This window comes from Saccopteryx bilineata, chromosome 11, assembly GCF_036850765.1.
Source record: "Saccopteryx bilineata isolate mSacBil1 chromosome 11, mSacBil1_pri_phased_curated, whole genome shotgun sequence".
Classification (NCBI taxonomy): domain Eukaryota; kingdom Metazoa; phylum Chordata; class Mammalia; order Chiroptera; family Emballonuridae; genus Saccopteryx; species Saccopteryx bilineata.
The window spans coordinates 25,055,128-25,127,216 of record NC_089500.1 but is presented as its reverse complement, the minus strand read 5'-3'; positions in this window follow the sequence as shown (position 1 = coordinate 25,127,216).

The following is a 72,089-nucleotide window of genomic DNA, read 5'->3' as shown; positions in this document are numbered from 1 at the left end:
TAAGACCTAAATCAATAAAGTACATAGAAGAAGACATAGGTACTAAACTCATGGATCTGGGTTTTAAAGAACATTTTATGAACCTGACTCCAATGGCAAGAGAAGTGAAGGCAAAGATAAATGAATGGGACTACATCAGAATAAAAAGTTTTTGCTCAGCAAGAGAAACTGATATCAAAATAAACAGACAGCCAACTAAATGGGAAATGATATTTTCAAACAATAGCTCAGGTAAGGGCCTAATATCCAAAATTTACAAAGAACTCATAAAACTCAACAACAAACAAACAAACAATCCAATAAAAAAAATGGGAAGAGGACATGAACAGACACTTCTCCCAGGAAGAGATACAAATGGCCAACAGATATATGAAAAGATGCTCAGCTTCATTAGTTATTAGAGAAATGCAAATCAAAACTACAATGAGATACCACCTCACTCCTGTTAGATTAGCTATTATCAACAAGACGGGTAATAGCAAATGTTGGAGAGGCTGTGGAGAAAAAGGAACCCTCATTCACTGTTGGTGGGACTGTAAAGTAGTACAACCATTATGGAGGAAAGTATGGTGGTTCCTCAAAAAACTGCAAATAGAACTACCTTATGACCCAGCAATCCCTCTACTGGGTATATACCCCAAAACCTCAGAAACATTGATACGTGAAGACACATGTAGCCCCATGTTCATTGCAGCACTGTTCACAGTGGCCAAGACATGGAAACAACCAAAAAGCCCTTCAATAGAAGACTGGATAAAGAAGATGTGGCACATATACACTATGGAATACTACTCAGCCATAAGAAATGATGACATCAGATCATTTACAGCAAAATGGTGGGATCTTGATAACATTATAAGGAGTGAAATAAGCAAATCAGAAAAAAACAAGAACTACATGATTCCATACATTGGTGGAACATAAAAATGAGACTAAGAGACATGGACAAGAGTGTGGTGGTTACCAAGGGTGGGGGGGAGGGAGGACATGGGAGGGAGGGAGGGAGAGAGTTAGGGGGAGGGGGAGGGGCACAGAGAACTAGATAGAGGGTGACAGAGGACAATCTGACTTTGGGCAAGGGGTTTGCAACATAATTTGATGACAAAATAACCTAGACATGTTTTCTTTGAATATATGTACCCTGATTTATTAATGTCATCTCATTACCATTAATAAAAATTTATTAAAAAAAAAAGAGTATAAGATCTGTGTAAACTGGAGTTTTTGTTTATTGATTTATTTGTCATGTTTGATTTTATTTCCTCCTGCACTTATTGCCCTTAGGACAGTTCTTAGTACTTGCCAGGAATTCAATAAATACATCTTGAGTAAAAGTGATAATATGTTCCAAAATTATTTCAAAGTAGATCTCCAAAGGAAAGATTCATCATGGTTATATACTAAAGGAAAGTCGATAACTTTGCACAGAGAACACAAAATAGAGCATGCAGATGTCGTATTATACAGGTGTCCATCAGCAATTTATATGATGCTATTATCAACCAATGTCACCCCAATAAATTTAATAAATAAGGAAGCTGACCTTAATTTTTAAACTGACCTGATAATGTGAACAGAGCTGGCTAGATAACAGAGACAGGTATCATCAAATGAGTCTCTTTTGTCTCAAACCTCTTCTAATTCATATCCATTTCAAGTTATTTCAGGCACCCAGTCTGTGGGGCCATTAGAGAGGGTCCTCTACTCTTTTCTTTCTTCTCACTTTTCCTAGGACCAGTAGAATGCTACAGTCATGGTAGATTCTCTTTAAATATATATATATATATATATATATATATATATATATATATATATATATATATATATATGAATTAAGAGAGGATTTGGTGAATATTACATTATAATGCATTATATTTCCCCCCAGAGCCTTAAAAAGCTATATAGCACATGATTGCCTCAACAGCATCTACTTTATGAAGTCTTCAGTAATTTATGGAACACAATTCATTGAAAGAGACCCACCCTTGATGGCAAATGTATGTTGATAGCTAAAAGAATGAAAGGCTTATAATGATTTGGAACCCCATGTCTTTCTCTGTCACTGCTTACAACTCTCTTGACTCCATTAAGATCTGAGTTTGACTATCATGTCTGGTGTGGCATTTGTAAGAGGTATCCAGTGTTATTTACATTCATTCTCTTTGGTAGTTTTCTCTTTGTCTGCATAACCTTCCATTACACATGAAATAGAAATGGGAAAACTGAGGATCTTGTAAAACACATCATTTGTAGATAAAGCAAAAAAGAAAAAAAATCTAATTTCAAATGTAAGCTAGTGCCAAACATAAAGGACTAATGGAAGCTTACAACTAAACAGAATGCAGAAAGAAAATAATTTACTTCCAAGTCTAAGAGAAAAATAATGAAAGGAAATTGTTTATCTTTGTGGAACATAATTCACAGGGTCACATTAATTCCCCCATACTTGCCAATCCCATCCCTGAGTCTTCATTTGCCATAAGTGTATGAAAATGGCATTATCTGATTGTGTCTGCGTTTAGTACTATGAATAGAAACTGTGCATTTACATATAATAAAAGGGTGATAAAACTAATTTGTCAACCAAAAAATATATCTTTACTTTAGGATTTTATGTCTTTGTCTGCTTCTTAAAGATTATCAAAATAATGACTAAGATAGAGTCTAATACAAGATCCTTGTTTAGAAATAAAATAAAATTGTATCATAAATGTTATGTAATAATAAGTAGATTATTGTTAGGGTTTTGTTTTACTGGATATATGCTTGTATTTAGTATAATACTACAGATAAAGAATTCACAAGGAATGAGTCTAAAGGTAAATGATCTAATTGTGAAAAAAGAATTGATTTTATTATACTGCTAAAACAAAATTTCATGGTGATCGAAAATATGAAAATGGAAGCATGGTGAAGCTAATAAAAGGTAGCACTCATAGTTATATACATAATTTTCTTGGGTGGCATTAGAATGAAATGCAAAGCAAATGAAATAAAAAAATCCATTCATGTGCCTCACAGAATCAAAAATTGCAATGACATTGCAATGAAAACAACATGAGTTGCCCAGTCAAAGCCAATTATATTAAGGAAAAGAGGGGGAGAGAAAGCGGTGGACATCATAAACACTGTCAGTCCCAATATTCATCTCTTTGGCAGTTAAGCCAAGTTAATCTACTATTTTATACAATTTCATAAAATGTTATGGGCTCGGGACTCAGGACAATGAGTCAAAACTATAAAAATATCTGTGCTAAGAGACTCTTAGGGGTTATTTGTTTTTTAAATATATTTTTATTTGTTAGGTTTTATTACTATGTACAGCTTTAAATATAGATACACTATTAAATCTGACAATTATTAAGTTATTTTCTTCCATCTGGTCTCAAATACTCTACAAGTAAATACAATATACTACTCCCTCTAAATTTATTACCTAATAAATGTTTTTTAAAATCCATACCAAGAATGGATGATAATCATAATGTCAAGTGTATTGAACTAGAAATTATGAGACCTACGTTCCAGTTGCAGTTTGACAATCATAAGCTCTGTGACCTTGTTCAAGTAACTTGCATGTTTTTGAATGCCATGTAAATTATTTGAACCAGCTAATTCTTAATGATCAGTTGCAGCATCTCATTATTCTATATTTGTATAGTATTTAAAATTGGCAAACATGTTTTATTTCCATGATGTAATTTGATTATAAAAACAACTTCATTTACTAGACAAAGAGGGTAAAGACTTGTTTCATGTGGAAGGTATATGATTAATAGGGCTGGTTGAGAAGGAGATAGCATTATATAAATAAAACACATTGAATGTTGCACTGGCCAGTGGGGATAGGTGATAAACAAAACAGGGATGGTATTCCATCTTTCAATTTAGCAACTAGGTTTATCTTTGTTCTAGATTCATCCTTTCCAGACATCAGGATGGTAAGTGGTGCCCATCAATTCTCCATCAAACCCAGTATCAATAAGTTAAATTAATAAAATGAATTTTAAAAGTTAAATTACAATAACAAAGTCTCTAAAATATTCTGCAAAAAGGAAACCCATTTAATTTTAATTAGCCCAGGCTTTCACAAACATATTTAATTGTGAATTATCTACACACATCCCTGTCCCGTCCAACCTAGTAACTGCTAATGTCTGATGAAGAAGTTTTCCACTGCACAGTTCAAACTAAGGCCCTCATTAACTGAGGGTTGCTGATAAAAGGAACATGGTGGATATTAGATTGGGGTTAGAGCACTGCTAAGCAAAGGGTTAATGGGCTATTTTATGCATATGCTGTTCTTTCCAAAAGAAATATTTTGCAAAGATTTTTTTTTTTTTTTTTTTTTGCAGAGACAGGGAGAGTCAGAGAGAGGGACAGACTGACAGAAAGGGAGAGAGATGAGAAACATCAATTCTTCGTTGCGGTTCCTTAGTTGTTCATTGATTTCTCATATGTGCCTTGACCGGGGGGCTACAGCAGACTGAGTGACCCCTTGCTCAAGCCAGCGACCTTGGGCTCAAGCTGGTGAGCCTTGCTCAAACCAGATAGATGAGCCCGTGCTCAAGCTGGTGACCTTGGGGTCTCGAACCTGGGTCCTCCACATCCAACACTCTATCCACTGAGCCACCGCCTGATCAGGCGCAAAGAATAATTTTCAAAACCATAGTTTCCTCTTTCCTTTCCCCCTACTCACCATGCTCTTCAAAGAGGAAAATAAACTTAATGGGATATTTCTGCCCAGGGAGTAAAAGGCATTATTAATTTTTTATACAGTTCTCAGTCCTCAATGTTTGACAGAGAAATAGTAGATCTAATGAGACACATCCTTCTGCCCACATGCTATCCTTAAACAAAATGCTATTTCTCTTCTTAATTTTTCCTTATTTTTATAAAACAGAAGACATGGTATTTTAAAAACAAATTCTTGATTCTTTGACTTGTCCACCATTATTTCAAATAAAAACATCTTTCAGTTCAGATGAGAAACATTAAACCCAAACCATTGCAAAACAACAACAACAAATAGAGAGCAGGTTGAAATTATGTGACCTTGTGTACATAAATATCACAATAAAACACAAAAAAAATACAGCCCTTAACATCTTCTCACACTTAAATAATCACTTTTTACTAAAGGCTGTAGCAATTTAGTAACTAGAAGCAAAATACAATGTATGTGAAATGTTTCTATTCATTAAGAATATTTCCATTCCATCCCTCCTGTTCATCTAGAGTTCCTCCTTTACCATTGATAAAAAATAAAAATAATAAAGAAATTCAATGAAATAGAATATTTGGCATTATTTTCTAGACTTCACATTACTTTTAGGTATCTCTTTTCTTGTTTAGGGTATGAGTATGTGTTTTGTTAACATTGTTAGACAAGTTAATATGAAGGTAATCAGATGTTAAAACAGAATAGAAAGTGAAAAGTCAGAAATACTAGCTGAAATTTTAGATCTATCACTAATTAAGCATTAGTAGGTAACAGGAAAGTACTGGACTTTAGACTGTGATTTGCTAGTAGTTAGGTAATCAAATTAGAAAATTACCTATTTATTTTAATACTCAAAAACCACAATTACTTGTAGAATAGAATTAATAGTACTACTAAAGTATAATTTTTCAAAAATTAAAAACATGACTTATGCAAATATAAAGTTATTAGAGGCTAATAATTTATTGAACTCAATTTAGTGAATAAATTAGTAAATGTTAAAGGTGAATTTGAAGAATAGCCACATACAGACAATCAGTAATGATAAAATAAATTTGCTAATATAAGCAAGCTGATTAATATTCCATAGGGCAATAAAATATAATATTTGAAATTATCTTTTCTAAGAATAGAAATCATTTTATCTCTACTGAATAAGATTAATTTGCATTATTGAGAATAATAATTATTTATCTGCCTAGCAATTACCTATAACTTCACTTTTATCCCTACAGAGTTGACTCCATTTACTTTTTCCAACACTTTTACAGTATTATTTTTTGTTCTAATCTGATAAATTGTAACCCATGATCACTAAGCTTTCTTAAAATGGTAACATATTATATGATCTTTAAAAAGGCTGAAACAAAGTAAATGTCATAATGGAAGTTTAGAGCTGACTAGGTAAAATATGATTCCAGGAATGTTACTTATAAAATATTAAAGATATTTGCAATTAAACTAAAAATAACCTAATAGAAGGTTAACACAATAAAATACGACTTAGAACTAATTAAAAATGGCAAAATTCGGATAAATGCCAGCTTACACATCCATGACTTTAAGAAAATAAGGATGAGAGTTGAAATACTGGGATAGCACCTGGATAGTACATCCATACATGAGAACAACACAGGTATGCAGAGACAAGAAAACACCAATTTGGGATATGACTATCAAAATCACTGACTGACGCTCTAAAAGTGAAAAAATGAGCATTGCCAATAGGAGGTATTTATTGACTTAAGAAATAAGAACTGGAGACTTAGTATGTGCAAACTTATTCAGTTTTTTTATCTTATTTTTATTAATTTTAAAGCAGTAACATTGATAAATCAGGGTACATATGTTCCGAGAAAACATCTCCAGATTATTTTGACATTTGATTATGCTGCATACTCCTCACCCAAAGTCAAATTGTCTTCCGTCACCTTCTATCTGGTTTTCTTTGTGCCCCCTCTTCCCCCACACCCTCTCTTTCCTTCCTCGCCCCCTCCCCACACCCACACCCCACTCCCTGTTACCATCACATTTTTGTCCATGGCTCAGAGTCTCATTTTTATGTCCCATCTATGTATGGGTTCATATAGTTCTTAGTTTTTTTCTGATTTATTTATTTCACTCCATATAATGTTATCAAGATCCATCCATATTGTTGTAAATGATCTGATGTCATCATTTCTTATGGCTGAGTAATATTCCATAGTATATATATACCAAAGCTTTTTAATCCACTCGTCCTCTAATGGACACTTGGGCTGTTTCCAGATCTTTGCTATTGTGAACAATGCTGCCATAAACATGGGGGTGCATTTCTCCTTCTGGAACAGTTCCATGGTGTTCTTGGGGTATGTTCCTAAAAGTGGGATACCTGGCTCAGAAGGCAGTTCGATTTTCAATTTTTTAAGGAATCTCCATACTGTTTTCCACAGAGGCTGCACCAGTCTGCATTCCCTCCAGCAGTGCAGGAGGGTTCCCTTTTCTCCACATCCTCGACAGCACTTATTCTGTGTTGTTTTGTTGATAGTGCCATTCTGACTGGTGTGAGGTGATATCTCATTGTAGTTTTAATTTGCATTTCTCTAATGATTAGTGATGTTGAGCATTTTTTCATATGCCTATTGGCCATCTGTATGGCCTCTTTGGAGAAGTGTCTATTCATTTCTTTTGCCCATTTTTTGATTGGATTGTTTGTCTTTCTGGTGTTGAGTTTTACAAGTTCTTTATAAATTTTGGTTATTAACCCCTCATCAGACATACTGTCAAATATGTTCTCCCATTGTGTATTTTGTCTTTTTATTCTGTTCTTATTGTCTTTAGCTGTGCAAAAGCTTTTTAGTTTGATATAGTCCCATTTGTTTATCCTGTCTTTTATTTCACTTGGAGATAAATCAGCAAATATATCGCTGTGAGAGATGTCAGAGAGCTTACTGCCTATGTTTTCTTCTAAGATGCTTATGGTTTCACGGCTTACATTTAAGTCTTTATCCATTTTGAGTTTATTTTTGTGAATGGTGTAAGTTGGTGGTCTAGTTTCATTTTTTTGCAGGTAGCTGTCCAATTTTCCCAATACCATTAATTAAAGAGGCTGTCTTTACTCCATAGTTTGCCCTTACCTCCTTTGTCAAATATCAGTTGTCCATAGAGCTGTGGGTTTATTTCTGGGTTCTCTGTTCTGTTCCATTGACCTATATGCCTGTTCTTATGCCAGTAACAGGCTGTTTTGAGTACAATGGCCTTGTAGTATAACTTGATATCAGGAAGTGTGATACTTCTCCCTTTATACTTTTTTTTTAAGATTGCTGAGGTTATTCGTGTTCTCTTTTGGTTCCATATAAATTTTTGAAATATGTATTCTATATCTTTAAAGTATGTCATTGGTATTTTAATTGGTATTGCATTGAATTTATAAATTGCTTTGGGTAATATAGACATTTTAATGATGTTTATTCTTCCTAACCATGAGCATGGTATATGCTTTCACTTGTTTGTATCTTCCTTGATTTCTTTTATCAATGTTTTATAATTATCCAAGTACAAGTCTTTAGTCTCCTTGATAAATGTACTCCTAGATATTTTTTTGGGAGGGTTGTAATAGTGAAGGGGATTGTTTCCTTAATTTCTCTTTCTGACTGTTTATTGCTTGTGTATAAAAATGCCTCTGATTTCTGAGTATTAATTTTATATCCTGCCACTTTGCTGAATTCATTTATCAGGTCCAGTAGTTTTTTGACTTAGACTTTAGGGTTTTCTATATACACTATCATATCATCTGCAAATAATGATATCTTTACTTCTTCTTTTCCAACCTGAATGCCTTTTATTTCTTCTTCTTGTCTGATTGCTGTGGCTAGGACTTCCAGGACTACGTTGAATAAGAGTGGTGAAAGGGGGCAACCCTGCCTTGTTTCTGACCTTAAGGAGATTGCTTTTAATTTTTGCCCATTGAATATGATATTGGCAGTGGGTTTGTCATAGATGACATTTATCATGTTGAGGTATGTTCCCTGTATGCCCACTTTGCTGAGAGTTTTGATCATGAATGGGTGCTGGATTTTATCAAATGCTTTTTCTGCAGCTATTGAAATTATGATGTGGTTTTTCTCCTTCCTTTTGTTTCTATGATGAATCACATTGATTGATTTGCAAATATTGTACCAGCTTTGCCTCCCCAGAATAAATCCCATTTGATCATGGTGTATGATTTTTTCCATAAATTTTTGGATCCGGTTTGCTATTATTTTGTTAAGGATTTTAGATTCTATATTCATCAGGGATATTGGCCTATAATTTCCTTTTTTTGTGTTGTCTTTGCCTGGTTTTGGAATCAGAATTATGCTCGCCTCATAAAAGGAACTTGGAAGTCTTCCTTCCTCTTTAATTTTTTGAAATTGCTTGAGAAGGATAGGAGTTAGTTCTTCTTTGAATATTTGGTAGAATTCACTTGTGAAGCCATCTGGCCCAGGACTTTTCTTTGTTGGGAGTTTTTTGGTAACTGTTTTGATCTAATTTGGTGTAATCAGTCTGTTTAGGTTTTCTGATTCTTCCAGATTGATTTTTGTAAAATTGTATGTTTCAAGCAATTTGTCCATTTCATCTAGGTGGTCTAGTTTTTTGGCATACAGTTCTTCATAGTATTTTCTTACAATATTTTGTATTTCTGTTGTGTCAGTTGTTATTTCTCCACTCTCATTTCTAGTGTTATGTATTTGAATCCTCTCTCTTTTTTTCTTGGTGAGTCTAGTTAAAAGTTCATCAATCTTGTTTACCTTTTCAAAGAACCAGCTCCTAGTTTTATTGATCCTCTGTATCGTTTCTTTAGTCTCTATGTCATTTATTTCTGCTCTGATCTTTATTATTTCCTTCCTTCTATACATTTTGGCTTTACTTGCTGTTCTTTTCCAAGTTCTTTTAGATGCAGGGTTAAGTTGTTTATTTGAGCTTTTTCTAGCTTCTTAAAGTGTGCCTATGAACTTCTCTCTCAGTACTGCTTTTGCTGTGTCTCATAAATTTTGAGTTGTTGTATGCTCATTATCATTCATTTCTAGGAATATTTTTATTTCTTCTTTGATCTCATTCTTAATCCATATATTATTTAACAACCTGCTATTTAGTTCCCATGTGTTTCAGAATTTTTGAGATTTTCTGTTGTGGTTGATTTCTAGTTTCAGGTCATTGTGATCAGAGAAAGTGCTCGATATGATTTCAATCTTCTTAAATTTGTTGAGACCACTTTTGTGCCCTAACATGTGGTCTATCCTAGAGAATGTACCATGAGCACTTGAAAAGAATGTATATTCTGCTGCTTTAGGGTGAAAAGTTCTGAAGATATATATTAAATCCAGTTGATCTAGTGTGTCTTTTAAGTCTGCTATTTCTTTGTTAATTTTTTTTCTTGAGGACCTATGTAGTGATGTTAATGGGGTATTAAAATCCCCTACTATTATAGTATTGCTGTTGATTTCGTCCTTTATATTCATCAAAGTCTACTTTGTCTATTTAGGTGCTCCTATATTAGGTATGCAGATATTTATAATAGTTATATCTTCCTGTTGGATTGCTCCCTTTATCATTATGTAGTTGCCTTCTTTATTTCTTACTATATTCTTTGTTTTAAAGTACATCTTGTCTGATATAAGTATTCCTACCCCAGCTTTTTTTTCATTTCCATTTGCATGAAATGTTTTTCTCCATCCTTTTACCTTCAGCCTATGTGCATCTTTTGTTTTAAGGTGTGTCTCTTGTAGACAGCATATGTACGGGTCCTGTTTTTTTATCCATGCAGCTATCCTATGTCTTTTGATTGGATCACTTAATCCATTTACAGTTAAGGTTATTATTGATATGTAGTTGTTTATTGACATTTTATTCTTTAAAGCTGTATTCCTCTTTTGCTATATTCTTTCCCAAATTGATCTGTTTACAACAGGACCCTTCACATTTCCTGCAGCATTGGTTTGGTTGTAATGAATTCCTTGAGTTTTTTTTTTTGGGGGGGGGTTGTCTGGGAAGCTTTTTATTTCTCCTTTAATTTTAAACGATAGCCTTGCTGGATAAAGTAGTCTTGGTTGTAGGTTCTTGTTGTGCATTACTTTGAATATTTATTGCCATTCCCTTCTGGCCTCAAGTGTTTCTGTTAAGAAGTCGGAAGTCATTTTTATGGGGGCTCCTTTGTAGGTGATAGTCTTTTTTTCTCTAGCAGCTTTAGTATTTTCTCTTTATCACTTAGCTTTGGTATTTTAATTATTATGTGTCCTGGTGTAGATTTCTTTGGTTTTCTCTTTAATGGAGTTCTCTGTACTTCTTGAACTTGTGAGAGTTCTCCTGCATTAATTTAGGGAAGTTTTTAGCTATGATATGATTGAACAAAGTCTCTATCCCTTGTTCTTTCTCGTCTTTTTCAGGAATCCTTATGATGCGGATGTTATTTCTCTTTATGTTGTCACGGAGCTCTCTCAGAGTTTCTTCAGATTTTTTAGTCTCTTTTCTTTTTTCTTCGCTGCTTTCATGCCTTCATTCCAGTTGTCCTCCAACTTGCTGATTTGATCCTCAGCTCTATCCATCCTGTTTTGTTTTTTTTTCTTTTCTTTTTTTTTCTATTTTTCTGAAGCTGGAAATGGGGAGAGACAGTCAGACAGACTCCCGCATGCGCCCAACCGGGATCCACCCGGCACGCCCACCAGGGGGCGATGCTCTGCCCCTCCGGGGCGTCGCTCTGCCAGACCAGAGCCACTCTAGCGCCTGGGGCAGAGGCCAAGGAGCCATCCCCAGCGCCTGGGCCATCTTTGCTCCAATGGAGCCCTGGCTGCGGGAGGGGAAGAGAGAGACAGAGAGGAAGGAGGTGGGGGCGGTGGAGAAGCAAATGGGCGCTTCTCCTATGTGCCCTGGCCGGGAATCGAACCCAGGCCCCCCGCACGCCAGGCCGACGCTCTACTGCTGAGCCAATCAGCCAGGGCCATATCCATCCTGTTTTTAATTCTTTCCATTGTGCTCTTCATTTCTGATATTGTATTTGTCATTTCCAACTGATTCTTTTATAATATTTCAATATCCTTTTTTATACTTGCTATTTCTTTATTAGGTGTTCATAATGACCATCCATTGTTGTTCTAAGATCCCTAAGCATCCTTACAATTATTATTTTGCACTGTGCATCTAGAAGTTTGGTTATTTCCATATCACTCAATTCATTTCCTGGAGGTTTCTCTTGTGGTTTCATTTGGATTGCACTTCTCTGTCTTCTCATTATATCTGTGTGTTTAGGTGTTTTGTTTTTACAGCTGGTTGAGTCTAGGCTTAGTGTTATCTGCCTACAGTTTTTAACTGCATTAGTTCTAGGTCTTCTTGGGTTGGTATCAGCTATTATTTGTAATCCACTTTCGGATTTGTGCCACTTTGAGGTCTTGATTTGTTTGTTTTCTTAACAGGTGATTGTCTTGTTTGCTGATCTCAGCAGGGGGATTATTTGAAATTGTATCCAGGAATACGGTGGGTGTAACTTGAGACTCTGAAGTCCTCTCCTGCCAGTTAATCTCTCTGGGGCAAGTTGCTTTCTCAGCTTCAGTTGGGGGTAGTGTATCTCAGATCTCCATGGAGACCTGAATTACTGGCCCTCCTCCCCACTTCTTGTTTTCAGCTGTATCTTGTTGCACTGATTGGAGCTGGAGAGATGTCTGGAGATCTGTGACCTGGAAGCCCTTTGACTTTTTGTTTTGTGGAGGGATCAGCTATGGCCTCCTCCAGTACTGGATGAGTCAGCTTTTCAGGTCATCCCCTGCATTCCTCTGCCCCTCACCATCTGTCTCTCTCTCTCTCCCTTTCTTTTTGGAAGACAAACCAGCCCCTTCAACACACCTCATTCCCTGGTTGCCAAGCAAGTGGCTGTAAGCAGTATTTACTGCTCTTTTCCTGGAGTGAGATTCCTTCTGGGCTGTCAGCCTCATCCTCCCTCTGTTCCTGTAAGCAGGGAAGGATTCAGTCGCTCCCTATCAGGTTTGTTGTAACTTCTTCTTTGCTCCTTGGTTTTTGAGAGCTGTTCTTGTAGTCCAGATATGGTTTTTCATGCTGATTGTTCATAAATTAGTTTGTAATCCAGTTTGGTAGTATGAGCTGGGAGTCTGCATCTTCCTACTCTGCTGCCATCTTCAGGTCCAACTTATTTAGTTTTAATCTTCCTTCATCCAAGTGTAAATCCATGGAAAAAGAGGGATTTCTTTTTTTTTTTTTTTTTTTTGGTTGGTATTTTGCTTTGTGTTTGTATGACTATTATGTTTTGCAAAGTGGCATTTTGACATTTTACATTTGTTCCTTGATCAAAGATGATGGTACATGAAGAGTGGAATATGACTGATAGTCTTAAGCAAAAGGAATTTATTTATATGCTTCACATAAAAAGAGGTCAATGTGAGAATATCCACCATGATGCATCCCAATGATGTCACAAAGAATTTAATGTCTATCATTCTAGTCTATTATATGCCATGTATAGACTGCAGCTATTTCCCTAAACCATGTCTATATTATTGCTATGTGTGATATAAAAAATACACAGAATATAGTGTTTAAAATATTCAAGAGGAGGAAGAGAGAGGAAAGAGAAAGAAAAGTTTTCTGAATCAAAAAAAAAAAAAAGGTCAACAGAAGTCTTCAGCATACTCTTATTGTCACCATTATAGTCAGTACTATATAACTCATTGCTGCAAGGAAACTTGTGTTTCTCAAATCAACCCCATTTCCAGCTGCAAGCAAAGCAGTTATTTGTTTGTTTATTTATTTATTTATTTATTTTTACAGAGACAGAGAAAGTCAGAGAGAAAGACAGATAGAAACAGACAGACAGGAAGGGAGAGATATGAGAAACATGAATTTTTTTTTGCGGCACCTTAGATGTTCATTGATTGCTTTCTCATATGTGCCTTAACTGAGTGGCTACAGCAAACCGAGTGACCTCTTGCTCAAGCCAGAGACTTTGGGCTCAACTTGATGAGCCTTGTTCAAACAGATGAGCCTGCACTCAAGTTGGTGACCTTGGGGTTTCGAACCTGGGTCCTCTGCGTCCCAGTCCAATGCTCTATCCACTGTGTCACTGCCTGATCAGGCACAGTTTTTTTTATTAGCAAGAAAGAATCAACCACTCTTTCAAAAAAAATTACTGGGGACAATATTTAACTCTCCAGCCACATAAGTCAAATTTAAGATGAGAGAACATCACCTTCATATGTAAAGATAACAGTATGCTACATTTCTAGGGAAGATTTAGAGACATTGACTATATTTCATTTATCACAAAATTGATAATCATGTCTGTCTTTTTTTACCTTCTTTACCCAGTGATTGTTTATTTATTTGTGCTTGTTGTCATATTTAAGGAAAAAGGAGAAAGAAAATTTTATTTGTTATATCCCAACAATTCTATAGCAATTTATATACTCAATTTTATTGTGTCTTTTAACAAATTTTTGACAAAATGAAGAAGATGCAAGATGACACTCAAAGGATAGTATCATTAGTTGTTTATGATTTCATGACTTATGATCTTTACACCATCCTCACATTTCAAATATGATGTTTATAGAATTCAAAAAATTAAAGCAATAAAACTTATGCTGATTCACTTACTCTTAAGACTAATGATTAATATTGTATCAATCTGTCATCCTAAGATCTTCAGTGAGGACCATTCTACTAAATGTGGAGAACTAAAGTGTCAAAATAAGTAAAATCAGATAAAGTACATATTAAGTTTCAATCAGTATATGAACTTCAACAGTCCATATAAGCTCAGATATTGCAATAGTTCAAAATTTTGAAATATCATACATGCCTGTTCTATAATTAAGACTCTGGGGACACAATAGTAATTAGAGCAGTGATGTCATTGATTTGTGTTTGAGCAAGTACATTCATATATCAAACCAATAGTTCTAACAGTCTGTGCCTCTGTCTTTGTACTGTAATGAGAAGGAAATGGTCTTTGCTCTCAGCACTCTTAGAAACTTAGACCCAGGGGAAAACAAAGCGTGGTGCTGTCAAGAACTCTGAAGAGTCCGAAATTTTCCTAGCCTGAAAGCCAGCAAGTTTAGTCTGCCACAGTGTCACGAATGCTTGCAGAAAATTAAAAACTCATTGGTCAGAGATGAAGGACAATATATTACTCATAGCAATGGCATAGCAGAATACAGAATATCAGGACAAGAAAGAAAAAGAGAGAGGAAGAGAGGAGGAAAAAGAGAGAGAGAAGCATTCATTTGGTGTTGCACTTATTCATGCATTCTTTGGTTGCTTCTCATATGTGCCCTGACCAGGGATTGAACCCACAAACTTAGAATTTGGGGACGATGCTCTAACTGACTGAGCTAAATGGCCAGGGACTCAGCATTTATGAGCTCATTTATTTCAAGCCCTAATTCTCACAGGTGACACACAGAAGGCCAGATGACACCTACACACACAGGGGGTTGCATTACCAAAAATGTGCACTGAGTTCAGAGAACCATAATGTTTTTTAATGAGTGAAAAGTATTACTACTGCCTGACCTGTGGTGGCACAGTGGATAAAGCGTAGACCTGGAACGCTGAGGTCGCCGGTTCAAAACCCTGGGCTTGCCTGGTCAAGGCACATATGGGAGTTGATGCTTCCTGCTCCTCCCTCCCCCTTCTCTCTCTCTCTCTCTCTCTCTCTCTCATTCTCTCTCCTCTCTAAAAATTAATAAAAGAAAAAAATTAAAGCAAAGAATTAAAAAAAAATCTTAAAAAAAAAAAGTATTACTACTGCCTATACTCCAAAGGGAAATATTATCCTTATGATAAAAAACTCAGCAAACTGGGGGAGGAGGAGAACATTTTTACTTAATAAAGGAAGCCTACTTTCAATGTTATTTAATAGTTAAAAATGGAATGCTTTCCCCCTAAAATACAGGATTTTGGAAAGTGTACTAGAGCTTCTAAGGAGATAAAACTCCAGGATAAAGAAAAGCCATTCTGATAGTAAATAGAAAAGTAAAACTCTCTTGATTGACTAGGTAGAAAGCGTGATGAAACCCATAAGAAAGCTTCTAGAAAAGTGTTTTTATACAGGTTTGTAGAATGCTAAATACCAAAGTATATAATACTAAATACTAGCAGAAATAACTGAAAATTAAAATATTGAAAGAAATTATGTACAGCAGAAAAAGAAGTAAAATAAATATTCAGAGATGAATCTTATGGCTGATGTATAAGACCTACACACTGTAAACTATAAAAGATTGCTGAGAGAACTGAAAAACACTTAAATAGGTCAATGAGATGGTGGCAGAGGAGGTCCCCTGCTGGACTCCTCCTTAGCAATGATAATTTGGTTGTTATCCTTAAAAGACATGCCTGAGTCCCTGGCCATTTAGCTCAGTTGGTTAGAGCATTGTCCCCAAATGCCAAGTTTGTGGGTTCAATCTCTGGTCAGGGTACATATGAGAAGCAACCAAAGAATGCATGAATAAGTGGAACACCCAACAAATGCTTCTCTCTCTCCCTCTCTCTCTCTCTCTCTCTCTTTCTCTGTATCTTTGAGCTTTGAGATAAAGATAGAAGACCAAGACAGGGAGGGCTGTTTTGAGAAGGTAGGCATGTGCCCAGGTGGCTGACCATGGTCCCAGCTACAGACTCAGAAAAAGACTCTGAAATGGCCTGTAACTCAGCCCTAGGGTCCCCCTTTCATGGGTCAGGAATACTCCCGCCTGCCCAAGGACCTGCTGGGAGACACATCCAACCATGCCCTAAGACAGGCTCTCTGAACTAGGTCCAAATGGTGATCCTTAAATAGCTCTGTAACTCAGCTCAAGACCTTCTCATCTCCAGGACGGAAACAGCCCTGCTCACCCAGGACCTGGAGAGAGACACATCCTACTATGCCCCTGGACTCAGATCTGCTGACATTAGTTTAACTGTGCATCCTCATGCAGGCCTGAGATCCAGTTCTAAGGCCCACTTAGCTGTGGTCCAAGACCAGTTCTGTCTGACAAGGTACCCACCCAGTCACCTGCCAGGAACCTTTTCAGAGACTAAGAGGGACCCACATCCATTTATGTACCTAGTTACTGGATCGCCACCTGCAGACCTCAAAGCAGACCTTTGAACTGGCACCAGTCCTACAGATCAATTCCAAAGAGGCAGTCCCAACCACCCAGGCACCCAACTGAATCCATGCCTGCTCAAGCTCTTAGTAATAGGCTTGCCAACAGCAGACCCCACCGTGGACCCAGCAGCTGCCATAATGATTTGGCTCTGATGCTGCTTAATTATGACCCTGGAGACAAGAGCATTAACCCAGTAACTCAACCAGGAAAAGTGTGTCCCTGCAGAAACCAGTCTGTAAATGGAAAACTACTTGGCAATAGAAACACATGAACTATTGATATCAAAACAGTCACACAGTGAAAAAGCCAAACATGAAAGAATACAAACTATACGATTCCATTCATATAAATCCTAGAAAATGCATACTAAGCTCTAATGATTGAAAGCACTTTAGTGGTTGTCTCTGGACAGAATGAGAGGAGGAGGAGAAAGTGATTCCAAAGGGTCACATGGAAGCTTCTGGATGTGATACTTACCTTGATCATGGTGACAGTTTCATGGATGTATCAGTATGTCAAAACTTACCTAATTATACATTCTAGTATGTGCAGAATATCATATCCAATACCTCAATAGAATTGCTAAAAATAAATAGGAAGTGTCCCTTCTCTTTTCCCCACTTTTCTATATCCTTCTAATTACTTCTCTTAGCAGAATTTAATATAGTTCAAACAGGCAATCAATGTATATATATTATATATATAATATATATAATATATATACATATAGAATATATATCTATATCTATATCTATATATATATTGTCAGATCAGTAAAACAATGGAATATAATTTGTGGTGTGTCGCAGAATTTTAGCAAACAAGTTTATATGTGCCATGAGCTGAAAAAGGCTGGAAATTGCTGCTTTAAACATCTCCAAAGATAAAACTGGGAATGGCAAAGATAAGCTCTTTCTAGAGCCAGGCCTCTCCAAGTGTAGGGCTGCTTTCGAAGTCACGGTCTATGCATCACCAGAATTGTTCCAGGAGAGAGTACATGATCTGTCATATAGTTGGGATTCTTACATGACAAGAAAGCTAAAAGGTTAAATACCTGTTTTATAAAGGCACATCCAACTTTGGATATGACCTGAACCAGTTCAAGTACATGCTCTTTTATATTGTTGTATGAAATGATTGGTTCTTAGCTAAATGTCCAAGACAATGTTTTCACCATTCAAGGACAGGATGCAATTCCTTTCATGCTGTCTTTCAGTTTACACATTTTCCTTCCATCTCTAAACTGATCTGTGCTGTCTAACACACCGGCTTGCTTTCTGTTAAACAAGTTTAATGAACTAACTCAAGCTAAATCGGTACTTGATAATATAGATTAATTTGTAGACCTTATGCCAACATTCTATGAGGTCTTTCCATTCTCAACTATAAAATTATGGAGTAACATGGAGAATTTTGGCACTTTAACATGACCAGTCGTAGGTATATCTATTAGAGTTCATTTTCTGTTAGTCCTTAGTTCACTAAATAGGTAGGAGCCATTTTTTCCTAAGCTGTATTATTTTAAGATTTACATTGTTTTTATCCCCACATCTCCTCAAATAAATGATAGGAAATAAGGTTACCATAAGTGGTAGCAATGCATGTCAGATGTTGATGCTTGATAGAAATTTATAAACAGGCACAAATAATGTGAATTACAATAATGATTACAACAAAATTATCAGAAATAATATATAAAAATTGTTTTTAAATCTTATTTAATTTCTACCTGGTTAGCTAGATTTCTCATTTATTTTTCTTTACTTCTCCCAGTTAAATGAAGGAGCATTTGATTCACCATTTTGGTGTTTACTTTTTCATCACTTTTGCCTCCTGACCATATGGATCCCATGTGATAGTTAACATTACAATGTGGAACCACTGATTTTCAGTGTGGTGTTTGTATAGTTGTCATGGGCTGCTAGTGAGTATGCATGAAGGGCAAAACAAGAAAATAAATTTATTTGGGAAAGCATTTCTATATTAAGTAATTATTTTGTAATTCCATTTAGCTGTTGGTAAAGCAGTCCATATGTTGAAGTGAAAACATGGCTGTTCACTGGTTGTGCTAAATTCCTTTTGTTTCACTTAGGAGACCATCATTAAAGGGGCCAAGCAAAGGTCAGGTAGAGTAGCCTAAAGCAGAATAGACCTATCCCGAATATAGAATTTTAGTTGACTTTTGAGGTTCTGTCCATACCTCCACACGCTGATATAAGTGATATAATTCTGGCCCATAACCATGAAATTAACTGGTTGAGTTTTCTTATTTCTGGATTTCCAAGTTAGCAGATGATATTAAACATTATGTTTTTATCCTAATTGGAAGGCAGAGATATAATAAGAGTCAATAAGTGATTGAATATATGGGATTAGAGGTAAAGAAAAGAGAAGAAAATCAAAATATTAAATCAGCAGTCACTAATGGTTGTAAGCTATAATGTTAGTGACATATTCCTTGTCATCATCAACTCTCCCGCTCTCTGCTCTTCTGTGTGTTCTCCAAAACATCCCTTGCCCTTAACACCATGCTAAACAAAGTCACACTATCATGAGAAAGTTCAATTTCTTTCAGGCCAAAGGCTATGGGACCCAGGTGTTCCCCTCCCAGGCATTGTACAGAGCAGAGTGAGTGTGATTTAGTCCTTTTGTCCCATTCACTCCCCATAGTTATATTTTAGAATGGGAGGGGGAAGCTGAAGTGGATGTAGCAGTTGGATAAGGAGCAGGACTTAAGCCACATTGTCTCATTACCTTGTGTGTGAAATGAGAAAGAACTCCTGTCTAAGTATGAAGGGTGATCTCCAAGTCCCCCGCTACTTCTTTGGTCTTTGACAGGCAACCCACAGGTTGAGGCTCCACTCACATCTGTTATATTAACAGAGATATTCATTGGAAGGTTTCCTCCAGAAACAGTCCTTGTCCTGGCATCATTTCTTTTTACTTCATTTCCTGGACATAGCTTTTGCTGAAGTCATAGGAAAAAAATGTCCCAACAGAAATATAATTGACTGCCTATGTTAAACATTAAAGAAACTACCAGTGGCCAATTTTTCAAGGATCCAGAAAAAAATAATTAGCAGTGGTGTACTAGCTTCCAAATTCACATTTCATTGGCATTAATCTGAGTATCTTATTTTTAAAAATTAATATATTGTTAGCACATAAAATTAAGAGATGATACATATTTTTGGTGACCTCAATTTCAATTAACAAATGAAAATATATTTTTCTAATTAATCCAAAATCTCATCTTATGTAATGCTTTGGAAAATTTTTTATAATTTTTTTAGGATATATTTCAGCAGTCTTGATGGAACAAGGATCAGCACATAAGTCAGAAAATAACCAACCAAGAAACTGTTAGTAATTCCTACACTGCTCAAAATATCTACCCTTTATGAAGGTTATCATATATCCTCTCTGCAGTAGAAAGCCCTACCAGAGAATTTTCATGTGTTTTCCAAACCTGAATAGAGACTTGTCTGGGGATAATTGATGAACTATAAGTACACAGCACAAGGAGCAACCATTATTGTACCTAAAAGGGGAAGAATTCATCACATTTTAAAATTTAGGTATATATTATGGTTAATCTGCAGGAAAGACCCATTTGCAAATTGTCTAATGAGTCCTTTTTATTTTTTATTTATTTTTAATTTATTGATTTTTTTTAGAGAGAGAGAGACAAAGAGAGACATTGATTTGTTGTTCCACCATTCATGTATTCATTGGTTGATTCCTGTATGTGCCTGACCAGGAATAATATTGGGACAACACTCTAACCAACTTAGCTATTCAACCAGAGCCTACAACCAGCCCTCTTTAAAGGAAGAGAACTATGAGAAACCTTAAAACTCATAACCATATATTCCAATCTCAGAATATCAGCTTAAACAAGATCACAAACAACCAAAAAACATTTTTAACTATTTTTGTTTAATTTTTATTTTTATTATATTTATTGGGGGTGACCTTGATTAATAAAATTATATAGGTTTCAAGTGTACAAATCTATAATACTTCATCTGTGCACTGTACTGTGTGTTCACCACTCAAAGTCAAGTCTCCTTCCATCACCATTTATCCCCCTCTACCGCCTTCTACCTCCCTCCACACCACTTTCCCTCTGGTATTTACAAGTTTAGTCTTTCTTAAAAATCACAAAGTTTGTACTCAATTTCTAGTGAAAGAATAGAAAAGGGTTTAATATAAAACATTTTTTTTTTTCCGAAGCTGGAAACGAGGAGAAACAGTCAGACAGACTCCCGCATGCGCCCGACCGGGATCCACCCGGCACGCCTACCAGGGGGAGACGCTCTGCCCACCAGGGGACGATGCTCTGCCCCTCCGGGGCACCACTCCGTTGCGGCCAGAGCCACTCCAGCGCCTGGGGCAGAGGCCAAGGGGCCATCCCCAGCGCCCGGGCCATCTTTGCTCCAATGGAGCCTCTGCTGCGGGAGCGGAAGAGAGAGACAGAGAGGAAGGAGAGGGGGAGGGGTGGAGAAGCAGATGGGCACCTCTCCTGTGTGCCCTGGCTGGGAATCAAACCCAGGACCCCTTGCACACCAGGCCGACACTCTACCACTGAGCCAACCGGCCAGGGCTTATATAAAACATTTTTTTGAAAAATAAGTTGGTGCCTGATCTGTGGTGGCGCAGTGGATCAAGTGTTGACCTGGAACACTGAGGTTGCAGTTTCTAAACCCTGGGCTTGCCTGCTCAAGGCACATATGGGAGTTGATGCTTCCTGCTTCCCTCTTCTCTCTCTTGCTCTCCTCTCTCTAAAATTAATTTTAGGGCCCTGGCCGGTTGGCTCAGTGGTAGAGCGTCGGCCTGGTGTGCAGAAGTCCGGGGTTCGATTCCTGGCCAGGGCACACAGGAGAGGTGCCCATCTGCTTCTCCACCCCTCCCCCTCTCCTTCCTCTCTGTCTCTCTCTTCCCCTCCCGCAGCCGAGGTTCCATTGGAGCAAAGATGGCCCGCGCACTGGGGATGGCTCCTTGGCCTCTGCCCCAGGCGCTAGAGTGGCTCTGGTCGCAACAGAGCGAGGCCCGGGAGGGGCAGAGCGTCGCCCCCTGGTGGGCGTGCCGGGTGGATCCCGGTCAGGCGCATGCGGGAGTCTGTCTGTCTCTCCCCGTTTCCAGCTTCAGAAAAATACAAAAAAAAAGAAAAAGAAAAAGAAAGGGTGGTTTCTTAATTTAAAATTTATCCTGCCTGACCAGCTGGTGGCGCAGTGGATAGAGCGACGGACTGGGATGCAGAGGACCCAGGTTCGAGACCCCGAGGTCACCAGCTTGAGCGCGGGCTCATCTGGTTTGAGCAAAAGCTCACCAGCTTGGACCCAAGGTCGCTGGCTCGAGCAAGGGGTCACTCGGTCTGCTGAAGACCCGCGGTCAAGGCACATATGAGAAAGCAATCAGTGAACAACTAAGGTCTCGCAACAAAAAACTGATGATTGATGCTTCTCATCCCTCTTCGTTCCTGTCTGTCTGTCCCTGTCTATCCCTCTCTCTGACTCTCTTTCTTCCCTGTTAAAAAAAAAAAAAGCCAAAGTTTAAAAAATAAAAATAAAAAATAAATAAAATTTATCCTAAAAATATATTAGAAACAAAGTTTAAAGGATTAAAAATATCCATTAATAAAGTACTAAAAATGCTGGAAGGTTCTTCTTAATCTCATTTATTTCTCTGTTTTCACCAGATCCTCCATCCTTAATATGGCATTTATCATTATACATATTGCCTTTCATTCATCACATACATTTATAGTTCTTTATAAAATATTTATCACTTTCTATAATTTTAAACTATATGTAATTTGTTTCATTCTACAAGTTTTCCTCTAAAACTCAATTTTTTTAACACCGGTATTTAAAGACACATGCAGCCCCATGTTCATTGCAGCTTTGTTCACAGTGGCCAAGACATGGAAACAACCAAAAAGCCCTTCAATACATGACTGGATAAAGAAGGTGTGGTACATATACACTATGGAATACTACTCAGCCATAAGAAATGATGACATCGGATCATTTACAAGAACATGGATGGAACTTGATAACATTATACTGAGTGAAATAAGTAAATCAGAAAAATCTAAGAACTATATGATTCCATACATAGGTGGGAAATAAAAATGAGACTCAGGGACATGGACAAGAGGGTGGTGGTTATGGGGTGGGGGGGGAGCGAAGAGAGGGAGGAGCACAAAGAAAACCAGATAGAAGGTGACAGAAGACAATTTGACTTTGGGTGATGGGTATATAACATAATCGAATGTCAAAATAACCTGGAGATGTTTTCTCTGAATCTATGTACCCTAATTAATCAATGTCACCCCATTAAAATTAATAATAAAGGAAAAAAATAATAAAACTTGATTTTTTAATTAAAAATTAATGTAGTACTCTAAAAGTACTATATGAATCTATCCTATACCAACATATGAGATATAGATATTTTGTGCTCGATAATAAACTACAATTTGTCCCTATAAATTATAGGAGCAATAATTAAACTGCAATAGTTATTCAAACAGGTTCTATAGTATTATAAAAACAAGAAACTAATCTAAATTTTATTGAACTAAATTTCAGAAATTTCAAAAATCATCTTAATTTTATATTACCATGTATTTGTGAAATAACGTCTAAAGTATTAATAATAAAGTTAGAAAAAATAGTACTTAAATACATATAAATATATTTATGTCTTTTAATTGATCTATGTAACCCTTAATCTAGAAACATACTTGCCACATATGATAATAAAAAATGACAAAATCATTTCATTGTTCAGTAGCTTCTTCTGTTCAAGTCATCTGATAAAATATGTGACCTAGTTCTCATAGCCTGGGATAGACTTAAATTCTGTGGACCTTTGACAAATATTCTTTTGCTTGGGTCTCCTGTGCATATAAATAATTTTATTTTAAAATATTATAAAATTTATGGCCCCATGAGAGGTATAGTAATTTATTGATAAAGATTTAGAAAAATTAAAAAAAAGAAAAATGTTTATTTTTGTTTATTGTCCAATCAGTAAAGATTCTTCATAGTGTCTAGGAACTGTCTCTTTCTGTTGAGATCCAGGAATCACCTTTGTGTGTTACTTATTGTCAAATGCTCTGGTCCTAGCTAAATTCATATCTCTCACTGCAATGACAAACAAGAATACTGTTATTCTTCATAATGCCATAGCTCTTTGGATATTTTTTTTGCCTCTGCATTTTGTAATACTATTTATCTAATGCTAGTTGCATTACTACTCATTATGCTGCGATCATCCACTGAGCCAACGTGAGCATTGCCTTATAATGACTTTCTCAAATGTTGTTGCTGTTTTTTGTTGATGAGATCCTCAAATGCAAGTATTAACCTGAATATTCAACTGAAAATACAAACTCTGCACCCCTGCCTGTCACACATTAGCACCAATGAAGTGGGAAGATGAGAAGCCCATGATTAGAGTGAAAGCAGTCTCCTTTGTGCAAGGAATCTGTCCCACTCATGGCCCCTTAAAGAGCACATTAATGCAACATTAATTAGAGGCAAGATAGGACAAGAATGAGAAGGATCAATTCAAACATCACAAAAGCCCTTGAAGAAACAACCTTGGTGCTTTTATATGAATCCCTTACACTTGAGAAATATTAAGTGTGGAACAACTAAAGAAAATCTGTAAAAAAATTATCTGTGTTCAATATTGGTATTGAAAATACTAATAGTTAACTAATATTTAAACATCAATAATGATACTAAGTTTGGGTTAGCCAGTATGTTTGTTGTTCCAATGTGCAAAGTATTGTAAGATTTTAGAGCTCGTGAAGCATTAAGTATCTTCATCGGTGAATCCCCCCAAGTGTAGCAAAAACCACAAAGCCTGGCAGGCGGTGCTGAGATTGCATTTATAAGCCTGTTCCTCAGTATAGCTCACTTTGTATTTTACATAACCTTATCTGAAGTGGATTGGTTTTAATAACTTGACATCCTATCTTGTGTACTGTTATGTTTATTTTGTTGCTTAAATTCCTGCCATTTAGGTCTAAAGTCCTGACAATATGTTTTACCTTTTCCTATTCAAAATTTGTTTCCAGTGAGACCCAAAGTCTATATTTCACATGTGACTTTGAATCGTGCCAACATTTCACAGACATTTGTTTTTTCAATTTTGTCTCTATTTGTGGAATTGAAGTATTTGTTTCATGGAACAAGGCTTTCATGTGTGAGCAAGTAGGCAAACAGGACAGGGGAAAGGGGACCTTGCAATGACGGTTCACATCACATGTGTAGAGCCTAATACTCTGCTCAGGGATTATTTCTACAGGCCACTTTATAAAATAGTTTATAAAATGTATATCATTGGGCTTTAACATGGGTTTTCATCTTTTCTTTATCCCTAGAATCTATTAAAATGATAGTAAAGAATAAAATTTATAAATCTACAATAATAAAGAAAACTGGAGAAACAGAAGGGGCCAAGCTGATGAGAGAGTACAACAGAATTTGGGGTGATTGAAAACACAGAGGGTGCTAGCTGATGGAAAAGGGCTGGCAGCACTCAGGCCCAATGTGCTGGCAGAGAAGGATGGAGATGGTAAGGCCGCCAATGTTTCCCACAAAACAGCAGATGCTGAGGCCAGAGAAGAGGTCTGAAGTGAAACACTGAGTTAACAATGGGAATGGGGGATTGTGGATATAGAATAATACTCCATCACTACTATCACCACCAAAAAACACGAAGAATAAGACTAAGAAAACATGGCTTTTTTGGAAAGAAACCAGTTTTCTGGGAAAAGAAGATTTTCCCAGTGTTCAATTCAGGGGAAATTCATAGAAATTTCCAGAAAAAAGTTATCTGAATTTTGATATTCAGGTATCACCTGAATATCAAATATAATTGTCAGCTTACTTACTGACCATTCTTAAGCAAAAACTCCTATTAACACTTGCAGAACTGCCAACCCACTTTACTTGCATAACTTTATAATATCAGTTGACAATCAACTATCTCTGGCCATGAGCAAAAATTTATAATTTTAATAATAGAGGGTACATAAACAAACAGAAAACCTGGAGATAATAAAGTTAATGAAAGAGGCAATAATTGTTAATGCCAAATTTATGCCATATAATATTGAAAAATTATATATATGTATATATGGGTATATACAGATATGTATGTATATGTATATGTGTTGGAGTTCTCCAAGATCATTCCCAGTATTAATAATTCACTAGGGAAACTCACAAACTCAGAGTTGTATTTATGGCTATTATTTTTTACAATTAAAGGACTCAAAACAAAATCAGCAAAGGAAATAAGTGCCCGAGGTAAAGATGGTAAAATCAGATGCAAGTATCAAAGAGTCTTCACCTAGTGGAATCATAGGTTGTACTTAATTCCCTCACCAATGAGTTGTATGTAACACTATGTGACAAATGGCTCTCTTTCCAGTTGTGGGTATGGGTATGGTGAAAGTTCTGAAATGCCAGTTCCCATGTTCTTACCAAGGGCTAATCTTATGCAAGCAGGACTTTCTAATGATAAAAATTTGCCATGTTCGCTCTTGTATGAAAATCATACATGCATAGAAAAAGGAAGGAAGAAATTTTCAAGTAAATACTTGAAAAAAAAAAAAGCTTCTTAGAGCTTACTAATTTATTGGCTTGAGGTCTTCAAAACACTTGGGATACCAAATAGAATGAAACAATGATCACTGACTTTGTGTACATTCTAGTGCATAAAAGAAAAATAAATATGATAACTTACTAAATGGTGTAAAATTTGAGGAGTAAACAGTACTATGAAAAAAACATGGAGAGAAGGTCAAAGAAAAGATGGAGTCTCTGGAGGAAGATTATAGCATGAAATAGAATTGACCTAGCAGAGAAGGTACTATTTGATCAAAGACTTCATTTTCAACAGACAAAGACAGAGATTAAAACACTGAAGTTAGCTCCAATGGAGAAATCTAATCACATCAGTGGGAGCAGATTCAGTGATGTGTGGGAGGTAAAACTTTATCCAATGTAAAAGATAATACGATTACAGTTTTAGTTAGGATGGAGTAATCAGTTTTCACTGTTTATCCTACTGCATGAAGCTATACAACCTGGATATAATGCATAGAATATTCTCCCTTCTTCTCCAACCCTCAGATACTGGAAACCACTAAACTACTTTCAGTCTCTATGTATTTCTCTATTTTTCATATTTCACATAAATGTAATCATATAATATGTATCTGGCTTCTTTGACTTGGCATAATATTTCCAAGATTCATTGATGTTATAACATGAATTAGTACTTTATTCCTTGATATGATTGCATAATAGTCCATTACATGGATATAGCATATTTTGACCATCTATTGATTAGTTGATGAACATTTTTGACTATTATGAATACTGTTGTTATGGACACTTATGTGTACCTATTTACATGGACACAGCTTTTGATCCTAGGAGTGGAATTGCTGATAACTTTATGTTTAACTTTTGAGGAACTGATGAACTGTTTCCCAGAGTGGCAGTGTCATTTTATATTCCCATCGGCAATATATGAGGGTTCCAGTTTCTTCATTTCTAGATTGGTGTTTCTTGTTGTGTCATTTTTGTTACAGCCACCCTAGCAGAAATACTTTGTTTATTTTTGTATCTGCCTTATATCTACCTGAAGAGCACCTGGCATAGAACAACTCATATTTTGCTTGAGTGAATTAAAAAATGATTGAAATAAATAACTATTCATCCCTATTTAACTCATGTGCAATTAAGGTTTTTGTTTGAATTCCCTCATTAAAAGATTATTTTCTCTTCTATTTTATGATTTTTGGCATGGGAATCAGTCTGTTGGAAATCTCTCTTATAAATATTGAATGAAGTTCAAAATATTCACACTCATTCTTGCACACAATTCCCATCATATATCATGGATTCCACAAAAGTTCACAGCCACTGAACATCGTATTTTCATAAGAATCGTTTTAATCAGCTCTAATTTTGTCAGCTTATTTTTCCCCCTTTTTTCCATTCTGTCTCTGACTTTAGTCATGATGTTCTGCTTTCTCTCAAATTGCAGGCTTTTTCACCAGGGCATATAAGAAAAGCAAACGCAAGGGGTCATTGGAAAGATAGAGAAATATGTTCTCACCTCCTTTCTGTGGGTCACTGCGAAACATTAATCGTGAAGATCCTTTCAAAGTTAAAGAAGTGATTGCTCCTTAAACACCACGGCAGCAGCCACAACACTGGAATGCCCCACAGAGAGGGAGAGGAACAGATTTTCCATTTTGTGTAGCACCTACAGAGTGGAATGTATGTTGTATTGTAATATATTGCTAGAAAAACTTACTTTATCAAAGAGCATCTTTATATGTGTCACAATATTCCTAATATGAGTCAAGATAAAATACAGGCTAATACCTACAGGAGACAAAAATAAGGCATAGATTCCCCTGTTTGCTTTTTATGGGCTAAAGTGTTCTTTATGGATTATAAAAACAATTATCTTTCAATAATAAAATATTAAAAAAATGTAACTGATGACTTTACTAATTGTTCTTCCCCGCTGATTATTTAGCAGACAATCTACATTTTTGCTTTTGTTTTTTAACCTAGTTGCCTGCATTGACGTACTTGGCTATTTGATCATGCCAGATATTTCAGCCTTTTAGACAGCTCTGCCACATTTATCTAAATGTAATCACTTATCTATTTGTATCATAAGCTAGAGGGCTTGGAAATAGTTATTGTTTCATAAGCCAAAGAAGTTTTCATTTGTTATGCAAAACCATTAAGTAATTGTATCATTTCTAGTATATTCTGAATCAAACCATACTGAAAACCCTAACCATATGCCTGTTTTCACAGGGCAAGGGTTTTAGCTAGCTGGGTTTTTTTTCTTTTTCGTTTTCTTTTTAAACATCTGTGTTTGTTTATTGGCAGTATAAATATTTAAAGAGAGGGGAAGAAACCTCAAACTATAAGTGAAGTCAGCTTTCTTAGCCCCCTGTTGCTTGAAATAAACTTCATGGAACTTTTCAGTGTGAACATGTAAGAACATTGGGCTGAAGTCAACAAAAGGATGAGTAATCGTTTGAATGTGTTGTTTATTTCAAAAGTAAATGAAGAAGTGGTTCTTTTCAGAAAGAAATTATATTAAGGTTTTATGGGGTGAGTAATGTTCTATAGTACAGGCTGTTAGTTTTAAACTCTACCCCACTGCTGTTAATCAGAGTCTCAAGGAACAAGCTTTAAAATTTTTTGTAAAAGTAATAAATCATAAAAAAGTATCAGAAACAACATCCCTGAAAAAGGCCTTTGGTTAATTTGTTATAAACAAAGATTTGTTCAGAATTGTTTGGTACTGAATCATTGTTTCTCTGTTTGTTTGTTTTCTTTAAGTTCATAGTGCTTTTCTGTTCTAATGATTATTGTTTAACCAAGTTAATTGGTAAATCATAGCATAATTTAGATTAGGATTTCAGTAAGTCTTGGTTTGCAGGGCTGTTGGCTAATTTTTCGTGAATTTGTTTCAGTAGATAATTGCATTCTAACTAGATAATGCTTTTGAAGCTGGTGTTCCTGTTATAAGTTCATGTGTGAGTGTGTGTGTGGGTTTGTCTGAGTGTGTGTATGTGTGTGTGAGAGAGAGAGAGAGACAAAGAGAGAAAGAAGTCATCCAAAAATTGGAATGTGGAGCTCAGATTTTTTGATATGTCATATATATCTTGTTTAGTTCAAATAAGAAAACTTACAAGCTGAAATACACAAAGAGGATTTGGGTTTTTTCATACTATATACAATTACAGAAATAAAAAGACCAATACTTGACATGTTGATGGACATCATATGTGTTTCAAATCTGTGAAGGAAAATCAACCACAGTTAACACAGGAGACGAAAATCTTTCCTCCAGGCAAGAGAGACCAACATGAAATATTTTCTGCCTTTGGTTTTCAGAAGGGACATAGCTTCAATCTGCAGTGTCTTTGGTATAAAGCTGTATTTATATTTATAGAGCTTAAGGCAGTCACTTAGCTTCATTATTCACAGTTGAAAATGAGGCCTGAATTTTTAATATTCGTCTGTGCATGGTCATAAATAGGTTACAGGTTAAGCAGTCTATTTTGTATGTGTTTTTATTTATTTGTTATTTTGACCAGAGAGCATTTGTTATGCTAATAGATATGTAGAAGAAACTCAAAGTCCTTGTGAGAGTAAATAGATATATGGAAGAAAACATCACTAAATAATGGCTAAATCTGAAATAGTTTGAAGCTTATGTATGTCTATTTCCAAACAAAAATTATAATAAAATGTGTTCTTAAGTCTGTCAATGTGGGTTGGAATCAGAAACATTCATCTTGAATTCGAAATCTACCCATTGTCAACCAGGAGACTTAGGATTAGTTACTTTGAATATCTGTACTTCAGTTTCTACCTCTTTAAAATGAAGTGTTTGCAGGAAATAATTTCTAGGTTTCTCTTCAGATCTAAGAGTTTATGATATAGGTTCTAATTATGTTATTGGTAGAATTGTGCTTCCTGGAGTCTTCTGTGAACCAAGTCTCTGCCTAAGCCCAATGCCATCTACAATTGAATGTATCCCACTGTACTTATAATTAATGTTGGAAAGTGCCATGATTAGGATATGCCTCAAATTTACTAACCCACCAGACTTAAATCAACTGATCATTTTCAAAGTTATTTCTAGCTCATCAACCTAAAGAAATTTATAGTCCTAGGTTTCCAAAGAGAAAAATCTTGACCACAAACTGCACTATACCAGTGACACTATTCCAATTTAACTGAATATTTATGAAAGCCAAATGAGCTTTTGTTTGGCACATCTTGCAAATTAAAAAGTCTAGCCTGGCCAGGTGGTGGCACAGTGGATAGAGTGTCAGACTGGGATGCAGAGGACCCAGGTTCAAAACCCCGAGGTTGCCAGCTTGAGTGTGGGGTCACTGGCTTGAGCAAGGGATCATAGACATGACCCATGATTGCTGGCTTGAGCCCAAGATCACTGGCTTGAGCAAGGGGTCACTCTCTCTGCTGTAGTCCCCAAGTCAAAGCACATATGAGAACGCAATCAATGAACTAAGGTGGTGCAATAAAGAACTGATGCTTTCTCATCTCTCTCCCCTCCTGTCTGTTCCTCTCTCTGTCAAAAAAACCCCAAAACCAAAAACAACAACAACAACAACAACAACAAAAACGGTCTCAAAGGACATACCTTGGGCAGAGTATAATACAAACATAGGAGGATTGATGAATCACCTTTTGAAGAGTTCGTTTTAGTATTGAGATTCATAATTTTAATAGGTTGCCACAGAGAAAAGAATTATCTTTGCAAAACTAATTAACATATATTCAGATGAGGGTTAGACTACAAATCTGAACACTTGTGTTGCAACACAAACCCTGATACTAAGTGGCAATTTAAGCATTGGTAAAGCATCTGAAGTCTCTGTGTCATAGAAATCTTATCTATTAAATGCACATGTGAAACCTGACATACTTATCAAAAACATTTTGGTGAGCATTTACCATCATCAACATGCTTAGGGAAAATTTAAAGTAATTCATGACAGCATGTTAATATCCTCAAGAGCCAACTTGTTAAACTTTCTTCTTCATTTAGATAATTAAAGTGTTTCCTCATCTACCAATTTTCATTAATCTTCAGGGTAAAAACTGAATCCAAACTATAAATTAGGGCTCCACATATTATTATAACAATAACAAAATGACAGATCTATTGGCATGTTGGATATACCAGTAATAATTGATTATTACACACACACACACACACACACTTCTATAAAAGCAATATCGTTTGTATAATTGTTCACTATAAAAATGAATCCAGACTCCCTTCTATATTGTTGAGATAAATACGGTCTCTTGGCATCTTTCTATGAAACCCAGCCCTTTTTATTGACATAAATGGAGATAGAGAACTTTTCCCCTTGTAATGATTTTGCTCTACTCTGGAACATTTATTTCTCTCAATCCATAGTCCTAACTGCCACTAACTCTTTCCTAATGATTTCAGCCATGGGCTCAGATTTGTTTATTTCTCTATTTTTTCAAATCATTAAAAATAGGTCCCTTTCCTGCAGGGTTTCCAACAAAGAGGAACTCAGTTCTCTTTAATTAAATCCAGTGGCCTGAAACACCAAAGAGAAAAAGTAAGTTTAGGAGATTCCAACAGGAAGAGACTACTTAGATCAAAAGAAGTGTTCATGCGGTACCAAGTTCAAAATATGAATTAGAAAAAGCCCTAGAGAAAACAAAAGTGTAGTGTCCCTTAGCTTTCCATACTAAATTTGCATAATTTATTAGCTAGATGATTTAGTACAAGTCATGTTTCACCCTTCTGAGCCTGAATGTCTTCACCAGTAATAAGATGATGATATTCAATTCTTACAATGAAATGTGATATATAGGAGGAGAAAAAAGCAATCTTTGGTCAGTGTTTATCATATGTCCCAACTTCTAGTCTCTCAAATATTCATCTTAATCAGTTTTCACATAAGTCCTTTAAAATATTTGCTACTGTATGCATTTTACAAATGAAGGCAGCAAAACATTAGAAAATTAAAGAATAATAATTATATGCCCACTGTCACATGATTAGTAACTGGAACTGAAAATCATGAGTCAAAAACAAATCTACTATACTCAAAATGAACATTGTTTCCACTTACCCATGATTTATTATGCAAAGCCTCCAACAAATGCCACTTTTATTCATTTATAAATAAATAGAATGAGCCAGAGAAAAGACCTTCAAAAGTCCTATTTCTACCACTAAGTAGAAGCACCAGAGCAATAGCACCTAAACCATATATCATTCTTATGAGACATTACATTGTAGTGGGGGAAAAAATTACTTTGAAGCCAACACATTTGATTTCATACTCAGGTTCCACATTGACAAGATTGAAATTATTCAAATTATTTAAATGATTTGAGTAGGAGGGGTATTGTGGGATAGAAGAGACATTTCAATATATCTCAGCATCTTACAACTATGGATAGTAAGAATTAAAATCATTTAAATGTCCATAGTAAGAATTAAAATCATTTAAATGTCCATACTACCCAAAGCAATCTAAAGATTCAATGTAATTTCTATCAAGAGACCAATGACAAACTTCTCAGAAGTAGGACAAATATTTTAAAAATTTATATAGAACCACAAAAGACCTGAAATAGCCACAGCTATCTTAAGAAAGAAGGACAAAGTTGGAGGAATCATACCACCTGACTAAAAACAAACAAACAAAAAACTATACTAAAAGTCTATAATAATCAAAACCTCATGATCCTGGCACAAAAACAGGCATATTAGATCAATGAAACAAAATTGAGAGCCCAGAAATAAACCCATGCCTTTATGGTCAATTAATATTTGACAAAGGAGGCAAAACTATACAATGGAGTGAAAGTTTACTCAATAAATAGTGTTGGGAATATTGGACAGATATATGCCAAAAAATAAAAAATGAACCTAGACCACCTTCTCCCACCATACACAAGAATAAATTCAAAATGGATTAAAACCCTAAATGTTAGCTTCAAAACCATAATCACTGAAGAAAACAGAGGCAGTAAAATCTCAGACATCTGTCACAGCAATATTTTTTTCTAATATATATCCCTAGTCAAGGGGACCAGAAGAAAAAATAAACAAATGGGATTATATCAAACTAAAAAGCTTTTGCACAGCTAAAGAAACCATTAATAAAATGAAAAGACAACCTCCTGAATGGGAAAACATATTTGTTGATGCATCTAATAAGAGGTTAATATACAAAATTTGTAAAGAACTTATAAAACAACACCAAAAAAACAATTAAAATTTCTTTTTTCATTGTTCTATAATTTTCTGAGCACAGGTCTTTCACATCCTTCGTTAAATTTATTCTTGGTTTTGTTTGATTTTTAAGCAACTATGAATGGGATTGTTTTCTTAGTTTCCTTTTCTGATAAATCATTATTGGTGTATTAAAATATAACTAATTTCTGTATGTCTAGTTTGTATCCTGCTACCCCCTCAGCTATATTACTGAATTCATTTATCAATTCTAGTAGTTTTGGGGGGAAAATCTTTAGGGTTCTCTATATACTTAGCATTTCCAAGTTATGACAGTTTTACTTCTTCCTTTCCAATTTAAATGCCTTTTATTTCTTCTTCTTGTCCAACTGCTGTGGCTAAGACTTACGGTACTATTTGAATAATATTGGTGAAAGCAGACATCCCTGTCTTGTTCCCAATTTTAAGGAAACACTTATAGTTTTTGCCCATTGAGTATGATGTTAGCTGTGGGTTTATCACATATGGCCGTTATTGTGTTGAGGCATATTCTCTCTTTTCCCCCTTTGCTGAGAGTTTTTATCATAAATGGGTGCTGGATTTTATCAAATCATTTTTCTGCATGTGTTGATATGGTCATGTGACTTTTATCCTTCACTTTGTTTATGTGGTGTATCACGTTTATTGATTTGCAAATATTGTACCAATACTGTGTTCCTAAAATAAATCTCATTTGATCATGGTGTATGATCTTTTTAATGTATTGCTAGCTGTGGCTTGCTAATATTTTCTTTGAGGATTTTAGCATCTATGTTCAGCAGGGATATTGGTCTATAATTTTCTTTCTTTGTAGTGTCTTGATCTGGTTTTGGAATTAGGATAATACTGGCCTTGTAAAATGAGTTTGACAGTCTTCCCGGATCCTTTTGAATTTTTTGAGTAATTTGAGAAGGGTAGAAGTTAGTTCTTTGAATGTTTGGTAACATTTGTCTGTGAAGCAATCCAATTCAGGACTTTTGTTTGTTGGAAGTTTTTTGATTATTGTTTCATTTTCACTAGTTGTAATTTGTCTATTCAGATTCTCTGATTCTTCCTGATTCAGTTTTAGAATTTTATGTTTCTAGGAATTTATCACTTTCATCCAGATTGTACAATTTGTTGGCATATAGTGTGCTCATTAATTTGAAAGGAAAATTAACATGAAACTTATTCTATCAATAAATATTATCATCTGACAGAAGTAAAGGTGTTGTTTTGCAGTGGCATTAATGTTAGAGCCAGCAAAACATGTATCTTGCCAACATAATAGCAAACTTCTACATTTTTTTATACTTGAGAAGGTAACACATATCACATTCAAATAAAATTTTCATCACAATCATTGATTTACTCAATGGACACCCCAAAAGTCTACAACATACATGAAATTCTAAGTTCTCCTGGGTAAGGAATTTGTGGGTATGTCTAAAGAAAACCTGTATGGAAAGCTGAAAGAACACAAATTAGTGATGCAAAGCAAAACATAAGACTACCCGATACCTGGAAATAAGCACAGAGAAATTTGATTGTATCACTGTTAATGAAATCACTTTCTTCTGTAGGTGGCATCAGAAATAATTCAGCACTGCTTAGTTGAAGTATTGAAGCCAGCAAAAAAGCATGGGAATCTCTATAAACCTAGCCAGACGGGACACAGAAGCAAATCCACTGAATGAAAATCCTGTTGGCAAATCAGGAATGAAATAAAGAGACCACAATTGTTAGATAGATAGAGTTACATAAACCACGTGGTTGTCAATGTCTACATGCGGTCTAACCATTTAATGCTTAATATCAGTATAATATTTTATTTCCTACTAATTAAACTTCTTAATATAATTACTTGTAAGAGTGCTTGTCTAGTATTTTAGCTATTGCTAAAAGTGCTAGGAAGAAGGGACTATGCCTCTTGGCTAAAGTCCACAAGACTAATTATCCAAAGACATTCAGGCCACAAACACAACTAATTGAGATGTTATCAGCATAGGTAAAAACTGAACTCTTAATTGGATTTTGTTCAATTAAATTCAAAAGCCACTGCACCACAAGGTTACATTTGAGTTGGGTTTGCTCTTAGCAGAAGTTTTCATTTAAGGTTGGGAAAGAATAGACACCAAAGGGATCAATAGAAAGAAATGCAGATGCCCCAACAAATGATGGCCCATAAAAGTGCTTACAGCTCCCCTAATTTTCTCTCTACTGAGAGCCTCACATCAGCCACCAGGTATAGTCTCTTGTTCTTAAGATTCCAGTGCAAATGATGATGATGATGATGATAATAATAATAATAATAATAAATACCTTGTCTCATGTCTGCTGGTCTACTATCTATAGTCACCCAATGAACTTCCTGAGCTACATGAGCCCTCATTTTAGCACAGTGGGAAGCCCAATAAATTCTGGCTTCTAGATCATTATAGAATTCTAACTTATTTCATGGTATACTGAATATGTTGGATTAGTGTGTCTTCTCATTTTTTGTGATTTTTTTTCTCTAACTTGTCTGCAATCTTTTTATTGAAAAGGTAATCTTGTAACTCTTTTGTTATATTCCATCTCTAATCCTGTACCCACAGCACTGAGTTCAGGGGTGAAACTATATTAGGACTTAGTACAATATGATAACAATCATAGAATATTAAAGTTGGAATCAGTCTTAGATTTTGTTGTTCTAGATATTATGTGTATGTTATTTTTCTATCACTCCATATAACAAGTTTTTATTCTAGATAGTATATTCACATTTTTCATAACTCCAGCAATAGAGAACTGGCTGACAGCCATGGGAGTGGGTTTGGTTGAATGATGGGGATGGAGGAATTCAGCAAAAAAGAAGAAAAGAGAAAGCTTATGGACATGGACAAGAGCATGGTGATTGTTGGGAGTGGGGGGTACATGGAAGAGGGCATAGGGGGCATAAATGGTGCTGGATGAAGATTTGACTTGGGGGGATGAACACACAATATGTTGTAAAGATGATGTGCTGTAGACTTAGAACTTGAGACTTGTATAATTATGTTAGCCAATGTCACCCCAATAAATTCAATTTAAAAGGAAAGTGTCTGAGAGTCTACCCTGTAAAGACCTGTGAGTCTCTTTTATAGTTAAATCAAATCCATAAGTTAAAAAGTCTTTTCAAAACACTTTATGGGATACATATCTCATCTGTGTAAAAATAGATCTTGTAATTTTAAACACTAAATAGTATATTGAACCTCATGTGTGAGTGATTTAAGTAGCATATCCTTAGCTTGTATGTGGAAGTGTTGGGATGGAAACCTGAGTCCAGCTCTAGAGCCAATGCTTCATTCACTGTACTGCAAAAACTCTTTTTTAAAATCGAAATAGCCCTATTGTCCACATCAGGCAAAATATGAGGTATTACTGGACATTATTTCCACTGATAAATTTTGGTCCTAAAAAAATTCTCTGTTCTGTCTGACCAGGCGGTGGCACAGTGGATAGAGTGTCGGACTGGGATCCTGAGGACTGAGGTTCAAGACCCCAAGGTTGCCAGCTTGAGCGTGGGCTCATCTGGTTTGAGCAAAAGCTCACCGGCTTGGACCCAAGGTCGCTGGCTTGAGCAAGGGGTTACTCGGTTTGCTGAAGGCCCGCAGTCAAGGCACATATGAGAAAGCAATCAATGAACAACTAAGGTGCACAATGAAAAACTAATGATTGATGCTTCTCATCTCTCCATTCCTGTCTGTCTGTCCCTGTCTATCCCTCTCTCTGACTCTCTCTCTGTCTTTGTAAAAAAAAAAAAAATTATTTGTTCTAATCCAAATCCAAATCCAAATAGCATACTGCTAGGACAAAAAGGGATCCTAGAGAATATTTCAGCCTAAATTACTCATTTTACAGATGAAGATAAAAAAAAACCAGAAATCTTATGTGAATTAGAGCCAGTCAGCAAAATAATCATTAAGCTTCTTAGTTACAAAACAATCTTCTTTCCAGAACTCTATGAAGAGTTCTTCCCAGCATTAGCATTCCTGCTATGATATGCTGCCTTTACTGTGTTTAATGGGGTTGTATGATTGACTTTTATATTCTAATAATCCAGATCCATTTGCCTGTATGAAAATTTTTTTCTCATCTTTTATTTTATTCATCAAAATGCCAAAGAAAGCACATACTGAACTACTGTATTACATATCCTAAAATGTTATTGCTCACATTTATGTCTCTTGTTTCAGGAGGGAAAAACCACTGTTAAATTATAATGAATCTGTTTATAATGTATTCCTCAGCTTTACAATGAGCTGAAATGTGAGCTTGGTGATAGGCATCTCCAAATAAACTCACATCATTTCCTCTGCTCTCTGCATATTTGGACAGTTGGTCAATGTCTTTGCTCATCTGTAAATACTATGCAGTCTGTGTTACACAGCAAGATTTGTTTCAAAATCGAAAGGACACAAATGAGTAACACTGCCTACTGTTTTCTTAACACAAGATTTGAAAGGTACTGAAGTGTATCTGATGAATCTGCTTTATTACAGTCATAATCTGGCGTAGTGTATACTGTGTATCTATCTACATATATGTTGTTGTTTTGCCTTTTCATATCCTTATGGCCACTGATAATTCAGAAATACTATATAATTTTCATTCATTTTTACTGTACTAGTTTGGGAAAGTATATTATCATCATAAAAAACCCCTGATACAATTTTATTCTAGTGGCCAAAATAAATAGCTATAGACATTCTTTAAGAACTTCAAAGTCAGATGACATCAATTCAAATTATAGTTTTATCACTTATAATTATTTAACTTTGGACAAGTAACTTAGTCTTTCTTGGCCTCAGTTTAACATCTGAAAAAATGGGAGTTGATAATACTATTTCTCTTTTTAAGTTTTTTTAAAAGATTTTATTTATTCATTTTAGAGAGGAAAGATTGAGAGAGAGAGAGAGAGAGAGAGAGAGAGAGAAACAAGGGGGGGAGCAAGAAGCATCAACTCCCATATGTGCCTTGACCAGGCAAGCCCAGGGTTTCAAACTGGCAACCTCAGCATTTTAGGTTGCTGCTTTATTCACTGTGCCACCACAGGCCAGGCAATAATATTATTTCTTAGGACAGTTGTGATTGTTAAATAAGATAACCTGTGTATTATTCTTGGCCCCATCTCTGGTACACAGCAAGCACTTCTATTCATTAACCATAGCAATGTTGGTGATGGCAGTGATTATGATAAAGGTGAGGATTATGATTTCATTGCTTAGATTCCAAATCGCCAAGTCAATGACAAATTACCCAGAAGACAGTCCATAGTGCTTACTGAGTGCCCTGTAACAAGGAACTCAGTTAGATTTCTGATGACCATGTAAGGTCATCAGTATGAACACATCCTATTAGCCAAGACTGGCATTATCAATAGAAGACCCAAAGAAGCAAAAATGAATACAAAGTATTTTCGAAAAGTAATCATGGGTGTGGATATGCGATATAGAATATTAGCCATTTATAAAATTATATAGATCCACCCCTTTCCTGACTGGCAGGCAAAGTGGGAATAGGCCAAGAATGAAAGCTGCTAAGTCAAGGAAATAGGTGTGTGTGTGGGGGGGGTAGACAGTTAAAATAATAAAGTACAAAAATTAACTAAGGTATGGGCATGGCAATGACTATAGAACCATGGCAGTCAGAGAATCACATGATATTCTAGTGCAAAGCTAGATAGGGACAGCAGTAAGATGTGATCTGGCTCAGGAACAAAGGACATCTGTGGGAGTTCCGACCAAGGTAGGTATACCCTGAAATGAGCATGGGAGGAGTTGTCAGCTGAGGTCTATAAATATTCATGGATTTACTTAAGACTATAGAGCTCCCTAGTTGCTGATCTGGTTAGAGAACCCATATCTGCTCACTCACAATCCTCAACTTGTTCCACTAGGTCACATGAGAAACGCTAAATCAGACTTACTTAGACCAAAAGGACTTTGATAAACATATATGCATTTGCTAACATGAACCTCATAGATCTAATGACCTCTGACTTTTAATCTAGTTGTGCCAACTAGATTTTTAAAAGGTCATATTGGAATCTCAAAAATTATCTGTCTCAATGAAATTATAAAAAGACATTTATATGTTTCTACTGCTAGTTTCTTAGGAGTATTTAGGAATAAGTCTTTGGATGCCCTGCACTTTTCTAGCTTATCAGCTTCTATTTTAAAAGCTTCTTTGTCAGTGAATGTATCTGATGGCCATATTCACACCCAAATGCATAACCCATTAGGAGTCAGAACACATCAAGCTCAAGACCCCATCATGGCTCCTCAGCTCATTCTGGGTAAAAGCCAATGTCTCTAATAGGGCTTCCATGCCCTCAGTGAGCAGATTGTATTCTCTCTGTTCTTCTTTACCATCGACTCTTATTATTGCTGTTCCAGATACTCTGATGCCCTCAATTGTTTCAGCTTTAGGGTCTTGTACTTGCTCTTTCTCTTGCTTGTGAAATTATCCTATCCAAGGTATCAACATAAATGACTCTCTCATTTCCTGTAGGTCTTAACTCAGAACTCACCTTTTCAAAGGCCTTTGATGGACCCTTGAACAAATATATCAATGCACCCAACCCTTCATATTATTTCTTCCTGCTATGTTTTGTTCTTCACATACTTAACCATATCTAATGTGATATATTAAATATCTATCTATCATCTATCTAACTATCTACATGCATAAGAGCAGGGTTTTCTTTTTCCACTTTGTTCAATGCTAGGCCCTTAATGACCAGAACATTACCTAACTTTAATGAGTAAATCAGAGAATATACAAAACAAACAAACAATGAATTCTGGTCTCTTTACAATAAAATGTAAAATTGTATGACTTCCCTGCAAGAGGAGCAATATGTAATGAATTTCAAATTATATCTATAAATAAAGGATTTTAAAACTTCTGTAGTATTAAATTTGCTGACACTGGCTTTTTATGGTTAGCAAACTTAATGCCTGTCAGTACCAGCACATTTATCTTCTATTCAGTGGCTTCTAGAATGATTTCCAGATTTTTTATATTTGTTCAGTGGTAGAGCATCAACCCAGCATATGGATGTCCCTGGTTCAATTCCCAGACAGGGCACATAGGGAAAGCAACCATCTGCTTCCCCACCCCTCTCCTTTCCTCTTCTCTTTCTCTCTCTTCTCCTCCTGTACCCATGGCTTGATTGGTTCAAGCATGTTGGCTCTAGGCATGGAGGATGGCTTCATGGAGCCTCCACCTCAGGTGCTAAAAATAGCTTGGTTGCAAGCATGGCCTCAGATAAGCAGAACATCAGCCCTAGATGGGGGTTGCCAGGTGGATTTCAGTTGGGATGCATATGGCAGTCTGTCTCTTTATCTCCCTTCCTCTCACTTGATAAAGAAGAAAAAATAAATAAATAAAAAGAAAGTCCATTCTTCCTCCTCTTTTCTACTTTAAATTCTGCCTCCTTATAAGCCCAGCATAAGTTCTTTATCTTCTAGGACTAACTCCTGTACAATACCTCCCCTCATGCCCCTCTTCTCTTCATTTCTGGGTCACTTATTAGTTAAACTGCTCATTTGACCATCTGACTTTCATCATCTGAGATATTTCTTTTAGCACTGTGTTGTTCTGGAGTATATCAATTTCTTCATAGTTTAAATTACTATTATTCCTTGTCTTAGTCGGGAATCTAATGAAGTCTCATTGGTGCTTTATAGTTGTTTGTAACCTCTCAGGCCTAGCATAGTGTCTCATAGACAATGCATACTCAAGCAAATATCTGTTAATAGATTTACTCTCATGGTGACTGTAGCAATGCAGTGCCTTTGGTTGAAAAGAGCATTTAAATACAATAGAATAAATTAAATTGGTAGAAAGTCAGACTGAAGTAATCAGAAGTTACAGCCTCTGCCAGCAAACCTGTCTCTGAAAAATAATTACCTAGTTTGCCCTCAATCCCATTAGAGTCTTCCTAAAAGATAAGTGAGGAGGCATCATCTGACAGTGTCATAGAATGAAGTAAGAAGCTTTACCATTAAGTCATGAAGGTAAACTTTAATTCTTTTTCAATTTACATAGCTATACTAAATCTAATTCCCATGTTTCATGAACAGGAGAAACCAAGCTAAATAATTGGGCAGAATCTACTTTATTGCTTACGCGTCAGCCTTTAAAAGGATACTCTAGTCCAGAGTCTACAAGGGGCACAATCCTTCAGAAAAGTAAATGTAACAAGCTCCACGATAAGACCATGTACAATTGGGTACTCGCTTTCCTGAGCTGTTTATCTCAATTTTACATCTTCCTTGTCATTTTAAAAGGCATTTTTCCTCTTAAAATCCTATCTGTTTTTGAAGACAGTAAAGCTATATTCTAATATGGCAACGATTGCTGTAAATTTTTGTTATTTACAGAAATCATACTACTGTGTCTATTGTTTCCACTTTATTTTCAATAATAAATTGCTTGAAGTGTGGGTTAGTACATAAATATCCCACCACAAATTAAATGGTTGTCAAAAATGTTTTGGGGAAATTGTGTTGAAGCATAAACCAAAACACTGTGTGATTTATTATTGAGCCTGCTTAAATCTCTAGCAATGCATAGAAAGTCAGAAAGGAGGAGCCCTTTCCCAAGCAGCTCTCTAAGTATTTGTGTGTGTGTGTGTATGTGTGTGTGTGTGTGTGTGTGTGTGTGTGTGTGTATGCGCGCGCACTCCTGAACATGCAGATTGTATTTCCAGGTATATCTCAGGCCAGTTTCAAAAGGGAGTTTTAAAGCTGAAGTTAATGAATGTTTAAAAGTGAAATAATGTAAAATCTGAAGGAGAAAAAACTTTCATGGCTATGAATGTGCTCTGGAGCTTAAGAAAAAGGGGTTGCCATTGACCTTGTTAGTTTAATTAAGTGATTCCCAATTAAGATACTAACAGAATGTTGGCAGCTTAATGACATGCAAACTAATAGTGGCTCAAAGTATAGGCTGTAATTCTTAGCGATGATTATGATGATGATGACAATGCCAGTGATGGCTTATTATTGTAGAGCGATGGATAAAAGGACAGGACATTCTAAAATATACACATTTGATACTGCACAGAAGGAAACATACCAGGCACATATCCTTTGTGAAAGGCCACGAAGTCCCAGGACACCTGGGGAGGAAAGTGATAAATGAAGAAAAAGAAAAACATGAAAGTAACGTGTCTCCTATTAAAAAAACAGCAATACTATTAACAAAACTTGAACTCTCTCATAGGTTAAATATCCTATAAAAGGTATAGGATATTTTTTACCTGGCCCAATATGTATTTATTCTGTGCCTATTTGATCAGTGGAGAAACAGAAGTAAATTGTGCTTATTCTTTTTCCCTTCTTGCTTCAATCTCAGCTCAGACTTGGTTAAATTCTTCCAAAAGTAGAAATATTCAAAGAACATGGCTGGCAAATCTAAGAACAATCAATGTCAAAATAAATTCTAGAGGATTTTCACCAGTCTGCTCTCAAAAGATACTGGCTTCACATAAGCCATTGCGTAAGTCCCCCGTTGTCTCCTCCTAAAGATAACTCATTTTCATGCACATCTGGATTTATTTCACTGTTTATGCAATATGGACTACAGACCCTAAGAGAGCTTGTGCCTAGATATCCTTCTCAAAGTTCTGGTTTTGCAGCGCTCTGTCATAACAACATGCTTTCCGGAACTCAGTACTTTTTTCTGGTCATTTTTAACCAGAACCTATATATATTCCACTACGGTTTTAAGATTTAAACCAAACCATTTGTTATTTCTGCATTTCCTCAGGACTCTCTAAATCAGGGGTCCCCAAACTACAGCCCGCGGGCCGCATGCGGCCCCCGCCACACACCCGGAAGGGGCACCTCTTTCATTGGTGGTCAGTGAGAGGAGCATAGTTCCCATTGAAATACTGGTCAGTTTGTTGATTTAAATTTACTTGTTCTCTATTTTAAATATTATATTCGTTCCCATTTTGTTTTTTTACTTTAAAATAAGATATGTGTAGTGTGCACAGGGATTTGTTCATAGTTTTTTTATAGTCCGGCCCTCCAACGGTCTGAGGGACAGTGAACTGACCCCCTATGTAAAAAGTTTGGGGACCCCTGCTCTAAATAGTCCTCTCTGAAGCTGTCTGGGATTTCTAGTAGAGCTGGAGGAATTTCACTTTCACGAGTGTAGCTTTATCTTCTTATTGATGATTGCAAGGTATACCCCCTTAATGCAGAAGAACGATGACTTCGTTAACTACTTCAGTAAGTCAGATGTGCCCTTGTCAATAAGTGGTACCTGATGATAAGAGGCAGGGTCAAAACCCCAAACGGGGAGCACCACCCAAAGCAGGGATAGGATACCTTAGTCATCAGAAGCAACACATGAACCCTGAATCCTGCAGGTATAGAGGACCACATCGGGGGAGAAAAAGAGACCCTTGTGCAGAGGATCTAGAGATGAATAACTCAGCCACTGCCTGCCATAATCTGCCATCTATCCATTCAATGAAATCCTCCCATTTGCCAAAGTCTGACCTGAACAAGATCCAGATACTTCCCTGGTGCTAATCCCATATCTACCCCAATGGTACTGACTATCCTTAGCATTCTCTGGTATTACAAGTGTTTACACCCACAAAACACTTGTAATTATTTCTTGTACATTATTTTCAACATCTAAGGTGTGAGCCTCTTAGGGACAAGAACTGTGTCTTTATTGCATCCATTTCTTGACCTCCATAATGAGAGAAGAAATACATATGTATTGTCATTTAGTAAATTGGGATGAATAAAGTAAACGAATTAATGAAAGAATATATAAGCTTATTTTAATTTATCAAATTTATTAGTATTTTCTGGCTTTGCTACTGATAAATAAACACTCATAACAAATCTTATATGCAGGTAAGGTACCTTCGATATACATGAGAACTGTAGCAAATACACAAAGCTGTTTCTTTCTTCCACAGATATGGGAGACATTGCCAAACGCTTATAGTCCACTTCTCCTTATACACTAATGATGTTGTAACTATTCTTCTCAACCTAGCGATGCTGATGCTCCTGCTGAATAATGAAATTCAAACACTCACTTCTACCCTGACTTGGAAGAATTCTTCATAAAATACCTACCATAAGTGGAGAAATCACCATCTAGAGGGAAAGGAACATTTTATGCACATGAAAGAATTAGAGGACAGGGAAGATGAACTTGATCTATCCCCTCCATCCTGCAATTTCCCCTGTATTTCCTGTTCCACACATGAACAATATGGCAGGAATAGTGACTGCCCCCTTTTACTTACTACCAAACCCAAATGGTCCAAGTCCTGTCAATTCTGGTACCTACATAGTATCTTTGGAACCTGTCATCTTTTCTCCACTCCTAGTGGTATTTCCTCAATTTTGGTTTCAAAACCTTCTCTTATGACTTACTTAAATTATCTCTCATCTTTTTTTAACCCTAGTTAATGCCTTCCTGTAATTTATCTTTTATGCAATTTCCAGAGTGATCTTCTTAAAATATAAATCTTATTAAATTACTCCTCCATTTAAAATCTACAATGAGTCCTCCAACTTGCAGAATAGTATTCACATTATTTTATGTAGAATATAAGATCATGAAGGATGAGACTGTTATTTAAAAAATCCATCATCTGTTCTCCACCCACGCCCAGTACAGTTCTTTAAGGCAAATATTCAGCTTCTGCTCCTTTCCTTGCTACCTTTGTGAGTGCTACTGCTTTTACCTAAAATATTGTTTCCCTTCTTCACCATATTCATTGGCTTAATAATGTGTTTTAGACTCCTGGAAGTTCTGAAGAGCTGTATTAGGAACTGGAATGGACAGGTGAGAAAAAGAATATATAGAGATAGATCACATATAGCTACACCAAATCAACCTCCAACCAGTTGGTTCATTTTTTTTTATCATTTTTACATATTGGGGTTCCATTGTAGGATAGTGTTTAAATAAGGAATTCTTTCTATGACAAATGAAAAAGTATTAATACCACTGAGACCTTCCCTGACACTTGGGAGATTTAAATTTCTGATTATCTTGTTTGGCCCACTTGCAGAATCAACAATGGGGACACATAAAATGTGTTTGGAGATTTTCAAATTTGTGAATGAAAATCTTGGTGAATATGAAAAACTTAAGTAGATGGATCTATTGGTAACTGTAATATCTTATTTAAGATTATTTTCTAAACCATGATTAAACAATATTTTTGTAATCATGTCCATTCTATTGGTACATTTAGATAATAAACTTTGAACCCCTAAGAATCTATGGATTGGCTTTAGAGATGCAATGATACACTTGAGACATTTTGAAATTTCTTTTTTTTACTTTCAAGAATTCCTGTAAGAAGAGGGTTCTTAAGTTTATTAGAATCTCAACATATCCAAGACAACAAAGAAGTTTAAATACTTCTACCTTACAGAGAAAAATAAGGCAAATCAAATTGTGAATGAGGTATAACTATATTTCCTTTAAAAATATAAATTCAATATAACAGGTAAGAAAAATATTACCCAAAATAAAACACTAGAGAGCAAATTAATTTTGCAATTTCTCTCATCTCATTGTATCCACTCTTGGTTCCTAAGAGAGGGGATTCATTCTGTGATCCAAAGGGCAAAAGCATGTGTTCTATACTTATGTAAGTTAGTTCAAGAGATGGACAAAACTTATAAAGTTAAACTGTAACCCTGGAGGTCAGTGATCTTGCTTGATCATTACCAAGAGCAGATAAGGAAGTAACTAGATGTTTATAATGAATAAGAGGTGTATTTTCCAACATTCCAAAGGATAGGTAGAATTTTTATAAATGATTTCAGAGACTTTTTATTAAATGTATAAGCAAACATGGAAACACTTCTGAGACAGAGAAATGTCAATTTCGTTTTAATGCTTTCAAAAACAATAGATTTTTCTTATGGTGAAAGTATTCCTTCCAATCTCACAGCATTCTGCACTGTTTGAGTCCTTTCCCATTCAGCTCCTCATCTGATTCCCTTGGAGAGCCGGAGATGTCAACATGAAAGACACTATTATTCCCTTCAGATTGATGAAGTGAACAAACCTCACAAAGTCAAATATCCCAACTGCAGATCAACTCTGCCCTTCCCATTCCATCACAGTAATATTCCCATCCAACTCTTCAGTTGAAGTAAACTCTACGTTCAAGAATATTGAATTCATCCTGAAAATCCATGGTCTTTTGCCCAAAGAGGGTCAGAGAAAAGGATATAGATGAAATCCATTAATTCCTGGAGGTCCTGACACCAAGACCCTAGGGTTATGGGGAAGGATGGTGAGGTACAAACCAACCACGTGCCCGCTATTTATTTCTGCAGTGATGATATTACATACCATCTCTAGTTTCATCACTGTGCTAAGTACTGAAGGTAATAAAAGGGAAGATAAACCTTCTTTCAGGGGTTTTTCTATGAGTGAGCAACTGAAAATCATATTTAAGCCATATAAATTTGCTGGACTGTGGACAAGAGAGAGAAGTTGATATGGGCAATACAACAAGAAATACACCATGTAGTATTTTTAGATAGAAATGATTTGGCTTTCTATGTATTAGAAGTTTTTGACTGAATTTGAATAATAGTATTTTAGAAAGGAATCCAATTATGAAGTAGAATATGGCTAGGGGAAAAAAGATTTGCAGAAGCAAGATCAGCTAACGAATAATTATCAAGAATAAGTATACCCCGCAATTTAAATCTGTGTTGAAAGAGAATGGCAATGAATGGAATATCTAGAGAAAAGCACTAAAATCATAGAACTTTTAATTTAGGCTTTAGATATAACATTCGAGTTCAATAATTTTATAGGCAGAAATAGGAGCCAGTATCACTTAGTAGGACAGAACTTAGGGTTGAGTTTTTGGAGATTATGTCATCAATTTTCCTCATTTTAGAAAAGTAGAAACTGAGGCCTTAAATTATTGTTATTTATACAACATGGCAGAGCTTATCAACCATTCCAGTACTAGACCCCAGTTACACTGACTCTCCTGCTGTTTAAACTTCCTTTTAAAATCTATGTTGATCTGTATGCATCTGTAGCTTATTACAAAAGATATATTTGAAAGTTATTATAGTATGTAAATGTCAAATAGCATTTTCTTGTCTTTCTCTGAGACACTCACTGAATGAATCCACTTATCTAATCTTCATCATCATCATCATCATCATCATCATCATTATCATCATCATTATTATAAAGCTTCTGTTACCAGACAAACATTGTGTGGGGTAAACCATTTTTTTCTTCTTAAAAACATTTTGCTTTGCCTGACCAGGTGGTGGCGCAGTGGATAGAGCTTTGGACTGGGATGTGAAGGACCCAGGTTCGAGACCTCAAAGTTGCCAGCTTGAGTGCAGGTTCATCTGGTTTTGAGCTAGGCTCACCAGCTTGAGCCCAAAGTCACTGGCTCAAGCAAGGGGTCACTCAGTCTGCTGTAGCCCCCCAGTCAAGGCACATAGGAGAAAGCAGTCAATGAACAACTAAGGTCCTGCAATGAAGAATTGATGCTTCTTTTTTTTTTTTTTTTAATTTAGGACTTTATTTTAGAGAAGAGAGAGAGAAACAGGGGAGGAGCAGGAAGCATCAACTCCCATATGTGCCTTGACCAGGCAAGCCCAGGGTTTTGAACCGGCGACCTCAGCATTTCCAGGTCGACACTTTATCCACTGCACCACCACAGGTCGAATTGATGCTTCTTATCTCTCTCTCTCTTCCTATCTGTCTGTCCCTATCTGTCCCTCTCTGTGTCTCTCTCTGTCTTTGTCACAAAATATATATATATATATAAATTTTGCTTAATGAGAAGTTACTATTTTTCTCTCAAAAGATGCCCAGTGAAATTTTAATACTTGTGTTTGCTGGCATTATAAAATATGGTACAAATAATAGTGCCATTTAAAAATGAAATGGAACAAGTAGAGTACCAGCCTTCAAATCTAGGAGAGTACAACCTTGAAATATGGACAAGGAATCCAAGTTCCTATGTGTCTTTCACTCCAAATAAGTAGAAATTGAGGACTTCAGAAATGCAGCTTATGATGTGGCATTATGGAGACTATTAAGAGGTTAACATAGTAAGGGATGTTTCAGAGTTTAATGTGGCAAAGATTAAGAATGCTAATGTAACATTTCTCATTTCTCGATGTATGTGAAGAGTTGTACAGTCCTACCACAATTTATGCCTAAGGCAGCCTGTGCAAGAGGCATCTCATCAGAATAAAACCTTTCTATCAGGGTCACCATGTAAACAGTTAATGAAGCAGAAACTCTCCAGGGATTCATTGGCTGAGCACATTTAGATGAGTTCTATAGAAATGTTCAATCAGTGGTAGGGGAATTACTTCAATGATGCTTTAACGGAAACTATGGATATTCAACCCTTCCTGCATTCAATGGGGTGTTCATAATTAATTTCCTATATTCTGAGCACATATAACTGTTGGACTATAATTTTTCATTATAAAAATTAGCAGTTAAACCAGAGGTTACATAGCATATTAACTGCCCAGTCCGATTGAATAAAACAGATTTGTGTTGCAACTTCTTTTACATTTGTTAGTCAGTTTCAGTGAAGTAACACTACTTAATCCTGCCATGAACATGTAATGAAGAATCATCATAACCACCATGATCAGCTTTCCAATGAATATTCACTGTATACCTGCCCTACTCGGGATACATTATACCTATATAAATACATATATACATATTACATACATACATACATATGTGTTTGTGCGTGTATATAAATGCTATGCATGTATTTATATATATATGTAACTTTCTTATTTAATACTCAATATGTGCCATGCACTAGTAAAACAGTAACTCAATTTAGTAAAATTTTCTTATTACATATGCTCCAGTCCCTTTTCAACAGAATATATTGGTTCTCATGACACATTCCTATTTTCCTTGAGGATTTCAAGAACTAGCCCAATTATTTCCTTTCTTACCCCATCCACTGCCATGTTTCTACTTCATTATCAACAGACAAGTTGATGATCTATCTGCTAAATTGATACAACTATTTCTCAGCCCCCTCAGACTAGTCTTCAGCTCCAATTCCATGAGCACAGCTATAACTGGATCCTACCTCAACTGGAAACACTTCCCCTTTGGAATTTCAGATAACACTGTTCCCTTACAATGACAGCTTTCTATGTTTTTCCCTCTTCTTTCTTTCTTTCTTTCTTTCTTTCTTTCTTTCTTTCTTTCTTTCTTTCTTTCTTTCTTTCTTTCTTTTTTTTTTTGTCTCATGTAGCCAATAATGTCCTCCTATCATGACCTGTTTTTGCTAAATTTTCCCCATTTTTTCTTAGTCGAAATTCCTCATTCTGACTGCTTTTACTCCCCATAGCTACCAATTTTCTAAAATCTATTGACTACATCTCAAACTAAAAATACTCTAGAATTTCATTATCTTCATTGTCACTGGATTTGGTTTGTAAAATAATTCTATATGGGAACTTGAAAGTATGATCACAAGTCAAACAAACTACTGTTACAATGGATTTCAATACAACATTACTGCTTAAACCTGCCACCACTGTCACCATCACTATTTACTTCATTTTTTTTTTTTTGTATTTTTCTGAAGCTGGAAACGGGAAGAGACAGTCAGACAGACTCCCGCATGCGCCCGAACGGGATCCACCCGGCACGCCCACCAGGGGCAACGCTCTGCTCACCAGGGGGCGATGCTCTGCCCCTCCGGGGCGTCGCTCTGCCGCGACCAGAGCCACTCTAGCGCCTGGGGCAGAGGCCAAGGAGCCATCCCCAGCGCCCGGGCCATCTTTGCTCCAATGGAGCCTTGGCTGCGGGAGGGGAAGAGAGAGACAGAGAGGAAGGAGGGGATGGGGGTGGAGAAGCAAATGGGTGCTTCTCCTGTGTGCCCTGGCCGGGAGTCGAACCTGGGTCCCCCGCACACCAGGCCGACGCTCTACCGCTGAGCCAACCGGCCAGGGCCTACTTCATTTTTTTACTGTGTTGGTCTCCATACTAACAGGTTTGAAATTCTTATTTTAATTACTTCTCACAACAAATCTGTAAAGTTAATATTATTATAATATCTATTTTACAGATTAAAAATAGAGACATAGACTCCATTTTTATTCCCACAGGTCAGAATGAATCCATGGCTAAACCACAATTTAAACATAGGTCTGCTACACTATACTATGTTACAATGTTGTTCAAAATCCAGAGAATCCAATTGAAACTACACCTGTCATCAATATGGAAAAAACAATGATAAATGCTGTTCACATTTATTAAGCCATTTCTTCATGGAAGTGAGATTTTCTTAACACGTGTCAATTGTGTTAAAATCAAATGCTAGTTTGTGCAATTAAATGACACATTTATTAAAACATCTTTAGAAAAATTCAACAAGTAAAAACATTAAAATACAAATAAAATAAAAAATAGTGCGGCTCTCTCTGCTCTCTGCCATGTGAGGATACCATGAGAAGTCAGTGTTCTGCAACCAGAGGACAGCTCTCCCCAGAACCCAACCACGTTGGCACCTCCAAGTTTATACTTCCAGCTTCTAGGAATGTGAGAAGTAAATTTCTGGTGTTCATAGCCAGTCAGTACATAAAATGATGTGCACTTAATTCATAGTACAAAGCAATTCTTTATTTGACATTAGAATTTGTGATGAGATGATTTTTAATTAGAAGTTATTTTGATTTACAGGTGATTAGAAAATCTATAAAGTTGTTGATAAAAAAAAGTAAAAGAAGAATGGAGGATTTAAAAACACTTAAAACCTTATGGTTTACCATTAGTCAATCATACTATCCAGATATTCTAAGATACATATAAATTATAGCCCTTACAAGATTATAAAACACAAGGAGCTCAGCCCCTATCCTTGACCAGTATATACCTTAGTTGGTAGAACATGAAAACACACACATACACTCTTACACGTGTACACATGCATGCACATAACACATAGAAGTACCTTGCAGATACATTTAAGAGTTTATAAATTGAGTTATCAGAATTTTCCTTCCAGTTACCATATATTTGTCACTCTTGACTCCCCTCCCCTGGTAAACACATCACTGTAATCTATGTCCATTTTTATATCCCACCTATGTGTGAAATCATATATTTTTTATTATTAATTTTAATGGGATGACATTGATAAATCAGGGTACATATGTTCAGAGAAAACATCTCCAGGTTATTTTGACATTTGATTGTGTTGCATACCCATCACCCAAAGTCAAATTGTCTTCTGTCACCTTCTTTTTTTTTTTTTTTTTTTTTTTTTATAATTTTATTTTTTTAATGGGGTGACATCAATAAATCAGGATACATATATTCAAAGATAACAAGTCCAGGTTATCTTGTCGTTCAATTATGTTGCATACCCACCACCCAAAGTCAGATTGTCCTCTGTCACCTTCTATCTTGTTTTCTTTGTGCCCCTCCCACCCCCTATCCCTCTCCCATCCCCCCCTCCCCCCCGTAACCACCACACTCTTATCAATGTCTCTTAGTTTCAATATTATGTCCCACCTACGTATGGAATAATACAGTTCCTGTTTTTTTCTGATTTACTTATTTCGCTTCGTATCATGTTATAAAGATCCCACCATTTTGCTGTAAATGTTCCGATGTCATCATTTCTTATGGCTGAGTAGTATTCCATAGTGTATATGTGCCACATCTTCTTTATCCAGTCATCTATTGATGGGCTTTTTGGTTGTTTCCATGTCCTGGCCACTGTGAACAATGCTGCAATAAACATGGGGCTGCATGTGTCTTTACGTATCAATGTTTCTGAGTTTTGGGGATATATACCCAGTAGAGGGATTGCTGGGTCATAAGGTAGTTCTATTTTCAGTTTTTTGAGGAACCACCATACTTTCTTCCATAATGGTTGTACTACTTTACATTCCCACCAACAGTGTATGAGGGTTCCTTTTTCTCCACAGCCTCTCCAACATTTGCTATTACCTGACTTGCTAATAACAGCTAATCGAACAGGTGTGAGGTGGTATCTCATTGCCGTTTTGATTTGCATTTCTCTAATAGCTAAAGAAGATGAGCATCTTTTCATATATCTGTTGGCCATTTGTATTTCTTCCTGGGAGAAGTGTCTATTCATATCCTCTTCCCATTTTTTTATTGGATTGTTTGTTTGTTTGTTGTTGAGTTTTATGAGTTCTTTGTATATTTTGGATATTAGGCCCTTATCTGAGCTGTTGTTTGAAAATATCATTTCCCATTTAGTTGGCTTTCTGTTTATTTTGTTATCAGTTTCCCTTGCTGAGCAAAAACTTCTTAGTCTGATGTAGTCCCATTCATTAATTTTTGCCTTCACTTCTCTTGCCATTGGAGTCAAATTCATAAAATGCTCTTTAAAACCCAGGTCCATGAGTTGAGTACCTATGTCTTCTTCTATGTACTTAATTGTTTCAGGTCTTATGTTTAGATCTTTGATCCATTTTGAGTTAATTTTTGTACAGGGGGAGAGACTGTAGTCCAGTTTCATTCTTTTGCATGTGGCTTTCCAGTTTTCCCAGCACCATTTATTGAAGAGGCTTTCTTTTCTCCATTGTGTGTTGTTGGCCCCTTTATCAAAAATTATTTGACTATATATATGTGGTTTTATTTCTGGACTTTCTATTCTGTTCCATTGGTCTGAGTGTCTATTTTTCTGCCAATACCATGCTGTTTTGATTGTCGTGGCCCTATAATAGAGTTTGAAGTCAGGTATTGTTATGCCCCCAGCTTCATTCTTTTTCTTTAGGATTGCTTTGGCTATTCGGGGTTTTTTATAGTTCCATATACATCTGATGATTTTTTGCTCTATTTCTTTAAAAAATGTCATTGGAATTTTGATGGGAATTGCATTAAATTTGTATATTGCTTTGGGTAATATAGCCATCTTGATTATATTTATTCTTCCTAGCCAAGAACAAGGTATATTCTTCCATCTCATTATATCTTTTTCGATTTCCCTTAACAATGGTTTATAGTTTTCATTATATAAGTCCTTTACATTCTTTGTTATGTTTATTCCTAAGTATTTTATTTTTTTTGTTGCAATCGTGAAGGGGATTATTCTTTTGAGTTCCTTCTCAGTTGTTTCATTGTTGGCATATAGAAAGGCTATTGACTTCTGTATGTTAATTTTGTATCCTGCGACCTTACTGTATTGGCTTATTGTTTCTAGTAGTCTTTTTGTGGATTCTTTGGGGTTTTCGATGTATAGGATCATATCATCTGCAAAAAGTGATACTTTTACTTCTTCTTTTCCGATATGGATGCCTTTTATTTCTTTGTCTTGTCTGATTGCTCTGGCTAGAACCTCTAGTACCACATTAAATAAGAGTGGAGAGAGTGGACAACCCTGTCTTGTTCCTGATTTAAGGGGGAAAGCCTTCAGTTTAGTGCCATTTAATATGATGTTAGCTGATGGTTTATCATATATGGCCTTTATCATGTTGAGATATTTTCCTTCTATACTCATTTTGTTGAGAGTCTTAAACATAAAATTGTGCTGTATTTTATCGAAAGCCTTTTCTGCATCTATTGATAAGATCATGTGGTTTTTGTTCTTTGTTTTGTTGATATGGTGTATTACATTAACCGTTTTACGTATGTTGAACCATCCTTGAGATTCTGGGATGAATCCCACTTGATCATGATGTATTATTTTTTTAATATGTTGTTGTATTCGATTTGCTAGTATTTTGTTTAGTATTTTAGCATCTGTATTCATTAGAGATATTGGTCTGTAGTTTTCTTTTTTTGTGCCATCCTTGCCTGGTTTTGGTATGAGGGTTATGTTGGCCTCATAAAATGTGTTTGGAAGTATTGCTTCTTCTTCAATTTTTTGGAAGACTTTGAGTAGAATAGGAACCAAGTCTTCTTTGAATGTTTGATAAAATTCGCTGGTATAGCCGTCAGGGCCTGGACTTTTATTTTTAGGGAGGTTTTTAATGGTTTTTTCTATTTCTTCTCTACTGATAGGTCTGTTTAGGCTTTCTGCTTCTTCTTGACTCAGTCTAGGAAGGTTGTATTGTTCTAGGAATTTATCCATTTCTTCTAGGTTGTTGAATTTAGTGGCATAAAGTTTTTCATAGTATTCTACAATAATTCTTTGTATATCTACGGTGTCCGTGGTGATTTCTCCTCTTTCATTTTGGATTTTGTTTATATGAGTTCTTTCTCTTTTTTCCTTGGTAAGTCTTGCCAAGGGTTTGTCAATTTTGTTGATCTTTTCAAAGAACCAGCTCCTTGTTCTATTAATTTTTTCTATAGTTTTTCTGTTCTCTAATTCATTTATTTCTGCTCTGATTTTTATTATCTCCTTTCTTCGGCTGGTTTTGGGTTGTCTTTGTTCTTCTTTTTCTAGTTCCTTAAGGTGGGAAGTTAAGTGGTTCACTTGGGCTCTCTCTTGCTTGTTCATATATGCCTGAAGCGATATGAACTTCCCTCTTATCACTGCTTTTGCTGCATCCCATAGATTCTGATATGTCGTATTGTCATTTTCATTAGTCTGTATATATCTTTTGATCTCTGCACTTATTTCTTCTTTGACCCATTCATTTTTTAAAAGTATGTTGTTTAGTTTCCACATTTTTGTGGGATTTTTTTCCTCTTTTTTGCAGTTGAATTCTAGTTTCAAGGCTTTATGATCAGAAAATATGCTTGGTACAACTTCAATTTTTCTGAATTTGCTGATATTGTTTTTGTGGCCCAACATATGGTCAATTCTTGAGAATGATCCATGTACACTGGAGAAAAATGTATACTCAGTCACTTTGGGATGAAATGTCCTGTAGATGTCTATCATATCCAGGTGCTCTAGTGTTTTGTTTAAGGCCACTATGTCTTTGTTGATTCTCTGTTTGGATGACCGATCTAGAGCCGTCAGCGGTGTATTGAGGTCTCCAAGTATGATTGTATTTTTGTCAGTTTTTGTTTTAAGATCAATAAGTAGCTGTCTTATATATTTTGGTGCTCCTTGGTTTGGTGCATATATATTAAGAATTGTTATGTGTTCTTGATTCAGTGTCCCCTTAGCCATTATGAAATGGCCATTTTTGTCTCTAAGTACTTTTCCTGTCTTGTAGTCAGCATTATCCGATATGAGTATTGCTACACCTGCTTTTTTTTGGATGTTATTTGCTTGGAGTATTGTTTTCCAGCCTTTCACTTTGAATTTGTTTTTATCCTTGTTACTTAGATGAGTTTCCTGTAGGCAGCATACAGTTGGATTTTCTTTTTTAATCCATTCTGCTACTCTGTGCCTTTTTATTGGTGAGTTTAATCCATTTACATTTAGTGTAATTATTGATACTTGTGAGTTCCCTATTGCCATTTTATATCTTGCTTTCTGTTAGTTTTGTGTCTTGTTTGATCCTTCTCTTTCGTTTTTCTATCTTTTGTTTTTATTTGGTTGTATTCCATACATCTTTCCTCTGTTGCTATCTTTTTTATCTCATGTGCTTCTGTGGTGGTTTTTTCAATGGTGGTTACCTTTGAGTAATGAAAAGGGTCCCTACCCTGTTCATTGTAGCGAACTATTTTGTGAGTACTTTTGCACTCCATCGTCCTTTGCTACTGTTAATCTCCGTCTTCTCCCCCTCTTTCTTTTTGTTGTTGTCACAGTTTAAATTTGGTTTTATTGTGTTTTTCTTGGAGCTTTTACTTGTGGCTCTGTTTTTTTTTGTTCTTTGTATCTGATTGGAGAACCCCCTTTAGTAATTCCTGGAGTGGGGGTTTTCTGATGATAAATTCCCTCATCTTTTCTGTATCTGTGAATGTTTTTATTTCTCCTTCGTATTTGAAGGATAGCTTTGATGGGTATAGTATTCGTGGCTGAAAGTTCCTCTCTTTCAGGACTTTAAATATTGGGGTCCACTCTCTTCTAGCTTGTAGAGTTTCTGCTGAGAAATCTGATGATAATCTAATGGGCCTTCCTTTATATGTTGTATTCTTCTTTTCCCTGGCTGCCTTGAGAATTTTTTCTTTGCTGTTGGTTTGTGTCAATTTCATTATGATATGCCTTGGAGTAGGTTTGTTGGGGTTAAGAAAACTTGGAGTTCTGTTTGCTTCTTGAACTTGAGGCTTTAGTTCTTTCCACAGGCTTGGGAAGTTCTCATCAATTATTTGTTTAAGTATGTTCTCCATTCCATTTTCTCTCTCTTCTCCCTCTGATATACCTATTATTCTTATGTTATTCTTTTTGATGGAGTCAGATAATTCTTGTAGGGCTATCTCATTTTTTTAAATTTTTGAGTCTCTTTCTTCTTCTCTCTGTTGTGCCTCAAGTTGCTTGTCTTCTATTTCACTAATCCTCTCTTCTATCTGACCTGTTCTATTAGCTAAGCTTGTTACTTCGTTTTTCAGCTCGTGAATTGAGTTTTTCATCTCTGTTTGATTTGTTTTTATAGTTTCAATTTCCTTGGACATATATTCTTTGTGTTCATGGAGTTGTTTTCTGATTTCCCTATATTGCCTTTCTGTGTTTTCTTGTATATCTCGGAGGATTTTTAGGATTTCTATCTTGAATTCTCTGTCATTTAGCTCCAAGGTTTCCAATATATTAAATTTTTTCTCCATAGATTTTTCCTCATCTAGCTGTGTTACCTCTCTTTCTTTTGTATCCATGATATTCGATTTTCTCTTCCTTAATGGCATCTGAGGGTGGTTTTGTTGATAGTATTAATGAGATTTAATAAAGAATAAAAAGTTAAAAAAAATAAAAAAATAACAAATCGAAAAGAGTTGTTTTTTTAAAAAAAAATTAATAATGAAATAAAGAAAAATAAAATAAAATAAAAATTTTTTTTAAAAAAAGGAAATTATTCCCCCCCTCTTTTTTTCCTCTCCTCTCCTCTCCCCTCTTTCTTGAGAAAATCTTGTGGTGGACTGTGAGTTATAACAAACAATGCCTGTGATGGAGGGCCTGAATTGGGGAAAAGTAATAAAGGGGCAAAAAAGAGAGAAAGAAAAAAAAAAAAAAAAAAAGGAAAAAAAATAAAAGAAAAAAGAAAAAAAAAAAGAGCGTATGGACCCACAAAAAGCAAACAAGGAAATAATTTGGGTCCAGAATAAAATGATTTGCTTTTAGGTGTTGCTTTTCGAAGAGTTATGATGAGAGGAATAAGAGGAAAATGGAAAAATGGGGGGACAAATTAAAAACTTACTATTGTATTTAGTGGAACAAGAACTAGATAATATGGAGAGCCAGGGATGGGAGCACTGCTAGTGAGTTAAAAAGGTGAAGTAAAAACCCCCCAAAATGCCACAAGCATAGGTTTGAGTCCCAGATAAGATAATTTGTTTGTTATTGAGGTTTGAATGAGAGGAGATGTAAAGGAGAAAGGAAGAAACTAATATAGAGGGAGAAAAGAAAGAGAGAGAGAGAAAAAAAGAGGGAACCACTAAAAGAAGAAAAAAGAAAGGAGAGAGAGAGAGAGTTAAGGGTTTTGGAGTGCAACCCTCATAGAGAGAAAGGAAGAGAAGAGAAATGATAATGGGAGATGTAACACTTATGGGTAGTGTAGTTCAAGGAGAGGAGAGAGTAAGACCGGTAGAGAGTTAATCGGCCAAATTGGAGGAGGAAAAAAAAGTCTCAAGAATGAAGATAAGAGAAACAAACGAACAAATATAATAAAATGGGATAGGTTATAAAGTCTGCAGATTATTCTTGATTTTGAGAGGTTATCTTCTTGCTTTTTCTTTTCTCTCCCTCTTCCTGGTCGGTGACTCTGTACCCCGGGTTCTGCCCCTTTGGCACGCTCAGGTAGAGGTTTGCAGTTGATAAGTCTCTATGGCAATGTCATGTATTGTGCTTTATTCTCGTTGGGATTCGAGGCTCATTAGCATTTATAGGCTCCGACAGTGAGAGAGTCCGTGTTCCTGGAGCCTTTCTCCTAGTCTTTCCTTCCTCAATTAGTAGCCTGATAGTCCAGGTATGGGGTTGCTGCTGCCTCTGCCTGGATAGTAAGAGGCTCAAATTGCTGGCAACTCCCCACTCTGTTTCCACTCAGCACAGGGCTCTGGGTAAGGCTCAGTCAGTCAGAGCTGCTAGCATAATCAGGCGGGCTTTCCGCCCACTCGAAGACCTCTGGCTCTGCCACTCTATCCGGTAACACAAGCGGGCGCCCACTTCCGGGGCGCTTGGAGGAAACTCTCACTCACTGTCTGCAACCAGGATATCCGGCCAGCAGTCTCACGCTCTGAGTGAAACCCCCAACCGCAGGGAAAAGTTGCAGCGTTGGAATTGAGTCTCGCTCCGTCCCCGTGCGCGGCTTTTGCAAGGCGCTGGGGCGGCCCGAGATTCCGCTTTGGCCCACACAAAGGCCCCTGACTCTGCCCCTCTGTGCGATAACACGGGCGCGCACTGCCGAGGCACTTGGAGGAATCGCTCACTCCTTATCTGCGCGCGCAAACCAGGATATGAGGCCGGCCGCGGTTCCTTCCCTCTGAGTGAAACAGCCTCCAGCACGGAAAATCTCCACCGTTGGGATTAGTTCTCACTCCCTCCCGTGCGTGGCTTTCCCAGGGCTCTGGGGCTGCCCAGAGACTCTGCCCTCAGCCCACAGAAAGGCCTCTGACCCTGCCTCTCCGTGGGGCAACACGGGCACCCACTTCCGCGGCTTAGGAAGAAATCTCTCTTCCACTAACTGCGCACCGACCAGGAGACCGGGTAAAATGGCCGCTCCGCTTGTCTTTCTTTGTTTGGGTTTGGCGCGAGTGTTAGCTTGTATTGCCCGGGTTGCCACAGGATCAGATTTTCCTCGGCTTGGATCTCTGAGCCACAGCCTGGTTCGGCCATTTTTGCTGCGGCGGCCTGGATCTATTCACCCCCTTTGCCCGCCTCAGTTTCTATATTCACAGTTACCAGAGAAAGCCGCCCTGTTTAGGTTAGTGAGGAAGGCGGAGCATTTCTTACTCCCTATTTCCTTCGGGGTTTGGTTATATATTTAGCCAATTTTTCACTCAATCATACCTTTAGGTGTATTGCGAAGAATCTGGAAGCTCCAAGTATAGGTTTTTCTGTTTCTGGTTGAAGATCTTGTTGATTTTGGGGGAGATTTATCGGTATCGCTTCCTACTCCGCCATTACTCTGACGTCATCTTGTATTATTTTTTTAATATGTTGTTGTATTCGATTTGCTAGTATTTTGTTTAGTATTTTAGCATCTGTATTCATTAGAGATATTGGTCTGTAGTTTTCTTTTTTTGTGCCATCCTTGCCTGGTTTTGGTATGAGGGTTATGTTGGCCTCATAAAATGTGTTTGGAAGTATTGCTTCTTCTTCAATTTTTTGGAAGACTTTGAGTAGAATAGGAACCAAGTCTTCTTTGAATGTTTGATAAAATTCGCTGGTATAGCCGTCAGGGCCTGGACTTTTATTTTTAGGGAGGTTTTTAATGGTTTTTTCTATTTCTTCTCTACTGATAGGTCTGTTTAGGCTTTCTGCTTCTTCTTGACTCAGTCTAGGAAGGTTGTATTGTTCTAGGAATTTATCCATTTCTTCTAGGTTGTTGAATTTAGTGGCATAAAGTTTTTCATAGTATTCTACAATAATTCTTTGTATATCTACGGTGTCCGTGGTGATTTCTCCTCTTTCATTTTGGATTTTGTTTATATGAGTTCTTTCTCTTTTTTCCTTGGTAAGTCTTGCCAAGGGTTTGTCAATTTTGTTGATCTTTTCAAAGAACCAGCTCCTTGTTCTATTAATTTTTTCTATAGTTTTTCTGTTCTCTAATTCATTTATTTCTGCTCTGATTTTTATTATCTCCTTTCTTCGGCTGGTTTTGGGTTGTCTTTGTTCTTCTTTTTCTAGTTCCTTAAGGTGGGAAGTTAAGTGGTTCACTTGGGCTCTCTCTTGCTTGTTCATATATGCCTGAAGCGATATGAACTTCCCTCTTATCACTGCTTTTGCTGCATCCCATAGATTCTGATATGTCGTATTGTCATTTTCATTAGTCTGTATATATCTTTTGATCTCTGCACTTATTTCTTCTTTGACCCATTCATTTTTTAAAAGTATGTTGTTTAGTTTCCACATTTTTGTGGGATTTTTTTCCTCTTTTTTGCAGTTGAATTCTAGTTTCAAGGCTTTATGATCAGAAAATATGCTTGGTACAACTTCAATTTTTCTGAATTTGCTGATATTGTTTTTGTGGCCCAACATATGGTCAATTCTTGAGAATGATCCATGTACACTGGAGAAAAATGTATACTCAGTCACTTTGGGATGAAATGTCCTGTAGATGTCTATCATATCCAGGTGCTCTAGTGTTATGTTTAAGGCCACTATGTCTTTGTTGATTCTCTGTTTGGATGACCGATCTAGAGCCGTCAGCGGTGTATTGAGGTCTCCAAGTATGATTGTATTTTTGTCAGTTTTTGTTTTAAGATCAATAAGTAGCTGTCTTATATATTTTGGTGCTCCTTGGTTTGGTGCATATATATTAAGAATTGTTATGTGTTCTTGATTCAGTGTCCCCTTAGCCATTATGAAATGGCCATTTTTGTCTCTAAGTACTTTTCCTGTCTTGTAGTCAGCATTATCCGATATGAGTATTGCTACACCTGCTTTTTTTTGGATGTTATTTGCTTGGAGTATTGTTTTCCAGCCTTTCACTTTGAATTTGTTTTTATCCTTGTTACTTAGATGAGTTTCCTGTAGGCAGCATACAGTTGGATTTTCTTTTTTAATCCATTCTGCTACTCTGTGCCTTTTTATTGGTGAGTTTAATCCATTTACATTTAGTGTAATTATTGATACTTGTGAGTTCCCTATTGCCATTTTATATCTTGCTTTCTGTTAGTTTTGTGTCTTGTTTGATCCTTCTCTTTCGTTTTTCTATCTTTTGTTTTTATTTGGTTGTATTCCATACATCTTTCCTCTGTTGCTATCTTTTTTATCTCATGTGCTTCTGTGGTGGTTTTTTCAATGGTGGTTACCTTTGAGTAATGAAAAGGGTCCCTACCCTGTTCATTGTAGCGAACTATTTTGTGAGTACTTTTGCACTCCATCGTCCTTTGCTACTGTTAATCTCCGTCTTCTCCCCCTCTTTCTTTTTGTTGTTGTCACAGTTTAAATTTGGTTTTATTGTGTTTTTCTTGGAGCTTTTACTTGTGGCTCTGTTTTTTTTTGTTCTTTGTATCTGATTGGAGAACCCCCTTTAGTAATTCCTGGAGTGGGGGTTTTCTGATGATAAATTCCCTCATCTTTTCTGTATCTGTGAATGTTTTTATTTCTCCTTCGTATTTGAAGGATAGCTTTGATGGGTATAGTATTCGTGGCTGAAAGTTCCTCTCTTTCAGGACTTTAAATATTGGGGTCCACTCTCTTCTAGCTTGTAGAGTTTCTGCTGAGAAATCTGATGATAATCTAATGGGCCTTCCTTTATATGTTGTATTCTTCTTTTCCCTGGCTGCCTTGAGAATTTTTTCTTTGCTGTTGGTTTGTGTCAATTTCATTATGATATGCCTTGGAGTAGGTTTGTTGGGGTTAAGAAAACTTGGAGTTCTGTTTGCTTCTTGAACTTGAGGCTTTAGTTCTTTCCACAGGCTTGGGAAGTTCTCATCAATTATTTGTTTAAGTATGTTCTCCATTCCATTTTCTCTCTCTTCTCCCTCTGATATACCTATTATTCTTATGTTATTCTTTTTGATGGAGTCAGATAATTCTTGTAGGGCTATCTCATTTTTTTAAATTTTTGAGTCTCTTTCTTCTTCTCTCTGTTGTGCCTCAAGTTGCTTGTCTTCTATTTCACTAATCCTCTCTTCTATCTGACCTGTTCTATTAGCTAAGCTTGTTACTTCGTTTTTCAGCTCGTGAATTGAGTTTTTCATCTCTGTTTGATTTGTTTTTATAGTTTCAATTTCCTTGGACATATATTCTTTGTGTTCATGGAGTTGTTTTCTGATTTCCCTATATTGCCTTTCTGTGTTTTCTTGTATATCTCGGAGGATTTTTAGGATTTCTATCTTGAATTCTCTGTCATTTAGCTCCAAGGTTTCCAATATATTAAATTTTTTCTCCATAGATTTTTCCTCATCTAGCTGTGTTACCTCTCTTTCTTTTGTATCCATGATATTCGATTTTCTCTTCCTTAATGGCATCTGAGGGTGGTTTTGTTGATAGTATTAATGAGATTTAATAAAGAATAAAAAGTTAAAAAAAATAAAAAAATAACAAATCGAAAAGAGTTGTTTTTTTAAAAAAAAATTAATAATGAAATAAAGAAAAATAAAATAAAATAAAAATTTTTTTTTTTTTTAAAAAAAGGAAATTATTCCCCCCCTCTTTTTTTCCTCTCCTCTCCTCTCCCCTCTTTCTTGAGAAAATCTTGTGGTGGACTGTGAGTTATAACAAACAATGCCTGTGATGGAGGGCCTGAATTGGGGAAAAGTAATAAAGGGGCAAAAAAGAGAGAAAGAAAAAAAAAAAAAAAAAAGGAAAAAAAATAAAAGAAAAAAGAAAAAAAAAAAGAGCGTATGGACCCACAAAAAGCAAACAAGGAAATAATTTGGGTCCAGAATAAAATGATTTGCTTTTAGGTGTTGCTTTTCGAAGAGTTATGATGAGAGGAATAAGAGGAAAATGGAAAAATGGGGGGACAAATTAAAAACTTACTATTGTATTTAGTGGAACAAGAACTAGATAATATGGAGAGCCAGGGATGGGAGCACTGCTAGTGAGTTAAAAAGGTGAAGTAAAAACCCCCCAAAATGCCACAAGCATAGGTTTGAGTCCCAGATAAGATAATTTGTTTGTTATTGAGGTTTGAATGAGAGGAGATGTAAAGGAGAAAGGAAGAAACTAATATAGAGGGAGAAAAGAAAGAGAGAGAGAGAAAAAAAGAGGGAACCACTAAAAGAAGAAAAAAGAAAGGAGAGAGAGAGAGAGTTAAGGGTTTTGGAGTGCAACCCTCATAGAGAGAAAGGAAGAGAAGAGAAATGATAATGGGAGATGTAACACTTATGGGTAGTGTAGTTCAAGGAGAGGAGAGAGTAAGACCGGTAGAGAGTTAATCGGCCAAATTGGAGGAGGAAAAAAAAGTCTCAAGAATGAAGATAAGAGAAACAAACGAACAAATATAATAAAATGGGATAGGTTATAAAGTCTGCAGATTATTCTTGATTTTGAGAGGTTATCTTCTTGCTTTTTCTTTTCTCTCCCTCTTCCTGGTCGGTGACTCTGTACCCCGGGTTCTGCCCCTTTGGCACGCTCAGGTAGAGGTTTGCAGTTGATAAGTCTCTATGGCAATGTCATGTATTGTGCTTTATTCTCGTTGGGATTCGAGGCTCATTAGCATTTATAGGCTCCGACAGTGAGAGAGTCCGTGTTCCTGGAGCCTTTCTCCTAGTCTTTCCTTCCTCAATTAGTAGCCTGATAGTCCAGGTATGGGGTTGCTGCTGCCTCTGCCTGGATAGTAAGAGGCTCAAATTGCTGGCAACTCCCCACTCTGTTTCCACTCAGCACAGGGCTCTGGGTAAGGCTCAGTCAGTCAGAGCTGCTAGCATAATCAGGCGGGCTTTCCGCCCACTCGAAGACCTCTGGCTCTGCCACTCTATCCGGTAACACAAGCGGGCGCCCACTTCCGGGGCGCTTGGAGGAAACTCTCACTCACTGTCTGCAACCAGGATATCCGGCCAGCAGTCTCACGCTCTGAGTGAAACCCCCAACCGCAGGGAAAAGTTGCAGCGTTGGAATTGAGTCTCGCTCCGTCCCCGTGCGCGGCTTTTGCAAGGCGCTGGGGCGGCCCGAGATTCCGCTTTGGCCCACACAAAGGCCCCTGACTCTGCCCCTCTGTGCGATAACACAGGCGCGCACTGCCGAGGCACTCGGAGGAATCGCTCACTCCTTATCTGCGCGCGCAAACCAGGATATGAGGCCGGCCGCGGTTCCTTCCCTCTGAGTGAAACAGCCTCCAGCACGGAAAATCTCCACCGTTGGGATTAGTTCTCACTCCCTCCCGTGCGTGGCTTTCCCAGGGCTCTGGGGCTGCCCAGAGACTCTGCCCTCAGCCCACAGAAAGGCCTCTGACCCTGCCTCTCCGTGGGGCAACACGGGCACCCACTTCCGCGGCTTAGGAAGAAATCTCTCTTCCACTAACTGCGCACCGACCAGGAGACCGGGTAAAATGGCCGCTCCGCTTGTCTTTCTTTGTTTGGGTTTGGCGCGAGTGTTAGCTTGTATTGCCCGGGTTGCCACAGGATCAGATTTTCCTCGGCTTGGATCTCTGAGCCACAGCCTGGTTCGGCCATTTTTGCTGCGGCGGCCTGGATCTATTCACCCCCTTTGCCCGCCTCAGTTTCTATATTCACAGTTACCAGAGAAAGCCGCCCTGTTTAGGTTAGTGAGGAAGGCGGAGCATTTCTTACTCCCTATTTCCTTCGGGGTTTGGTTATATATTTAGCCAATTTTTCACTCAATCATACCTTTGGGTGTATTGCGAAGAATCTGGAAGCTCCAAGTATAAGTTTTTCTGTTTCTGGTTGAAGATCTTGTTGAGTTTTGGGGGAGATTTATCGGTATCGCTTCCTACTCCGCCATTACTCTGACGTCATCTCCTTCTGTCACCTTCTATCTGGTTTTCTTTGTTCCCCTCCCCTCTGTAACCACCACTCTTTTGTCCATGTCTCTGAGTCTCATTTTTGAAATCATATCTTTTAGCTTTCTCTGATTTGCTTATTTCACTTAGTACAATGTTTTTAAATTATCATAATTTCAAAGTGATTAGCAAAAGGAAGATAAGCACCAATTTTTAAAAAATCAAGTGTTTCTCAATCTATTTTATTCCTCCTCCCAAAGAATCTTTTTATATTTTTTCTCCTAAGAGTCCCTCCATCTTGAAATGTTATTATCAGATGTGTGGTATACCCATTTTTATATTGTGGGCAATTTGGAGAGCCACAAACCATTGTAATATCTAATTTTTTTCTATTTCCTCCAAATAATTTTGTCCTATTGGAAGGTTATATGCACCTATTGAAAATGCATGCTTTAGCATTATAAAAAAGTATGTTGGGCCTGACCAGGTGGTGGCACAGTGGATAGAGCGTCAGACTGGGACACGGAGGACCCAGGTTTGAAACCAAGAGGTTGCCAGCTTGAGCGCTGGGTTGCTGGCTTAGGCATAGGATCATAGACATGACCTCATGGTTGCCGGTTTGAAGGCCGAGGTCACTGGCTTGAGCCCAAGGTCGCTGGATTGAGCAAGGGATCACTTGCTCTGCTGGAGGCCCCGGTCAAGGCACATATGAGGAAGCAGTCAATGAACAATTAAGGTGCCGCAACGAAGGATTGATGCTTCTCATCTCTCTCCCTTCTTGCCTGACTGTCCCTAGCTGTCCCTCTCTCTGTCTCTCTCACTGTCTTTGTCACACACACACACACACACACACACACACACACTATATATATGGTCTACCAGAAAGTTCTGTTTGTTTTTGGAATAAAACAAAATACAAATTTTTCTTACCGTCAAAAAACTTTATTAAATAATATAATTGCCATTATTAATGATTTCTTGCCAGCGTGAGGGAAATTTGTATATCCCATTTTTGAAAAATGTTTTATCTTTTGATGCGAAAAATTGAACCAGTGCTTGTTTGATATCTTCTTCATTTTTGAATTTTTTGCCCTTCAAAAAATTTTGTAAGGACAAAAACAAGTGATAGTCAGAGGGTGCTAAGTCCGGGGAATATGGTGGATGTGACAGAATTTCCCAGCCTAGTTCTGCAATTTTTTGACGAGTCCCCAAAGCAGCATGTGGCCTGGCATTATCATGATGCAGTCTGATGTTCTTCCTATTGAACATCGCCGGCCTCTTTTCTTGGACTGCTGTCTTTAAATTATCCAGTTGCTGACAATACTTCTCCGAACTGAGCTTTTTGTTCAGTTTTAAAAGTTCATAATGAATTGGTCCTCGAATGTCCCACCATATACACAACATTCTCTTATTCAGAGTCAAATTTGGTTTAGAGGTGGAAGGGTTAGGTTTTCCGGGTTCACAATATGCCCTTTTCCTTACAATGTTTTCGTAGGTAAATCCACTTTTCATCCCCAGTTATCATCCGGTTCAAGAAGGGCTCAATTTTGTTCTGAGCAAGCAGAGATGAACATATGACGACTCGATCATCCAAATTCTTCTGAATTGATTCATGTGGCACCCATCTTGAATATTTCCACACCAATCCTATCTTCCGAATATAGTCCAAAATGGTTTGCTGAGCTGAATTAAGCCTTTCTGTGATCTCTGATGTTGTCAGAAAAGGATCTTGCTCCAACATGGTCTTAACAACATCGTCATCGATCAAAGATGGTTGCCCAGAATGTGGCTTATCAGAAAGGTTGAAATCACCTGTTTCGAATATTTCGAACCATCTTCTGCATGTCCTATCAGAAACTGTACCTTCACCAAACACTTTCAATAAATTTCTACATGCTTCTGTAGCATTTCTTCCTTGTTGAAATTCGTAAAAATTACAGCGGCGTAAATGAACTTTATCAGTAGCCATGGGTACACTATCGCTTCACATATAAGACTAACGTGAATCAACTTTGTTTTAGTTAATTTGCTACGTCAGTATGTATACATTAAGTGATAAAAATAGAGAGTCACACATGCGTCAAATAAACATGTGCTTACATGTCGAAATTTATTGTGATAGAAACGGACAGAACTTTCCGGTAGACCTGATATGTGTGTGTGTGTGTGTGTGTGTTGAAATTTTATGTTGTTATATCATCAAGCTGTTTCATAATTATACAGTTCTAGTTTATTATCAAATAGAAACATTTTTTTTGTTTTTAAATATTTTTGTGACTTTAGTTGAGTCCATTAATTCATACACTTCATGTCCTTTATTAAGATTTTTGACCTGGTAACAATAGATACTAGCAAGTGCATATTAAATCAAGTACTGAAAGTTCAAGTAGGTTAAAAATATTTTTCAGCCTGACCAGGTGGTGACACAGTGGATAGAGCGTCGGACTGGGATGCAGAGGACCCAGGTTCGAGACCCTGAGGTCACCAGCTTGAGCGTGGGCTCATCTGGCTTAAATAAAAGTTCACCAGCTTGGACTCAAGGTTGCTGACACGAGCAAGGGGTTACTCGCTCTGCTGAAGGCCCGTGGTCAAGGCACATATGAGAAAGCAATCAATGAACAACTAAGGTATTGCAACTCACAATGAAAAACTAATGATTGATGCTTCTCATCTCTCCGTTCCTGTCTGTCTGTCCTTGTTTATCCCTCTCTCTAACTCTCTCTCTCTGTCTCTGTAAAAAATAAAAAATAACAAAAAAATATTTTTTAAAAGTTCCTTCAATATCTTGGGAGTCAAACAGGGTGTTGCATCAAATTTCTAAAATACCAGAAATTACCATTGTCTCCTATGAGGGCAAATCACAATTTGAATAACTAGTTAAAAAAAAACCATGTTGATTGTGTTTATCTGACTATAATTTGTATCAATTCAGCAGTATAATAAACATCAAAGTAACCTCTACATAATGGCAAAAACAAGGCATAAAATCAAAACTCGATATTCTGTAAATGTGTCCCGGCTGGAGCCCGGGAAATTGTCTCCAGACTTTGTAACACAATCAGGTCTGGGGAAATACCATGAAAATGTTTTCTTTCAATCACTTGTAATTGGTATTCTTAAAGTGAAAGGAAGAAAATAAAGGGGATGAGATCTTTCGATTTGCTGCTTTTGTTTGGAATTGCTCCAAATCGCAAGTAACTACAGGGCAAATTGACATCTTCTCAGTTGAGCTATAACCTTGTCCTCCTCCATTTCCTTCCAAGGTTTGTAAACAAACAAGACATTCAAAAATTGGTCTCAAATCAAACTTCTCATCCTGACATTTTAGGCTACACGGAATCTGGCCTCATTTGTACAATTCTTAACAGTATCACTGTTTCGTTCCCACTATAAACTTTAACTAGAGTCTCTAGGTTTCTTTTGCATTACACCCTGAATGAGCCATGCTAATTTCCACCATGGCTCCTTTTCGTTACCTGGCATATTTTGGCGTCCCTCCTCCTCTCCGCCTGTAGGAGGCATACTAATCCATTAAGATCCTTTACTAAGACAGTCTCACAAAACTCATATATTGTTACATCTCTTCCCTTTCTGATAGTGTTTGTTTTATCTCAACTGCCCCATCTATCACGTTATTGATGTGGCAGAAGTTCATTCAATCAGCAAACGTTTAGTAAGTACTTACTACATGCAACTTACTGTTTCTAGGCATTGGAAATACGCTAGGGAACAAAACAGAAAAAAATGTCTACCCTGAAAGTATTTATATGCTAGTGGGGAGAAATGAGCAATAAAGATATAATAGACAAAATAGTGTATATGAGAATAAAACTAAAGTATAATGTTTTAGATATAAGGTCAGAACACTTTTTTCTGTGAAGGGTCAGATAGTACAACTCTTCAAGTTTGCTCTTGTAGTATAAAAACAGCCATGTGCACACAACAATGAGTGTGGCATTGTGAACACTGAAAGTTGAATATAATAACACTTTTCCATATTATGAAATATTTTTTATTAAAACAAAGTTTTTAAATGTAAAAACATTTCTTAGTTTATGAACCGTACAAAAGCAGGAAGTGTTCAGGTTTAACCTACAGGCCTGGGTGTTACCCTGGGTTTAGATAACAGCCAGGGCTAATGAGCAAATTAAATCCCAGAAGGAGAAGGAAACTAGGGAGTGCTGGCAGAATGAATACACACAGAGGACTCAGATAGGGACCCACTGAAAGGTGATATTTGAATAACAAGTCAAAGGGAGACATGAAAATATCACCTGACAATTAGATTTCAGAGCTAAAATATTTCTTTAATTTTTCCCAGTCTTTATCTCATTTATTATTCTCACAGGTATTTCATCTGGGATCCACAGATATCATCCCTCAACCCCAAGAGGACCCTGTTTATAGAGAGTGTTTCACAAAACTATGGGATTATTGTTGTCCTATATATTTTTTTATGCATTTTAAAATGTCATACCAAGAAGGGTTCAGTAGCTTTACCAGAACAAAACTATTTGAAGATTATTAAGGGTCTAGTCTCAAGAGATTGGAATTGGAATTTGGACCTCAATATGATTGACTGCCTCTTATTACCTGGGTGGCCATTCAATATCTTCTGCATAAAAGTACCTAGACAAATACCCACAAGGACACTCAGCTCCTCACCCCTAGGATTAGTCCAGAACCTTTGCCTTTTGCCAACTCCAAACCAGCATTTCCCTTCCCGAACCCCAACTCTTACCTGCTCTCACAGCTTTTACTAATGTCTCCATTTGTCCCAACAGATCCCACTTATAATTATTCCAAAACTCTCTCCCATCATCTTCTCCTACCACTGACAACCTGACACACATTACTGGTTTGGACTTACTACCATCACTCAAAATATATTAATATTATCTGATCATGTCTAGCATGTGTTATCTACCACACTTTTCATTACACTTCCAATGGCAATACCTTATTTTGTTCTATCAACAGTCTATAACATATCTAAGCTAATATTCTTATTGACACTTTACAGGTGAGTAAACTGAGGCACAGGAAGTTTAAGTAACCTTAACTCAGCTAAAGAGTCAACGTACTTAATGAATGCTCATGATTACATCCAAAGCATAAACTTATTCCATGGTTGTAAGAAATAGATTTATTCTGCTAAATCAAAGCCACAAAATATTAAAACGATAACACTGGGGAACAATTTTTTATTTTATTTTCTGTTGCACTAGTTTTTAGAACTGTTTCTATATAAATATGCATGGCTGATTCCAAATCTGGAATCCATTTTTTGGTGTATGCTCTAGTTTTTATGCAATTTTAATTTCTTTTTGTTAAAATTAATGGCATGCATTGGTTTTTAAATTGGAATTAAAGGGCAACGACTCTTGGATAGAACATAACCACAAGGCAATTAGTGTTTTACAAACATCACTTTTACATAATTGTAGTTGCTTTTAAATGTAAAAAATTATTATTTAATAAAAACACCCTCTATTTTGTTTTAAGATTGAATCATGGCTTCTTCAAGTAGGCATAAATGTAAGAATAGTTCTGACACCTTCTGTTATATATGTGGCTGTTACACACTTCAATGTCAAAGGCTCAATATTTTATCATTTGTGACACATGCATATATTGCCTATTTTCAAGTTCCCCTTGATGATTAAGGCAAGAATTGGGTTCCTCATATTTTGTGTCATAATTACAAGGAAATGCTTTGTGACTGGACAAAAGGAAAATGCAAAAAAATGTGTTCTGGTATTTCCATGGTTTGGCATGAACCTAAGGACCACAGCAGTGACTGTTATTTCTGTCTAATCCATACAAAGGACATCGGCAAGAAAAAAGGCATATGATCGCATATCCTAATATTCCTTCAGCAATATGACCTAACCCACACTCTGAGACACTTCCGGTTCCAGGTTTCAATGGTTTTATTTCTTCTAAGGATGAAGAAAGTGAACATGGTGATCAAGTGTATTTTGATAAGATGCATGAGGAAATGGTTGTAGAATCTGAAGGGTCTTCTGATGCCAAGCAGTCATTAACCCCTCAGCAGTTTAGCCAACCCAAATTGAATGACTTAGTAAGAGATTGGGCCTATCAAAGAAAGCAGCTGAGTTATTAGCCTCCAGACTTCAAGAAAACAATGTACTTCTCCGGTCAGCTAAAGTATCCCATTTCAGGAAGCGTGAACAAATTTTTGTGGACTTCTTTTCCGAAGACAAACACTTTGTCTACTGTCATGATATCAGTAGTCTTCTCAGCCAGCTAGGTGTTACCACTTACACTCCAACAGAATGGCAGCTATTTCTTGACAGCTCTAAACGGAGTCTGAAATGTGTTCTCCTACACAACAGTAATGTTTATGCAGCAGTTTTAATTGGTTATTCAACTCATCTGCGAGAAGATTATAATGACATAAAAATTGTCCTCGACTTTCTCAAGTATGAGGAGCATAAATGGATCATCCGTGTGGATCTTAAAATGGTAAATTTCTTGCTAGGACAACAGAGAGGTTTTACAAAGTATCCTTGCTTTCTGTGTCTGTGGGACAGCTAAGCTTGGGAGAAACACTGGACACAAAAGGAGTGACCAAAACATGAAGCTCTGGAAGTAGGGATGCAAAATATTGTGAATGAACCTGTAGTTAATTGAGACAGGATTATTCCCCCCACCACCCACTTCACATCAAACTTTTCTTAATGAAGCAGTTTGTTCAGGCTTTGAATAGAGAAAGTGAATGCTTTCAACATATTATTTCTGCTTTTCCTGACTTGTCTTTTGAGAAGA